The following is a 72,089-nucleotide window of genomic DNA, read 5'->3' as shown; positions in this document are numbered from 1 at the left end:
ACCTACAGCCAACCGCGGCCATGACCAGCAAGCCACAGTTGGCCAGCAATAGGCTGTAGCTGGCCAGAGGAGGCCGCAGCAAGCCATTGCCAATCAGGACATGCTCTGGTAGGCCACCTATGGCCGTAGCATGCTCGGACGCCATGACCAACCCCCACATCAACTATGTCAAGCCTTGAACCGAACCTCGCCAAGCGGCTACGATGACGTAGCTACGCTGTCGGCAACGAGCCTAACCCACGTCGAGCGACCTATCGTCTGCAAGCCCTCGGTGAGCTACACGAATCAAGCTCCTACCTTTATCGCCGAGGCCGCCTTGCCCATGCCTGCTCGGCCTTCAAGCCGCTGTTGCAAACCAAAGCCAGACCTTCCCAAAGCCCTACATGTTGCCGGCCTAAGACCGATGACCCCTCCATGTGTCCGGCCTTCGAGCCATGTTTTTCTGCAGGGACCTCATCAACCGCATGATACCTCCGACCTTTGGACACAAGCACACACACACACACGTGACTAACCCAAGCCAAATCAAACCGCCGGAGTTCCAAGAACGCCGATGTGGTTACCGACTACCATTGAAGCATTCTCTAAAGCCATGCCACGGCGAAGAGTTACCATGACCTCATCGTGAGCCCCGAAGCCATAATTGGACCATGTGGTATTGATCGCCGCATCATGGACTGTAGGATTCCCATTTTGGTTGCCCTAATGGTTTCGTGGAACCCTGTGCCCGTGTTTCACCACTGTTCTGGCTACCTCGAGTCACGAGAACATGCCGTCGAGATCTACCGGGACCTGCACTAAAGGCCTTTTGAAATAGGCACATTGCACAACCTACGGACAAAGCCCTGGTAGGCACCACATGACCTAGCACCATGCCGTTGTGGTGTTGAGTCCGTTCCCGACATTCCGGTAGCCTCGTTAAGCGAGGGTAAGCCATTGAGAAACCATGTGATCCCTAGCATCGTACCGATGACAAGTGGAGTCTTTTCGACATTCCGAACGCCTTGCCTTGCAAGAGCGTGCCGTTGAGGAGATATCATGACCCCGTCTACTGCGAGCCATAACCTCTGGACCATGAACCCTAGTCGTATGTCTTATCGAGACCATGGAGAGCCCTATCTCGCATCTTTCCGTATACGCATATCTACCTTGTTGGGCCCTATTCTTACGACCTATCTGTCCATGACTGTCTTACAGGAATTCATCTATCACCCAGCTATGGAATGTGCTACTTCGCAGTCGTGTTGAGTTGTTGCGTCTTTCGGTCGTGTTTGGTTCTAATCGCTGATTGTTGGTGTTGTTGCCTGTGTGCCGAGCCTTCGAGCCGGCTGAGGGATCGTACCACGTTCGGACGTTACGATCGCGAGATCCGTCTCGCCATGACCGTGATGCCGAGTGTAACTCGACCCCTCGCTTTTTAGATGACTTCATAGTACCACAAGTGTTAGCTCCTGTCTTCGGCCCTAGAACATGGTCGTGATGGATTCAATGTTGATACTAACATCAATGCGGATATCACCCGCACGCCTTGAGCCCACCAACGACCAAGTCCTGTGGGAGATGACTTGGGAGATAACAATCGTGGAACGATGGATGCCAACACGTGTTGATATAGCTTGTGGCTGCGAGTCTGCCTCACCATAACCATGGAGCTACGCCTCTCTTTCGCTTTTGGTTGCTTCTTCATGCTCAAGCCCTTGTATGCTTGTACCCCGTTTGACCATCACGTTTCTCTGATTCTCGCGGTGACAACCGCACCGCTTCGAATCCGAGAGATATCTTAGTGCCAGTGCACCCAGGTCAGGTACCCTATGAGTGGCTTACGCACTTGATGTTCTTGAGTGTCGCTCCTTTCAATGCCCCGTCTTTGTCGTAGCATGTGCATTAGAAGAAGTGGACCTTGCTCTTGGTTGTTCTTACTCTTATTGCCCTAATAGCCCGCTTTGTTCGATCCCATCTTGCCCGTGATGATTGGATCAAAGACCAGACTATTCCCTTTGTTAGCGAAGCTATGGTCTATGTCGTACCTCAGACCCGTGCGTGTTGACCCGATCGACCGTCTAAAACCATCTTCCCCGAAGATGTGCCTGGGAACATAACATGGACGTGCCTAGCTAACCCTGCTGCTTTTGCCGTGTTGAACGACTGTCTCCTCGGCTCCCGATGTTGATGTGTCGTATGGATCGAGAGGACCCGTCACTGTCCAACCTCTTTGCGCTACCGCTTCCTACCATAGCAGGTGAGCCAAAGTACATTGGAGCCAAGTCACAATAGTGTTATTCGATGACTTGCGGGATAAGGCTATAAGAGCTGAACCCCGTCGTTCTTCCTTCGTTGGGCCTATCTTCTGATTCTCGTCATCTCCATGACGCTCGGAAAGAAAGACAGCGAGCCATGATGTTTGCTATGAATGAGCTCTGGCTTACACCATTTATAGTAAAGTCGTACTGGCTTGGCCATGGCATAAGCTTGTGCATAAGCAAACCATCACTTGTGTTTCTTGGCCCAAGGAAATCGGACAACCACCGGGAGGGCTAAGCTATGAATCTTTTAGTGTGCCGTTGGTGTTATTGGATCTTCCTGCGTCTTGTCGTCTTTTCGAGTGTTGTGTGTTCTCTAGCTTTGCGTGTCGCTTCACGGAGTAGCTAGCGATTGGATCAAGAGAACAGGAACGACGACAAAGACTGTGGACTGGAGTCGACTCAGGAGGAGATGACCTGCTAATGGAACACCAACAAATGGAGAATTATACCACTACTACCTCTACATCGCAGGTGTCATGGCAGCACCCTCTTTTAGAGAAACCTATTAGACATTGCATAATATCTAGAACTGCTAGCGCTTTATATTTAATCATTTGCTAGTATATTGATGCATGCTACTACCTGAGCCATTATCACTCTGATGCAACCCACTCTACCACGTCACCCTGCTTTGCGCATTCGCTCACTTATACATGCTGACTTGCCTGCTTGCTTGCATATTACATCACTATACTTATTATTAACTCCACTTCGCATTATATCGGGGATGTGATGCTGGTGGTGAACCCCTAGGAATGGTTTGGCTTGGGAAGCCAGACTCGGTGGTGTATGGGCGTGCTGCGTGTGTGCCTTGGGTGCGTGGAGAGTGAGGGTTGTGTCGACCAAGCTGGAATAACGACGAGCCTGGGGCGAGTCTTGCCATGTGGTGCTACCTGGGCACTTGGATATGGGATACATGTGGCGGGTAAATGGTAATTGGAGGTGGCCTTGGGTGTGAACCTCGGTGAGGTGGAGCCCGGGGTAGAGGTGTTGTGGTGGCACGTAAAATAGAAACCCTGATGAAGACATTCTGGCTTGGTCAATCCCTAAGGACTTACTAGTACTCAGACTCACCAGGAATCCTTTACATCCCACTTGCCCTATATGGTGCGGGATGGTCGGACTACTTGGTAGAACAATGCCACTACTGCTAGGCGAACGTGTGCAAGGAGGTACGGGACGTGCAGTTTCCCCCACACCCTTCCGAGACTTTAGGAGGTATTGTGGACCTAGCTCTTGACATCCGGAGGGCCCCGGCTCTGTCTACGACTCACAGTATCAGCCATCCCAAACTAGACTTGGGATGTTCTAGGGCTGAGAGGTAGGGTGGCATCGTTCTAGGCTAGCAAGCGGCCGGAATCTGCCTAGACAGGGCACCATCAAGGATGGCTATCTTGTGGGTATGTAAAACCTCTGCAGAGTGTTTGGTTGATCGATCGATACATATGCCGACTTGTCGGCTATGGACCTTTCCTGGGTTTCGCTTAAACTAGATAGGAGATGAGTCCTTCTTTCCTCCCTCCAGGGTTGGGGTATTTTCCGGTCGTGAGCCTTGGGGGCTGCGGGCCATTGAGACAAGGCCAAGAGGGAGTTGGCCTATCGACCTGAGTGTGTGAGATGAGATGTGGTGAGGTGATGTGGAGATGGCTTGGGATGGATGGTTGGTGGATGGATATGGATGGTGTGGTGGTGAATGTGTTAAAAATTGGATATTATTACATTACTAATGTTATTTACTTCTCATGCGCTAAGGATGCAAACCACAGCCAAATATTAGGATCGCCAGATCCCTTGTTTATCTTTTTCACTAAAGCTTATCGGTGCTGACCATGGCCTGCACACATCTGGCGGTGTGTAGATTTCCTGCTCCTCAGAGATGCTGACTTTAGAAGGATTAGGAGGTCTCGTGCCTACGCTCAAGTTTGGTTCGGAGATGGAATCTACGCTGCACTACGCCAACTCTGATGATGCTCGTGAAGGAGGAGCCTTCACTCGATAGTCTTCCGCTAGATTAACTCGGTAATAGGTGTGTTCCCCAGTGATGTAATATCTTGTATTCTTGTAATCTTACGATGTATGACTGTGATATCGACTGATATATGATAATATGATGGAATCAACTAATGATTTCATCATATTATAATTCATTCTGTGGATTTTCCCTTCGCGGAAAATTGAGGATGTTTCAGATATCTAGTTTTTAGAATACTCGTCTAGATGTTTTGTTAACTGGTCCACCTCTTTTTCTCTAACTTGTAACCCTGGGTTGTGGTTTAGGAGGTCAAGATCCATATTTAATTCTACAATTCTTTTTGTTATTATCTTCTAGTGCGTTGTGGATTGCTATTCATCTACATCACATTAAACAATTTAGTAATGTTTCTAGCTATGGAGCCCTTTGTTGGGACTTCAGTTTTTAAGTTTTGACTTGTGATGTAGGTCAAGTTAACAAATCTACATCATTATCTTTTTTGAGAACATCAAGTGAACCTTAATTTAGAGTATATGTGAAATTTGGCATATATGGAGAATATTAAGGGGGTGTTTGGTTCTTTAGTCGATCCTAAAATTTATATCACATCGAATGTTTAGATACTAATAAAGAGCATTAAATATGGATTAATTACAAAATCAATTACATAGATGGAGGCTAATTTGCGAGATTGATTTTTTAAGCCTAATTAATCTAGCATTAGCATATATATTACTGTAGCACCATGTTGTCAAATCATGGACTAATTAGGCTTAAAAGATTCGTCTCGCAAATTAGCCACAAGTTGTGCAGTTAGCTTCATAATTAGTCTATATTTAATACTCCATGCATATGTCCAAATATTCGATGTGACAGAAATTTTAGGAGGTGCCTAAATAACCAAACATGGCCTAAGAATACATTACTAGTTAGCTGCATCATACCTAGCAGCAGAAATCTGTACCTAGGCCTCTAAAACTTTCATTATTAGGCTTCTAGCTAGCTGCTACGTGTCGGAGCAGGCTCCCATCGACCTTCAGCCTCAATTTGGACAGGTACACTCCACTCTAGTGTGCCGAAACAAGCACGAAAAGCAACGCATGTCAATATGTGATGAAGCTGTTTACATACGAACTTTATACAGGACAGTCACTACGTAAAAAATAATTTTTAGCAATAGGTGGAATTTTTTTCGTAGGGACGATTGGTGATAGAGCCGCTCCTATAGTGTTGTGTTCGGGTGTCAAGACACCAGCCGCCTCTATAAATAGAACAGCAGGGGCGGCTGGTGATACGAGCCGCTCCTACAAATAGGTCTGATTTGTAGGGGCGACTCACTCACCAGCTGCCTCCGGCGTTGCTATTTGTAGGGGCGGCTGGTGATTAAGCCGTCTCTACAAATGGCCCCGTATAATTAGCTCTGATTTATAGGGGCGGCTCAATCACCAGCCGTTCCTATAAATGACCCACATATAAAACAGCTGCAGCACCTTCTTCCTCCTCGGGTCACTCACTTCAACCCGTGAAAAAAAGGTGGGAAGGCCTTGGGCACCTCCAAAAAATTGCTCTACTAAGTGGGGAAGGTTTTGATCTCAAATCCTTTGATGGAGAGGTTGTAGAAGATAAGAAAATACTATTCTATACTTTTTTTTTGTAGTTTTAATGGTTGGTTAGTGAGTAACTAAAGTTTTGTTTTTCTCTCTCTTCTATGGTGCTTGAGCTACTTATGAAGCAAATGAGACCCAAGTTTTAAATGTACTAGGGTAAATTAGGGAGGGGAACAAGATCATACCCTTATTTGGTCCATGTTTCTTGATTTTAGTGAATAATTAGTTAGTTTTATGCATGTTTCATATGCATGTAGATCTAGATCTAGGGTTTGTTTTTTTATTAATTTCGTTTTTGTAAATTTATGTTTGATAAAATTGGACTAAGGTTTGTATGAAAGATATTGGGTGAAGTATAATTGTTGCTAATTGTTGTCTTTGAAATTGTTTATTGTAATCAATAAATATGTATTTTAATTAATTATAGATAAATGTGCCATTAATTAATTTTTCTCTACCATGGTGTGTTTGTATGCTTCATGTAATTATATTAGATTTATATTCATATATATATTAAGTATATACAATTATTCTCAAGTAATTATTAATTTAATTCATTTTTATATATATCTGAATAAGTAGTCCTTTAATATTTGTTTTGTTGTTGTTGTAAAAGATGGAGCACAGGAACTCTTGGATGTATGGTTTGTTAAGGTTCAAAGCAGGTTTCCGTGAAGAGATAGATAAATTTATTGAAGCCGCAAAGAAGCATGCAACGATATTGAAAGAGAATAAGGATACAATTATTTGTCCCTATAAAGATTGCAAGAACCGTATGGCATGGACAAATGTGACTATCATCATATCACATTTGATTATGCGAGGATTTGTTGAGGACTACACAGTGTGGATTCATCATGGTGAAACTGTTATTGTTAACGACGAGGATAAGGAGGAATACGACGACGAAACCATAGAATCCCTGTCCTAATATTCAGCAGAGCTTGATACACGAATGGATTTCGAGTTTTGCAATGAACAAGGTGGTGATGCTGGTGGTTGGGATGGTAACGACAAAGGTGGTGCCAATAATGATGGTGGAGCACGTGTCGGGGATGAAGATGATTTGGAGGACATGATTCGAGCCCTTAGACCAGAGATTTTACTAAATAACCCGAAAGGTTTAGAAAATTTGGAAATGATGACAAAAGCATCGAAGGAGACTATGTATGGTGTTGAAAAGGGCTGTCCAATACATTGGACATTCTACGTTTTATGCTTGAGCTGCTCATCCTGAAGGCTAAGTACGGCTGGTCAGACTGTAGTTTCAATGATCTATTGCATCTCCTATCATGGGTGCTACCACAACCAAACTTAGTTCCCGCCAACACATACCAAGCGAAGAAGGTCATAAGTCCATTGACAATGGGGGTTGAAAAAATCCATGCATGCCCCAACCACTGTATACTTTTTCATGGCGAAACGTTCAAGTCACTAGATAAATATACCCGGTGTGGGGCTAGCCGGTACAAGAACAATGACCTTTACGGTGGGGACGAAGCCTCCATGGGGAAAAAGAGGAATAAGAAGAGTACAAAAAAGGTGGTACAAAAATCTCAGCCCCCAGAGGACACTCCCTTAGGCAACGATGTAAAGCAGAGAAGAATTCCTGCATTGGTAACGTGGTACCTACCAGTGACCGACCGCTTGAGACATATCTTCCTAAACCCTAAAGAAGCCGCACTCATGACATGGTGGGATGATGAGCGCAAGGTGGATGATGATAAGATTGCACACTCGGCTGATTGTAGTCAGTGGCAAAGGTTTGATGAGAAGCACAAAGAATTCAGCGATGACCTAAGGAATGTACGGTTTGGCTTGAGCATCGATGGAATGAATTCCTTCAATGAGAGGATGAGCGACCATAGCACATGGCCAGCGATCTTGACCATATACAACATCCCAACATGGTTATGTTAGAAGAGAAAGTACCTTCTCCTCACTATTCTTATTTCTAGCCCTAAACAACCAGACATTGATATAGACGTGTTCCTCGAGCCTTTGATGCAAGAAATGGAGAGGCTATGAAGGCATGGGGAGCAGATGTATGATGCGTTCTGAAAGGAGAACTTTATATGTAGAGCAATAATATTTGTTACTAACAATTATTACCCCGCGCTGTTTGCTTTGTCTGGACAGATCAAAGGGAAGACGGGATGCTTGTTTGCTTGGACGGTACTATATGGGTGTACCTGGATGCCAAAGAGCTAGCTGCTGCAAAGACTCTTCAGAAGAAAGAGCACATCCGTACGTCGAAACTAAGGGAAGAGTCCCTTAAGAAGGTTGCGGCATACATTGCACTGGCTTTCAAAAATCTCCAACAACACTCTACTATATGGCTACCATACAACTTCGAGTAAGTTCAACTCTATACTTAAAGCTTTGTTCAATATATTTTATTCGATGCAAAAAGAGCTTATCTAGTTCTATAATTAAATCCATGCAGCAACCACTAGATTTGTATAGCCGTCGATGTCGGGAGGAGCATGGCATGGGTCTTTGATTCAATAGATAGAGACCCGGTGACATACAAAGACTTCATATCGATTCTCAAGACGTATATATATCGACAATCCTCATTAGCTTATATGTTTATATACATACTTGTAACATTCACTTTTGGATACTAACAAGTTGTATTTGCTAAAATAATTCAAACAGGGCATTTAGGTTCTATGTCACTAATCATCACAGAAGGCATGAGCCAGCAAGGAAGGAAAAGCTAGCTATAAAAACACTATGTGCGGTAAGTGTAACTTACTTCTTCAGTACTCCGTTACATGGCTGTCAAAAGCATTACTTAATATTTTTATATGCAAAACACACAGTGCCCCAAGCAGAAGCCTGGGAGTGTACATTGTAGATACTATATATGTTCTATGATAAGTAACACCAGTGCCTACAGGAGACATCCCTTAAGGGTAAGTTTGAATCTCTTCACCCGTAGTTTAAAAACTTCGTACATGGTATGAAATACTAAACCGAAACTTGTTCTCTTGAAGTGGAGAGAAGAGAAAGAAATGAAAAGAGACCCATACAAGGATAACCAACTCTTAGAGCTTGTCGGCGACCTTTGCAACTTTATATTGGACCAGATTGTACACGTCAAATGCACCTACCATGACCGAGAGTCTGAGTTAGGTACAAATCCTCAGTACCAACACCTTCATGAGACTGAAAGGCTAGCTCTAGGACGTTGATAACAATATGTATGGAATTTGTATATTTAATGATGAATTATATATTCTTGTGAATTGGACTTGAAATTGTAGTTTATATAATACTCTTGTGCTTGTAGTCGTGGTCGTGGGGCGTTCGGCAACGCGAATACGGTTTAGAACATTGGTCGCGGGACGTTCGACGACGCGATTTTGAATTGTAAATTTGAATTTTTTTTGTGGAAAAAGGTACTGTAGGGGCGGTTCTAAATTGAACTGCCCCTACAAACATGTATTTGTAGGGGCAGCCTGGGAACCGCCCCTACAAATGCATGATTTGTAGAGACGGTTCGGTAGGGGCGGCTGGCTAAACCGCCCCTACAAAGGCTTACCAGCCGTTTCTACAAATGCTTTCTGTGAGTGGACCACTACTACACAAACTTTACTGGAGGCGGGCGTTTTTTATTTTCCGCGGCGGACAAAGCCGTCCGCCGCGGCCTAGAGGCCACGGTAAATCATGGCTTAACTGCGGCGGGCGGCTTTGCCCGTTGCGGTTAACCGATTTACCGCGGCGGGCAGTGTAACGTGCCCGCCGGGTAAATATACTTTTACCACGGCGGTCACGTTGCACCGCCCGCCGCGGTAAATTATTTTACCGTGGCGGACACCTTTCGTGGCCCGCCGCGGTTATGTTCGTTAGCCGTGGCGGGCATTATTATTTGCCCACCTCGATAAATTATTTCCTGAATTAAAAAAAATACAGCAGGCATATAAATTCAAATTCAAATTCAAATTTAAATCACATCCAGATTTCACAGATTAAACTTAAAAAGTATGCATGCATTACACATGAGATAATATACATATATATACATTCACTTAGTCATTCTTGTCATCGTTAATTCATTATATTTACATATTAAAGTCGTTATACATGCCCTAAGGAGTAATCCTGCGGACGCATCATCGTGGGTCATTTCCTCAGTCTCTCGTACTCCGGTAAAATCGCTAGCTGGCTGTTCTCATTGAAGAACATGCTCCCTTCAAGCACGCATTTGTCTAAGACAAACTTACATATGTCCGCCTTTGTCTGCTTGAAGGAGTGTTGGGTGCTCTGCACGTCTCTCCACCAGTTCAATCCATTCTTGAGCACCCTCCAACTGCTGCTGTACTGCTTGCACTCCCTCAGGTACTCACAGACGTAGAAGCCACAGGTTTGTGATCCTACCGGTTGTTTGGCACACTGCATGATCGATACACAAGCATTAGAATACAGGCATTAGAACGCTTATGAACAGAAAGCACAATTAAACCTTTCAAATACTTACTGGAAAGTTGCGTCTGATTTTGATGCGGTTCTTATGCTTAGCCTTAAAATTCTCTGTTCTTAGATCATAGCATTCAGGATCCTTCACATACTCCTTATAAGCGCTATACGAAATGTACTAGTATTAGGCAGGGCATTAGAACGCATATGAGAAGACAGTTCAGTCACTTACACTCTGAGGCAATCTTCAAAGGCCTGCTGCTTAGGTCATACTGGAGGCAGGGCTTAACAGGACTCAAAAAAGCACAAAATTACCTGATGAACTATTGAGAAAAGATACTTCCGTTTCTTCCATACCAGGATTATCTATTATCAAAAATTGCACTAAGAAAAATATCATCCTTGTGATAAAATACACTATCAGGTAATGTACTCGGCAAAATCGGCATAGCTAGTAACCAGCCATTTGACATTGCACGCAGAGGCGCAGCAATCAGAAAACATTGCATACAGGGTTGAACTAAACTCAGAAATGCTTCACTTTAGAAGAGGCTAAAGATCATGTACTTGTGTAGCCAATTCCTAAATCAATATCAAGAGAGAATGAGGGAAAAACTGAAACCTCAAACAGAAGCATTTAATCAGAATCCGCGATGCCTGGGTTTTTTTTGGTATTGTTTGCAGCAGATTCCTTAGGGTTAACCACAAAGATCATAGGCAAAAAGATTAGAACTCAGTCATATTATATCCTACAGACCTCCATCCATATGTCCTCTTTCCATGTAAATTCATTAGATATAGGACAGATATCTATGGGACAGGTTACTGAGAAATCTAACTATATTAGTCCTCCTAAATCTAACTATAGTACCAGTGTAAGGTTGTTTAGACTACAAAATCTAAGTGCTCCATCTAATAAAATTGATCAGACATCCATTTGGTTAAAACTGCACAGATGAAGCAGGCGTAGACCTATATTAGTCCACCAAGAACACTTTTATCCATGAATATCTTTTGCTAGACTGAATCCACTTTTTAATCATTATTCAGTAAATAAGAAGTAAATTGGAAAAAAAATAAAATGACAGTTCTAGTATCTTTTACAAGGGAATAGAAATGATTTACCGGTATCAATCATAACTGCAACAACTAGATGGCAGTGGCATTACACAATATATATGGAGTATTTTGGAAGAAACACATTTCTGAGCACCTCCAAATTTTTTTTGTTCTGTTTTATATTCTCACCTTGGTCAAAATGCGTCGGTGTGGTCGACCAAGGTCAGCGGGGGCGACGGCGGCCCTCGGTGTCGGCGGCCGGCGCTAGGGTTCCGGGGACGGGGCCTAGCGCGGAGGAGCTCGGTGGCCGGAGCAACGGTTCCGGGGACGGGGCCCAGCGTTTTGGAGCTCGGCGGCGACGCGAGACTTCTCAGTGGCCGGCGCTAGGGTTCCGGTGACGGGGCGCCGGAGGAGCACGGGGGTGGGGCGCGGGCAAGGGAGAGGAGGACAGGGGCGCGGACCGAGCACGGGGAGGAGAACAGGGGCGGGGGGCGGTGCGCGGAGGAGCTCAATCGGCGGTGGAGATGGCGGCGGCGGCGTGAGATTTTGGCAGCCCTTCGGGGTCAAACTGAACCGCGCGAAAGACTTAGAATTTTGAGGGTGGGGACGGCTTATATAGGTTGCGATTAACCGCGGCGGGCAACGTAACAGCCCGCCGTGGGAAATGTTTCTTCAAATTTTAGGGCAAAACCTCCCCCATGAGTTTGAGAGAGAGGAAGACCCATGGAGAAGACGAAGGGGCGGCGGTGATTATTTGTACAGGCTTTACCGCGGCGGGCAATATAAAGCGCCCGCCGCAGGAAATGAACTCTTTACCGCGGCGGGCAGTTTAAAGAGCCCGCTACGGTACATCGTATTAACCGTGGCGGATGATTCATACTGCCCGCCGCGGTAAATAACGATTTCCTGCGGCGGGCAAATAAGGTGGCCCGCCGCCGTAAACCATTTTCCCGCAGCGGGCGCCTCGGTGGCCGGCCTCGCTGGCCGGCCACCGGTTAACCGTGGCGGGCAAAAGAGGTGCCCGCCACGGAGCTCATTTTGGCCACGCTGCGCAAATTGATTCCTGTAGTAGTGGACGCCCCCATTAACCTACGGACTTTATTTTTATTTTTAATAGTGAGAGTGTGCTTTATCTGTCGGTGGTTTCACTTTTACTCTATGCACCAATGATGGTTGGACACCACGTCCTAAGTTCCTGGCTACGATTTATACAGGCGTTATCATACTTAAGAGGCTTTTCAAGCAATAATTGTAGTGATATTTTTTTTGGCACGGACTGCATTTCACAAGTTCAACATAGTAAATTACCTTATAAATAAAACATAGTAAATTAGACTAGAAAACATAAGGTTGTTCTCGCTTCTCAAAGAGTCAAACGCTTTTAACTTTAATCAAATATATACAGAAAAATATTAATATTTATAGTACATAATCAGTAGTATCAGTAGATAGATCGTTGAATCTATTTTTACAATGAACTTATTTGGAGACACAAATGTTGCTAATATTTTTTATAAATCTAGTCAAACTTAAAAAATATTAACTGACATGAATACCATAGCGACATTATTTTGGGACAGAGGTATTAACTACTAACCTATTTTAATTTTTGAATGGAAATTGTTCCCCAAATACGAAACAGGTCTATTGTTATTGCTTACATTTCAGGCAAAACTGCCTAAGGCGTGAGCTCTCCTAACGTTTGATTTTAGACGCCTGGGACTGTGATATCTATTTGGAGCTGCTGTTGCCTAGGAATCTTAATTAAAGCAAACGGTCCCTACTATGTGACACAACTAGCCAGAACCATGTATGTGTACCATGTCTCGGTATGTGGCAAACTGGCAATGCAAAAAAATCACAAATGTTACATATATATATATGTACACTTAACGTCGTAGAAAATAGATTGGTAGGTTATTGTGAGATTACAAAGTTTTGGCGTTCCGGATTTTTTATCTGCTGGTTTGTATTAGTGTGGTCGATGGACTTTCAACTGAATTTCAGGGCGATTTCCTTCGTTCAACATCACATATACTTTCACTCAACATTTCCATGTAAAGCAAACGCAATAGGAATAGGAGTGCAAAGCACCAATAATCATTCATGAGTTCCTCGAAAGTAGCTCGTTCTCGAGGGCAGATATACTTTTCATATTGCAAAGCTCACCAAAGTTTCATTGCCACTAGTAGCTTTTCATGCTGGCTGCTGGATGCTACACGTATACTATGCATCATGGGATTTGTTGACGCCCGCCATTGTTCTTACATATTATAATCGCGCTTATAGCCTTTCGAAGCTAAGTTTCATTGCAGTAATTGGATGGGAGTAAATAAAGTTAACACGTGACTTTTACTTAATTTTCAACCTTTTTTTGGCATTAGCGCAAATATCATGCTATAAACTATCTTTGCATATCTATAATTACATAAACAAAGAGAAATACTAAATGATACTTTGTTGTTTTAGAGCAATCTAACACTCGATTTTTTCTGCCCAATCCCTCCGACGTTGGTAAGATCAAGGTGCGAGGTTAGGGGGGCTTAGTCGTGTTTGTCGGGTTGGGTTTAGAGGGATCACCGTACCGAGAAGGTCACCTACCCCGTGCTGGTGGTAGGCATGGGGGTCGAAGGTGAGGCAGGTGCTGCCACCAACCGGGAGGAGGATGGCTGAGGTGTCTCCATGATAGTCCAGTAGAGCCGATTGACATGGGAGCAGTCATAGGCAGCGGTGCCAAGGAGGCGGGGCGGCAAGGGCGAGAGGTACGATAGGGGTTGGGCGGGTGAGGATTGAGGAAAGAAGGGAAATAAGATAAGGTAAAGTGAGATTTGATCTAAGTCCTTCATTTCGGATGTAAGGGTTGAAAATTCAAGCGATAATTTCGGTTTGATCATTCAGTTGTTCCATAGACAGCAAAATACCATACTATAGATACTATAGCATCTTTGTACATAACAAGTTTGGTCACTTTTGTCATTGATTTACAATTACATAAACCCTTGGGCAAAAAATAATTACTGAGTACTGCAAAACTATTCCTTCTCAATTCTCATCCAAACAAAAAGAATCAGTGATTCCTCAAAAAAAAAAAAGATTAGCAGGGGAAAAACGAAACGATGGTATCCTCCCTTCACTTGTTGCGGTTCCTCACGAGGGACCCCTCCATAACCACCTTCCTCTTCGCCGTCGCCTCTTCCTCGGCCTCGCTTGCCGACGCGGCGTCGCACTCCAGCGAGTCGACGGCGCCCCTCTTCTCCTTACGCGTCGTCCTCGCGGGCCACCACCGCGGGAAGAGGTAGAGCGCCGTGGACGTGAGCAGCGTGGCCCCGACCCGGCCGCAGAACACCATCATGAGGAGGCACAGCACCACGGCCGCCGCGGACGACGACGCGGGCCTCTTATTGTTACTCGCCTGCCGCTTGACTGGCGGCGGATAAAGCACCCCCGAGACCGACGGCGACGACGAGGCGGTGGAGGAGCGAGACGACGCCGATGTGTCCGAGTCCAGCGACGACGCGGAGCTCAGCAGCGCCGAGGACGCCACCGACGACGCCCTGGACGCGCCGTAGATGACGTCGTCGTCTGCGTCCATCCCCCGCTTCTTTGGCTGGTCCAGCGGTGGCGCCGCCGACGGTTTCTTCTCGTTGCCGCCCTTGTAACCGGACAAGAACGACTTGCCCCGGAACGACAGGCTCCGGCGGCCACGACGCTGGCCCTGCAGGTGTCTGGCCGCCGCCACCTCGGCCGCTTCGTCGTCGACCACGGCCGCCGCCGCCGCCGCACCGCCGAAGCACATGAAGAGCTTCATGGCGCGCTCACGGGAGAGGAGACGAATGGATCGGAAGGTCTCGATCGGTCGGCGTGGTGGAGTAACTCACTGCAGGGGTTTCCGATCCGCTCCTGTGCAGTGGGTGGATGTCTGGATGATATGGATCGACGGATATATAGCAGGATCGATCGCGGTATAGCGGCGTGTCGAGACTCGAGACACTCGAGCGTCCGCCCGGCCGTGTGTCTGCTTCAGATCGGAGCGAAAGCGGCGCGCCGCTGGATATATAGGCGCGCGTCGGCGCGTGTTTTGGTGTGGTCGTGTGGACACTGTTTTTGTGTTTGATGCGGGAATAGGAATAGAAAGCCGAGAGGGGCCACACGGTACTGACTCTGACTTTGACTCAGGTCTTGTACACAATCTCAGAATAGCTGCTGATCTCGATTTCTCGAAGAGTTATTTTCGTCAAATATTTTCTAAAATAATTGTTATAAAAATGTATTCGAATATTAATCTAATGATACTTAATATGTACCATTAATACTATAATTTATATATATTTATTCGATTTTAAAATGTCTAACTCTTCGAAAAGCGATGTGTACAGTTATTTGGGAAGGGGAGTATTTGCCAACTGCTCTAATGATGCACTGCCAAATGATAAACCATCTGAAAAACTTTTCTTTTGCATCGGAGGGAGTAGAAGTACAATGGACGGTTTATTAGTATGGTTTCATCCGGTTCTTTGCCACAGTAGTGTACGAAGGGAAAAAAAAAACTGGCGCTAACAGCTCATAGTCCATTCTAAGAATAAGAAGATAAAACATCTCTTTCCTACATTATGGCTACAATATAATGCACAAATAAATCAGAGTAGAAGACTGGAAGGCACCAAAGCTGTACCGAACGTGTGTCATGTGAGTGAGAGCCTGCAGCAGTTTGTAGAGGAACTGACGTAATCGAAGTCTATATGAGCTACCCCGGCCCTGTGTCCAAAAAAGAACAAAAAAGAATTTATATATTAAATTTAACTAAACTTATAAAATAATAATAAATTATATTTACACCTAGGGCCCGTTCGCTGGTCTAAAACTTGGCTGAAACTGGCTGAAAAATACGGTTCCGGCTGAATTGTTGTGAGAGAAAAATACTGTTCCGACTGAAAAAAGAAGCCGAACCAGCCGAATATAGGGTAAGCAGGACCCTACAAACAAGGTTGCTATATAAAAATATATTTCATAATTAGTACTCTAATAGTACTTATTCGGTTTTTATCAATGCTTATATAGATTTGATTTGATTAAAATTAAAGTCGTCGTTTGACTCCTTGAACGAGAATTATACGACGGAAAGCAATAAAACTAACCCGGCCGGCGGGCAAACTGCACGTCCCACACGGCCACACCTGGTATCGCAGTCTCACTCTCCCATGACGATCGCTTCGCTTTGTTAGCTACTCGGTTTCGTTTAGCTCGCGAGTCGCGACTTAGGTCTTGTCAGTATCGCCAATATCACGTGGTCGAACGAATCCACTGGGTCTGGGGACAGTGGCAGGCTCACTCTCAACAGTCAACACCCTAAACATAATTCAAAAGCAGCATAAAGCATCTGTAATCCAAGGGCACGTTCGCTTTACTAAAAAGTCATGTCTAAAAGTACTGTTTATTGATTTATTGTGAAAGAAAAACACCGTTCGTTCGCTGAAATAGTACGGCTCATAAGACAAGCGAACATGGCCAAAGCTTTTCAGACTTCGTTTACTTGTTCAATTCTATAAAGCAACAGCTGCCGCGCAACGTATTCGGCAGCACCGCGGTAATAACAATATATAAATGCATCTTTTCTTTTAGAAAACGTTGAGGTGAAGATTATGCATGCGGTAAAATTGCATATACAGTACCTCAAGATTTGTGAAGGGAACCGAACGCGCTGTCGTGTAGCAGTTTCGTGTTCCTCAAGATTTGGGAAGGGAAAACTGGGTTGCGACTCCACTACTAGTCTACTAAGAACATATAAATAGTACTTGTCTCTAGTCCGTGTGTTCCAAGTTCACATTCATGGCTTTTATGTTTCGTCTAAGGCCCTATTCGCTTGTCTTATAAGCCGTACTATTTCAGCGAACAAACAGTGTTTTCTCTCATAATAAATCAGTGAATAGTTTTTTCAGCCATGACTTTTCAGCGATTGGCCTAAGATTCCGACGCCTTTGAAATCTCTACGTAATTTACACTCGCTTTGCATGTAGAAAGGCGGCTATGGTCATGGCGCCCAAATTATTAGCTAGTCACGGACGTGCACCATGCATGCGGCCGCTTTTACGTACTACCTGCAGGTTAGGTTAATTAGCTAGCTAGGAAAAACGATCGATCGAGCAACGACGACACAAGGCAAGGCAAGGATCACCCGATGAGTCGTATTGACGCTCGTGAATTGAAGTCTCGTCCGTGTGTTTTTCTATTTCTAAGCCACGCTTAGCGTGTTGTGCGTGATGCACTCACGAGCTAACCACATAATAACAACCATAGTTTCTTTTATTTCAATAGAGTTTTAGGATCGGCCAAACCCTAGTCTTTCGATTGGACAAAAGAGCAGTCATAAAGTTCTTTTCTTTAATTTCCTTCTTTTGCATTGTTCCAGGATGCCGCTCGGTCCGTCGAGGAGTAGTCGTAGTCGTCCTATAATAAACTTTATGATTTGGCTGATACACTCGGGTGTTATACCGGCTTCGAGCACTCGATTTTTTTCTTCACACTTTTTTCCTCCTCCTGACACGCCGCCGCCGCTCACAGGGGCCGTGTCTTCCCCTCTCCCCCTCCCGCCGCCTGTCATGGTCATGGGCACACCTGCGCCCCGACTTAGCCCGTCCGTCTCCTACGTTGCTGGAACCCTAACCGCCGCCGTGCCTCCCCCGAGCCTCTTCTAGGCCTGTCGAAGTTGGAGAAGAAGAGAGAGAGAGGAAGAGAAGAGGAAAAAAAATGAGTGTTCCAACTCTTGAGTGTTGTATAGTATTCTTCATACTTTGTGCTTCTCTTCTCGATTAAATGCATGCTGAGAAACGGTTGTGACAGAAAGATAATAACCATAAGTTCATGAACGATTATATATATATATATATATATATATATATATATATATATATATATATATATATATATATATATATATATATGAATAATTCGCTATGTAGTATAAATTATATAACCAATCATATATTGTGGACAGTGAGACGGACGGATAGCTAGCTTAGAAAGCTAGAAAATGCCAGGCGTCTTTTTAAATATAGCTTAGAGTACGTACTCCCTAGAGGAGATAATGCCTAGAGCTTTTACGTTTTTTTTTTGGTTGAAATCATGCTTTTTTAATTATGGTGTGCCAAGATTGGCCCCAGCTCCATTTCTTAGTACCGAAGCTATGCATGGTTAGAAGCTGCGTACACAGGCCTCTTGCCTCTTGGGCCTTGGCATCATTACCCGAGCTTCTAAAGCGCCTTTTCTTTTCCAGTGCTGGATGGCGATGCTCAAATGTCTCTCCGAATCCCCACAGATTCATGGCATGCCAGGCTGCCAGTAGGAAACGACGGCCCTTGTAGGCTTGTACACTTTTCTTTGGGCTAGGCGGCTAGCTTCGACCTTTGGACAGGTTGTGTCAAGACAAGAGCCTCTTCTGCAGACGTGTTGCATGCAGATAGGATCAATGCATATGCATCTGAGTGAAATGGTCGTGAGTGCCGAAACCACCACCTGAAGGCTGAAGCTAAGCCAAATCATGTCCATGAGGCTGTTTACATCACATTAGGACAGTGGACGCCCCATTAATTAAAAGGTTGAGATTAAGTTATTAATGAGCACTGCTTTTATCAGCCGGTCGTTTTACTACTTTTCCTGAGCGCAAGACTTATCATACAGACATAGACCAATGTTTGGGTATGAAGATACTCAGGACCTGTTTGGCACGGCTCCTCCTGAGGGGCTCCTCTGTTTTTTACTGAAAAACGGCTCCTTCAAGAAAACATTTGGCAGGGCTCCTCTGGAGGAGCCGGAGCCGGAGCCGGAGAGGAGCCCTGCCAAACAGGTCCTCAATCATCAATCGCAAACACTGTGACGGAATAGTAAGTTGTATTGCATAAAGATTTTATGTCCGTCATTGTACATCACTGGACCTATTTATAGGATCGAGAGGGGATCTTCGACACTTCTACTAGATTCCCTTCTTTACCCCTAGTCTTTGAATTACATAAGTAATCACTCTCCAGACCTGAGAAGGGCACTTCGGTCATTTCTATATATAAAATTAACTTTGCCCTCCGAAGCTGCCATGGCAATGACAACCTACCTTTGAGGGAGGATCTTCGCCAGTGGAGCCTTCGCAACTCGAATCTTCGTAAGCTTTGTGTGGGCAAAGCTATTGAATGAAGGTGATCGTCCATCTTCGGCCTCGTGCTCTAGTTGTCTCTCAAATTGTCGTCATTCCCATCGTCTTCGCAATTATTCTGGTGTCATCTTCCTATCCATCCTCTGAAGGTTCCATCCTTCATGACCTTGCACCAAAGCCATCCTAAGAGCAAAAAGAACTGTTCATATTCAAAGCCGACTAGGATATGATTTTTAGGAGACTATGTTATCTAAGATTGAATCCCCAACAATCGACAATGCCTAGACACCACGCGCTAACCACTCCCATCCATTCCACGCTTACAAATAGTTTTATAGAATTAAATTCCACTTACATTCTTAATAACAACACCGACTTAATATATTTCGATGATTCTCATTATTTCTAATCAGCAAGCATAGGTGTTACTATCCATTCTACTAATCTACATGCTGGATTTACAAGAAGAAACACTATTGGGCGATTGGTCACATCGTATTGCACGATCCCATTGCGCCAGTGCCAAAGAAGATGATGTCGCAAGATTAGGGTTAGGAGTGAGGGTTTTGCCCCCGGGGCTCAACACCTCCCCGGCCCCTCGGTTTAATTAGTGCAGACTAAGGGTGGCAGTGGGTGGAGTAGGGAGGGGCCTTGTTAAGTGGTGCTGAGGTTGAGGGGCGGTGGAAAAAAATTTCACCGTCGGCTTTCCCCACTGCATCCCATTGGACTTTGAACCGGCAATAAAATTCGTGCTATGAAAATGGCGTTGTTTGTAATAGTGTAAGTTGATGGTGGTCAATGGGATGAGGGAGGGCGGGTGACGGAGGATAGTGGCGATGTCGCCGAATACAAAGAAAGAGATGACGCACGGTAACTTTTCGTTTTTATAAATGTTGGGCAATCTAATATTTACGAACATGACAGATTTACCCCCGTGTCGGCCAGGGCTTGGTCTCATATAGTCGCTAGAATTATGGAGCCCCTCATAAGGTCTCCCTGTAAGTTATTGAAGTTTAGCTCGGAGGGTTGTTGTAGAAAATAAAGAGGAACCTTTTTCTAATATATGTTTCTAGATGCACCATGTTTATTAAATAAGAGTATTTTATTATAATTAGCGTGCATGTAAAAGTAAGACGCACAAGAAATAGGAGCGCGAAGTGTCAATCATCATTCAAGAGTTTGTCAAAAAGTTATGGTTATGGAGTGCAGATATACTTTCATATTTGCAAAGGTCCGCCACCTTTTCATTTCCTCTACCTATTCGCGTGGATGGCACACGTAAACATTTTAGAATTTGTTAGGCCACAGAGGGCCATCGGTGTGCAAGTGCAACCGTGGACCCATTTTGTTTTCAGCACCTTTTCATTCCCATCGCTGTAATTGGGTGGAAATAAAGTTACAAGTATGCAACACACATGAATTTAGCCTTTGACCTTTACCTTACAAAAAACGTCACACACAAACTAGTACTGACATCCTTTGCTTAAATTTGGTTACACTTAACACCACGATTTGTTTAAATAAACAAATAGCTAGCATGCTACAAAACTATCTATCTTATCATCTCGTTTTTAATTTTAATTACACTATGTACGTCCGCGACATGTAATTACATAACTCTTGGACCAAAAAAAAAAATCAAATAGTGCAATAAGCTTCCCCTCTTCAACCTCGGAACGAAAAAGAAAGACGGGCCGCAGCTGCCTCGTCGTCGGCCACGGGCGCTGCGCCGCCGAAGCACATGAAGAGCTTCATGGTTGGCGGCCCCGTGTCTTGGGACCGGATCGGAGTGATGCGCATGCGGCCCTGCTGCTGTGGCGTGGGCTGCAGTTTTAAGGAGAGTTGACTGGCTTTATGTGACTCGGCCGCGGCAAAACCACACCTGTGCACTTGCGTTCGGAAGTCGGACCCCGTGTTGCCCCTGTCGCTACGGGCATTGTGCTTGTGGAATGTGGACTCGCACTCTCGCTTTCCCTACTCGGTTTCCGGTACGGCTACCACACGCCCTTGTCCGAGATTCCACGGGGACGGGGACGCGGACTGGCCCCCATTTTGTTTCGAAAGCACATATGTACAGCATCTGGCCGGACTTGCGTGGGAGACCACTTCTTTTAAATTCAAAAGACGCGTATATGATTTGCACTCTTCCTGCACTTCAGGTGCCTGAAAATTGCTGAGATTTCAGGCGACGGGAATTTCAGATTGGGGAAGGGGCTCCTCGATGATTTTGAGGGTATTTCTATGCTTGGCATTTCTTGCAACCATCGGAAAACTTTGTAATATAGACTGACACAGGCACTTCTGGGCTTCATTTTTTAATGACGGCCTCTGAAATAGCAACTCTCCTAGACAGGTAGCAGTAGGCAAGAGCGCAGAAAATTACCGTTGATTTCCCATCAAGTGTTTGACGTTGGTCACCTGAGATGAGACCAAATTTCAGGCAACTGATTAATAGCATGTCCCTATGATGAGAGAGAGAGAGAGGCGCCTTTGCCCTATTCATTTGAACTTATCAGCTGTACCTTTCCAGTGAAATAACAGTGTTTTTCTCTCACAGCAAATCAGCATCAGCATCAACCATTTTTTTAGTCAATCGAACAGGGCCTTCATCAGCATCTGAAGTCTAAACAACGTTATGGGAAGACTTGTGTGGTCAAAATTTAACATGCTAGGGACTACATGAAGGATTCGAAAGGACTTCTTTTTTTTTATAAAAAAAAATGATACTCCTCGCGTGTTCGTTTCGTGTTTGACAGTTGCGACAGGGCAAGGACGAGAGGAACGAACTAGGGGGTGTTTATATTCACCTTCTAAACTTTAGCAGCTGTCCCATCGAATGTTTAGACATATACATGGAGTATTAAATATAGATTAATTACAAAACTAAATGCATATATTGAGACTGTTGTGCGAGACTAATTTTTTAAGCCTAATTAATTCATGATTTGACAATGTGATGCTACAGTAAACATGTGCTAATGACGGATTGAAAGGACCTAGGATGCCGCCTAGAGAGGGGTGAATAGAAAATTAACACCTTCAATTGCGGAAAACGATTAGTAAAGGGAGTTTCCAAAATAGAAACTCCAAATAATAGTAATACCACCCATCACAAGTTAACCACAGAGTATACAAGGTATAAAGAATATATCTAAAAGCTATAACTCTGCAACACAAAGTTAGAACAGAGAATGAATATATTCAGCACAGGCAGGAAATACCGGACGTGTCCGGTATGCACGGTTTCTGCAGAGCAGCCCCAAACTTACTCCTTTTGATTTATGTCTTCAAACCAAACTGTCGGTATCTACTGGAGATGATAATATACATAGAGAACCTGCACAAGAGCTAGAGCAACACAAATATCAAATGAAATACGAATTGAGACACGATATTTGTTTTACCGAAGTTCGGACTCGTTCGAGTCCTACTCTCCGTTGAGGGGGCTACGGGCGACCTAGCGAAGGTCAGTCCTAGAGGGTACTACGAAGGTCACTCTAGCCAGAGTCTTTTTCAACTCCTTTTCCTCCTTCCACTAGTTGATTCCGAAGCGGCGGAATCGACCGTTACAAACTTTTCGAGACACCACAATCTCTCGGGTGCTCTCTGACGACGCCTAACTGTCTAGGACCAAAGAGTTTAAGAGTAACAAATGCAAATTACGAGATTGACAATATACACAAGTGCTTAAGTGGTTGGATTGCTCTCTTTTTAAATTTCTCTCAACCCACTAATTGATTCGACAATTTGGATCACACACTCACTAAGAGAGGGTTTGGGAGAGTTGGCAATGCTCAAAAACGTGTATAGCAACCAGCAGAATTAGCAGCCTCCAAAGGTGGAGGCTTGGGGGTATTTATAGCCCCCTTGGGAAAACTAGCCGTTGCCATACCGAACACCGGACACGTCCGGTATGACTTACACTGCGCCAATGGTAACTGAGTTACAATAATGTTGTGAGGCGTCAGAACTCCCGATGAATGCCGGAACTTCCGACCGTCGGAACTCCTGACTCACGTCAGAACTCCCGACCGTCAACACATTTAAAACTACGATAACTGAGTTAAAGTGTGTGAGGTGTCAGAACTCCCAACGTATGTCGGAACTCCCGACCCTCAAGGCATTTGAAAACTAGCCGTTGGTCTCTAGCCATCCATACCAGACACGTCCGGTATGAATACCTAACCCGTCCGGTATGACCAGGACAGTGAACACTCCAAGTCAGTTAAGCACGAGACGCCGGAACTCCCGACCATTGCCAGAACTCCTGACCATCGAAACTCCCGACTCCCGTTGGAACTTCCGACGAACCAACCCGAGAACAAAAACTTTACCATTGTCGGGCAAATACCGGACACGTCCAGTATTGCCAGACCAGCAAAAAAACAGGTTAGCTCTTTTGTCTCTCAAACACTAAAAACTCACATGGGTTGGCATGAGCACTTATGAATAATTATCTATCAACATGATGCATCCCTCTTAATAGTACGATATTCCTATTACCTTAAATTTAAAGAGTATAACGAATTTAAATCTTTTGAGTTGATCTCTTTCAACCGAAGCTGTGTATTCCAATCTTCATCAAGTGAGGGTGCCAACATATCAACTTTGATCTTTTTCACTTGAGCATAGCCATCTTGAGCACGTGACTTGATTCCATTCATTAAATATGAATAACTCCAAATGCATCAAGTCACTTTCAACACTTTGTCAAATATAGATTTGATCCTCCACATTAATATGACCATCATAGCTTGATTAGTACTCAACTAAATGCAAGTACTTCCTTCTTCACCCTAGCTAGGTTCTTCGGCTGCCAAGCCGTCGCTTGCTCTTCACCTTTGCTTAGTACCTCGAAGCCTTTCCTTGCTATCTTCACCATCTTAAGCCATCAAGTCACATCTTATGTTGAATCATCCATTCTTTTGTATTGTCATCTTTTTCATTTCAATTTGACAAGCTTCAAATATGAGACCATTTCATATGCAATCCCTCATGTCTCATCAACTAATTTTTACCGGGCTTGCTTTCACATAGTACATGAAAATCCCACAATAAATAAGCCTTTACATGAATTCTATTTGCATTATTGTCTTATGCTTAAACTAGATTGTTTATACAACAACACATCATTTTAGCTTTTGTTAAGTACCTGTGAGATAACCTATTACCTATCCACACTTAGCAAACGGGTTAGACCTTTAATCACGTTGTCATTCAATCATCCAAAACCCACTAAAAGGCTAGATGCACTTTCAATCTCTCTATTTTTGATGATTGATGACAACTTAATTAAAGCTTACAAAAGAATATAAATATTTAAACTTTTGGGTTCAATGATTTACGAGAGGCTCCCCCTTAATATGTGCTTGTGATTAGAATTCATAAAATGACCTCAAATGTCAATTGCACATACTAAAACATATAGGAGACTCCCCCTAAATCATTGTATTCGTGGGATGCATGTGTGTGTGACAAAGTAAAGTCGTGATGCATATGACAAGATATATCACACAAGAATAAATATAAAGACATCACATCAAATTTTTTTCATTCTAGCATGCATAGTCCTTATGAAAATAAATACAACACGTGTATGTCACACATAGCACTCATTGCACATTTTCTCAAGTCCACAAGCCACTAATATATAAATAAAGATCATGTCTCAAGAGATACATAGATAAAGCATAAGTAAGTCTCGTCTCTCACATGATACAATCTATTTCAAACTCAAGATACATCAATGAATCTCAAAAACTAAAATAAAGCTAAAAAACTATAGCCTACAGTACATATCTTCAGATACAAAGATAAGCAAATGAAACAAAAATCCTGAAGCTTTAATCAGTCTCTCTCCCCCTTTGTCATCTATCACGACAAAGGTCCAACAATGACATACTAAGGACAAAGGGGCTGCAAGCTATCTCTGAAAGCTGAGATCACTCATCATCATCATCATCATCATCTCCACCAACATCCTCATCATCTGAGCGTGGAGCACCAGTTGGATGAGAACCACCCGTACTAGACGGGTCATAGCCACTAGGCCCATAGTAGCCAAAACTACCTGTGAGGTCACTCTACCAGTCTAAAGCATACTCGTTTGCTACACTAGGACGTGGCTAAGAGTGAGTAGGCACATGAGCCTATAGTCGTAAAGTGTCAAGGTGCTCTGGTGCCTGCAGCTGCTATCGCTGAAGGAACTCAGCAAACTCTATGTCATACCTGCCCTGCTACTGCTCCTCAGTCTTAGGCTCACTAGCTACCTCATCTGACAGTGGAGACCTAGGAGGATCAACTCAAGTCTAGCAGCAATCTGCTTCAAAGTCCATGTGTCCTTCCTCTCCTTCTGCTGATAGGTCTGGATGTCCTTGCACATCCCAAAGATAGCACTAAACATCTTATGAATAGGAGAGGGAGGACTATGGCGATGTGAAGAAGAATATGAAGGAGCATGTGGTAGAGGGGGAGCTCCTGCTGCTGCTGCACCACCTACAGGTACCCAATCTTAGGCAAGTCTACAACAATCTTCAGGGCCTTATGTACCTTGTCATACTCAAAAGGTGTGTCCTTTGACTTGCTCAATCACATGCATAATGTAGGGAGCAAAACCATAGCCCTTGAGGGCCTCTCGCCAACGCTCTTGATCTCGCACCATATGAAGTCAAAGAAGCTGAAAGGTCATGCATTTGGAGCCATCCTATGGAGCAAGTTCCTAGAGTAATCTGCAATGTTGCCCTTGTCTCCACCCTTGCAGTCAATGGTCTTCCTGAACATCATGTCCAGGTATCTATAGGTAGGATGAAGACCTAGAACCTTCCCCACTGCTCCTCTCTTACCTCCTAGTGGATACATGTAGGTGAGCTGCTCAAGAGGCAACACCTGCTCTGTGTGGATCCTATCTTTCTGAAGATCATCATCTGAAAAGCCAAGTAGAGCTGCAAAAGCATCATAATCAACAATGTACCACTAGCCCTCAAGCATCCAGTGTATACGCCTCTCATCCTCCTCAACATACAGAGTGGCATAGAATTGAGCAATCACCTCAGTGTTCCAGTCATGCTGGAACTCCATGATCTCATATACCCCTGTATGCTCACAAATAGCAATAGCATGACCAATGGAGGACTTCTGCAAATCTCTAACATACTGCCAGTCAATCTACTGAGGCCTAGCAATCACTAGGTTCTTGATGAGGATCACACTGGTGTAGAAAGTCCATATGAAAGGCTGTATGGAATCGATGATCAAACTGAATCCTAGACAAGCCCCTTGGATCAATTCTCCTCTCATCTCTGGCTCTTCTAGTCATGCCTTTCCTTGATAGTCAACTCTAGAAACATAAGAGGGTACACTAGGTGGATGTGTCTTAAGTAAACCATAGTGCATACCCTGACCTAGCTCGTGCTGAGCTAGAGGTACTAGTTGTTCCTCCTCAATCTCCTGCTCATCATCTGAGCTGTCACCATCTGAACCTCTATCAGTGCTCTTCCTCTTTCTGGTACTAGCCTCTACTCTATACTCTTATGTATTTGTGTCAGAGGAAGAACTATTGTCTCCCTCTTTGTACTATGGAGCACCCCTAGTAGCCCTGGAGAGTACCCTGCTGCTGCCCTGCTCCTGCTGACTGTATCTGGGATGCATTTCCTGTCTTGCCTTCTTGTATTTCTCAAGTGCTGGATCATGCCTATGCTTGGACCTAGGCTCTTGTCTTCCACTCATGGTTGCTATCCTATATCCAAAGATTTACAAGGAATTTTAGATACATGCCCAAAACTTAATCTCGAATTGCAATTTGACGTAGAATCTTTTATCCATGATTTTACAATCACCTTGACATGCCATTGTCATTAGGTTTGCAAAATGTAGATATAAAAGAAGCTAAGCCTAATAAACAATTCTCAAATTAAATTGAATCAAAGGGAAGCAGAGGGCCTGCTCTGCTGGGTCATATCGGACGCGTCCGGTAAGCATACCGGACACGTCCAGTGTGCACGCCCAGCAACCCTAACCAGGGTCCCTGGATTCAAACCTTCATGAATCAATTCCAAACTTTGGGCATTGCTTCTAGATAGGTAATGTAACATCTCTACTGAAGGGATTTTAAAATCATGCCCTAACCGCTTAGATCAGATGAGGTCTAGTATTAGGGTACCTTGAGAGAGTGAATGAAGATACGATTCGAAATCCAAGTCTCGGAGCCTTCGATCTTGATGCAAATCTCCTCCGATCCAATCTCCCTCTCTTCTTTTTCTTGGTGGAATCACTCGATCGCCTAATGCGGTGGAAGAGTGGTGGCGGCATAGGCTTGGAGGAGAGAAAAGAGAGATAGAGGACCAGGGCCAAAGGGGTACCGGCCATTTTATAACCCCGCTCATACCGGACAGCATACCAGACATGTCTAGTATTTGTGGGTCTTGTTCTAAATTTCATTCACTTAATCAATCCCCTTCTCTATCATTTCTTGATCCAAAAATATGTATGTACTTGATCCAAATAAGGTGTAATTACTTTTCTTATCCAAATGCTATGAGTATTACTTCACTTTTCCAAATATTTGGCATATATAGATTTTGATTACTTGAGAGAGAGATTGAGAGACATAGTAGATTGTGGACTTAAGAAAGCCATGTCATGTGTAATTAGCCAATCAAACAATCAAGGGGAGCTATAATTATCACATGACAAGGCTAGGTCACAAAGACCAAGATTCAAATAGTTTTTCAAATTCACACCACCTACACATGCTAGTTATGGGTTTTGAAAAACATCTCTCCTATGTCACACAAATGCACATTCTAACATATAAATGGCTTTAGATGCACTTACAATGCATGTATGTAAAAACATACATTTGCCTTGAGCCCACAAGAATACCACTAAGAAGATACATAGCATGATAATCTTTATGTTGGCCTTAATTGCCAAATAATCATGCTAGATACGAAATCAATTTTTCATCTAAAGGACTACAAAGAATGCTAGATAAATTTGTTAGTCCATAAGGTGCAAAATAGAAACTGAGCTCCCCCTAAATAAGTGCTTTAAATAATTTAAATGACTTTCAACTAGCACTTTATTTTATTAAGAATTTGAGAGTCAATTTTCTATTTTGAACCACAACCAAATAATTTGCCATATTTAAAATTGAGTTTAAGGGATGCTCACAATCCACTTAGATTTGGTAAACCACAAGATTCTGAGTAAATTGAGGATATATGAAAATATATGGATCAAAGACTCAGTTGCAATCCTATTAGTGTTCTGGTTCCTGCAATACCGGACACGTCTGGTAGGTATGCCGGACACGTTCGGAATATGCAGAACAGAAACATTTTCTCTCTATCCCTGGCCATACCGGACACGTCCGATAGGTGCAGAACTGAAACAAATAACCCACTGCTTGTGATTCTTTGTTTTAGCTATAGTATTTACTTTATGCCCTGCATCTCAACAAATACATTGCTCTACTAGAGAGCCATTAGAAGCATCATATGGCAAAATAAAATACTTTTCAATTAAATTTAATTAGCCACTTTCAATATTTCACAAATATGTCTATTTGTGAGTCATTGAGCACAAAACAAACAAAGTGCCTATCCTATAAGGTTTAGGTACTTGTTACCAATGATGAAAATGAAGTAAATGATATATTCATTAAATTATCTTCAGGTCAACAATATAAGAGATTATGATAAAAATTAGTTGATTGATTGAGTGAATATTTTTAATTTACTTGCTCAAACACCCCGAAGCCTTCATCTCATCACCAAGTACCTACATTATTAACCTAAGCACACTTTGGTACCTAACTCTTGTTGGGTCCTTTTGGGTTAGTCAACAAGTGCTTAGGCACCCAAATGGCTTTAGCACTAGTTTGTGGTGAACACATCACCTTGCTAGTGCTAACTCCATTTGTGGTCTTCCTAAGCATATCATTATAAATAAATGTGTTCAGCTTAGGAGCGTTACCATTTGGGCATTGGGATTCTCAAATCTCAATCACCTCATTAGGACCTTGCTCTTCTTGGCACTCTCAAGGGTGTTTCTCAGCTGTTAGAATAAGCAAAAGTATCTCCTCACACGAATGGAGGAAGTATTTATACATCCGTGTTCAAAACAAACCGTTATGTGTCTCTACGGAATGACCGGACGCTCCGGTCATATTGACCGGACGCTCCAGTCAGTTCTCTCCAAACTCTAGTGTTTAAGTTGTGACCGGACGCTGGACAGTGTCCGGTCAGCACTGACCGGATGTGTCCGGTCACGATTTCCCCTCTCTGGAACCTTACTCAGTGTCCGGTCACTCACCTCTCAGCGTCTGGTCGCACCAGACGATTTCACCTTGATCAAATAAACTGACCGGACTCTGCGCCAGCGTCTGGTCACACTGGAACCAGCGTCTGGTCAGCATTTGACCCTCCATTCACTTCCAACTCTCAATCATTCGTGAATAAAGTTTGCTCCAATAGATCTAAGGGCTTTTTAGGAGCTACCTAGTGCTAGATTTAGTAAGTGTGCACCACACCTAACCCACTAGACTCACCTAGGTTAAGCTACCCATCCATACCCCCTTAATAGTATGGCCAAAGGAAAAAACAAAGTCCTAAACTATTCTAAGTGTCTCTCCAACTCCAAACGACACTTAGAACTAGTTCATCCTTAACCTTGTTGTCCATCCTTTGAAAATCCTTTGAAAACCGAAACGATTTCCATCATAGGGGCATGACCACCATGATAGCCCAATCGATCTCCATTACCGTGACCTAACTTAATTGCTTCTACAAAACACACGTTAGTCACAGTAATCACGTATTATCATTAATTACCGAAACCCAACCAGGGGCCTAGATGCTTTCACTTGTGTTGAATCATCCATTCTTTTGTATTGTCATCTTTTTCATTTTAATTTGGTAAGCTTCAAATATGAGACCGTCCATATGCAATCCCTCATGTCTCATCAACTAATTTTTATCGGGCTTGCTTTCACATAGTACATGGAAATCCCATAATAAATAAGCATTTCCATGAATTCTATTTGCATTGTTGTCTTGTGCTTGAACTAGATTGTTTATACAACAACACATCATTTTAGCTTTTATTAAGTACCTGTGAGATAACCTATTACCTGTCCACACTTAGCAAATGGGTTAGACCTTTAATCACGTTGTCATTCAATCATCCAAAACCTACTAAAGGGCTAGATGCACTTTCACGGATTAATTAGGCTTAATAAATTCGTCTCACGGATTACTGATAGATTTTGTAATTTATTTATTTTATTAGTATCCGAACACCTCATACGACACCCTCTATGTGACACCTCCTAAACTTTAGTCACTGGATCCAAACACCCCCCTAACACGGTTGTTTTGTGTTTGACGGTTGCGACTGCGCGCAACGAGTCGATTCGAAGAACAAGCAGCGCCAATATAGTATGTATAGCTAGCTACTCGATCCATCCCTACTGGTTTAGTGGCTTCTAAGGGCACCCACAATGGTATAAGCCAGTTACTAGCTTTAAGCCAACCTCTTCAATAATGCTAAGGACCTGTTTGGAACAGAGAAATGCAAAACATAGGAATGAGTGAAAACACAGCAATAGGAATGGAATAGAGGTGTAAATAGAGGATTGGAAAATATAGAAATTTTGTAGAAAAGAGTGTTTGGAACATAGGAATACTAATAGCATCAAAGTCTATTGGTTTTGCTAAACACAATTGTTTAGATTAAATAGGGGCTAAATATTTCTTTACAAAGCGACATATAACAGTTAATTTTTTTTTTTTGACGTGTCTTAGACGAGCCCACATGTCTGTGCATGCAGGTAGGGACTAGGAAGTAGCACATGTGTCCATGCAGGTAGGGAGGGAGTCTACAGATTAGTGCATGAGTATGCATGAGCCACAGGAAATATTCTCATGAGGTCAGACCTTATTTTTTCTTTCCTCCAAAACTACAGGTTTCATTACCTTTTCTCTGGAATGGTTTGCGTCTCTTCCTTCGTTCCAAACACTAATACAGTGAAAATTCCTATAGGATCTTGATTCCACTTATCTTCCTACGTTTTCCCATGAACCAAACAGGCCTAACTTTTAGCAATAGATTATAATATAATTAGATCCACATAATACTTTCATATGATCTTAAAATATGTGTATGAGAAGAGCCAGCTTTTCTCTCTCTTCTATTAAAATATAAAAAAAAAGCTTAGAGCCAGCTTGTGCCATTGCGGATCCCTAAGTTTTCGCTCATGGCTTTTCCGTTTATTCTACGTTCTACGACGACCTCATAAATTAAGACATCACTTTGTAGTTGCTTTTTAAGAGCGTTTTTGGTAGCTGGGAGCCGAGGCGGGGCCACAAGGGCGTGGACGTGGGGCACCAGGGTGGTGGGAGGAAGCCGTTCAGAGAGGCTTCGCGCATGGATAAAGAGAGAAGACAAGAGAGGAGAGGGACAAAGAAAACAGAAAAAGGATATGGGTATTATGGACATTTTTTATTTTATTTTTAAATCTATTATGGGAAATGTTTTACCTAACGTTCCACCAAAACATCTAAGCTACTCAGAAAGCGGAATCCATAGAAAATTGCCTCCATTACTGAGACAAAACAGTATCATACAAACTTTAAATTATACCCCCTCTATTAGGAATAGACATCTCGTATAATCGGCCTGTTCGCTGGTTGGTTTTTGACCTAATAAGCCCGGCTGGTGGTGGTTTGTTGTGAGAGAAAAACATCGTTCGCTGGCTGATAAGCCCTGGCTAAAACCAACAAGCGAACAAGCTGAATGAGAAGTCAAACTTTTAATTTTAATTAGATTTATAGAAAGTAGTTTCAACATATATATATATACCTGATTAAACTTAAAAAGATCTAACTCATAAAAAAAGAGGCGTGCATTCTCGAGGTCAAAAGGCTTTCTTTAATTTATTCCCTCACTCATGGGCGTGGCTGTCACTATCGCATCAAGCTCGTACGTACTTTGCTCCACACAATGACCAACACACACCGTTGTTCTTCCCTTTCAGAAAAGAAAAACAGAAAAACACACACACACACACACACACACACACACACACACACACCGGATTAGTAGTTAGGAAAACCGAGGAAAGAAGGCAACCAGCCGCCGAATTGCTCGTTGGCATTCCGCACTGGATCGGACGGCATGAACGCGGTAGCTAACCATGCGGTCCGCCCGTGCACACGCGGTGCACGTAGCAGGTCGCGTCGCGTGAGGTGTGACACGCATTCAGTCAGGCTTACTGGCTCAGACAAGACAGGTTGCCCCGCGCGCGTTCGGGTGGAGTGGAGCCGGGGAGACTCGAAGAAGAAAACGGAGGCCAAGCGGCGGCGGGCATGCGTTTTCCTCGTGTCGCCGGGAGGGCATCATCAGACGAGCCAACTTGAAAGTCCAAACACAAAACTCTGTACTCGCCTGCTGCCTGAACTGAAAATTGGCATGTACTACTCCACCACCTGCCTCCTGTCGCTGCAGGAGGTTGGACTTGGAGCCAAACAGCCACGGTAGTATAAACATCAATGGAACAAACTTGGATACAGATTTCGGGCTGTACGCATCATCGTTGTCTGAAACCATCAACCCTCCTGTCCTCTCAGGTCACCATTACTCCGTAGCCGATATGAGTACGTGACGATTGAATGGCACCAAGGCCGCACTCACTAGCAAGTGCAAAGAAAAAAAAACAGACACAAGCTACTCGTGGATGGCAAATGACACTCGTAGGTCTAAAGCTAATGTTCTACATTATCCACAAGACATAAAAAAAAAACGCTCGCCTGCATTGATCAGGCCATCAGGGACTTACTTTCCATATGTACATGTACTCTCTTTTTTATTTAATAAAGCAAAAAAAGAACTAGCTTATGCATGTTCATGACAAAAAGGACTAGCTCCAGATGGAAAATGGACAGAGATGCATCACGATGTGTTGCAAGAGTTGGCTTAGCAGAAATAACCAAGTGTTCCAAAATGTGGATTGGCTGAACAGCATGTAAAAAAATAGAGCGCTCATAGCATTATTTCTTGTATCTGCGTGATGTATATGAAAGATTACTGTTGTTCCTTCCTACTACCTTCTTGGTTGAAATTTTGCACCGTTCATGAATGCAAAGGGAACAGGGAAATAAGGAACGGATTCCTATCTTGGATAAAATGGCATCTAAAATCCACAATGAAATTGGCACTAACTCCAATCTGTATGGTCCTCCCCTCAATCGATCATTCTTGTTTGTCGTCATCATCCTTCATGCAATGCAGCGCATCCGTCATCATCCTTCAAGCGACGCGGCGGTTTCCTTCTCATCAGAAAAGTAGTCTTGCCTGCAAAGGCAGCCAACATGAATCATTGCTTATCTTACTCGTCATGAGTTCAAACAGTGAAAGAGGAGACACGGCTTGGTTTCATAGCAAACCTTATTTTGCGTGAAAGCTGATACAAGCCTGTACCGGCCATTGCAACATTAACACTGAACAGGTTCCAGTTTTTCTGCAATTTCGTAACATTATGAAGCAAGATGAGCAAGAAAAAAGGAACCAACCAACACGGCAATTTCTTATAATCTAAGACCCAGTTAACCTTACAGAAGTATGACTGCTCATAAAGTCAATGATGGCTAACTGATTATCAAATGAGGCAGACAAAGAATTAGTATAATGCAGCTATTTTCAACTTTCTGTTCATAACTGTAAGCTATTTGTCCTTTTCTGACATGAAGACTGCATAATTAGGGGGAACAGGAGAGCTGGAGAGTAGTGAAAGTAGATACAATTAGCAACTTTGCATCAACAGAACAGTTCACTGATGATTAGAGAAGTACTATATGATTACATTACTAAAAGAAAGATATAGCTAAATCGACATCACTGCAGTAAGAAAGATGTAAGTTTAAAAGTTGAATTTTTCAAAGAAGATATAATTTACATTGCTTTACAGGTTTCAGAGCAAAACAGTGACAAAGGATTGTGCATTTACACAAGAGGGCTTACTGGTGTGATAACCATGCTGTAGCGTGACCAAATGGTCCCAGTGCAAGCCACAGCTGCAAGCAATACAACAGAATAAGAATAACATCTCATGAGGAAACAAATCAAAGTAGTGGTCTTGTAATTCGATTATCCGAAAGTCAAGAAAAAAGATGAATTAATAGGAAAGCTTATACATACCAACTTGCTGAGGATAGGATATCTTTTCAGGTGGTTTTGCAAAGTCTGCAACATTGGCGATGCTGATACCCCATTTAAATGTAGGAGCCCAGAAATGAACTGCAGTAGGGAAGGTTTGATTGTAAGTCACAGGTGATGCAATAGCTAGTCAAATGCAGCATCTGATATATGCATCCCATTCCTAGCAAGGAACTGCAAATTAATATAGGCTGCATAAATTGTTCCATGGTTTACATCACATGCTCACTTCCTTCAGTCCAGACTAGTATAAGGATAAATTCAAGATTCGATGACTAATAATGCATCTAAGGAATGCCAAGAAATAAGTATAAGCTAGTTTGAAGTCTAGAACAATCATTATATAGTCTGCAAGTGTGTGTAATGAGAGCAAAGCGGAAGGTCACAATCATAAATGACAAAACAGGATTAAAGAAATAGAAATGCAATTGATCATGGATACAAAAAAAAAGCAAAAGATGAGAAGATAATTAACTGGTTTTGGGGCCAGCAGGATGGTTCCAAAGGGCCTGGAGCTTCGAAGCCATTTAAACTAGCTCACACTTTTCTGTCCTTTTGAACGATCTGTTTACACTAGCTCCTAGTGTACCCCTACACGCATAAAAAGGAAACCATCGTTGTCACCATCAAAATTTCAGAAATGCGATAACTATTGTGTGTGTGTGTGTGGGGGGGGGGGGGGGGGGGGGGGGCGTATAAATTTCTGAAGAGACCATTTAAGTACAGGGCATAAACGGACTCAGGAAGAAAGAATATGGTGGCACGACAACTTGAACATCATATCATATATGGACAAACCATCAGGGCAAGGTGATCAAGAGTCCATAACACAGCCCATGAAAAAATAGCATATTCAACCACAAACTCAGGACACAATGAACTCTAGTTTATAATGTTTTTTCTTTGAGTCACTGATAAGTGATAACTATATTGGTTTATGTAAACTGGAATAGGAACAAAGACAATAGATTGATTATGGAGGATATGGTACACACATATAGGCAAGGATGACCTAGGGTTTATAGAAATAGAACCAATCAACGGTGATCCTTGCCTATTAGAGATCAATCTATCTATCCAAGCCATATAGGGTGTATGGGCCCAACAGGGGTACATAGGCCCAGAGGGAGAGCACCAGGCGTCCAGGGGATGCCGCACCCTTATCTCTAACAGTTTAGATTCATTTTGATATAGGTTTGCAAATAAATTCGATTGAGAAAACGAAGTAAGTGCTGCCAAAATGTAATTGGAGAGCTCCATTTAGAACATAACTTGTATAAATGGGACTGGTAAATGAACTTTATTATTTCTGGCAACACCAACATCAGTAAAATGGCATACAAGATCAGAACTCTAGGAAGAAAACATTAAAAGGCTGATTCCAAGACTACGGATCAAATATATCCTGCAGGTTGAGCATTGTTATTGTTTCTTTCCTCAATAAAGGTGACCTTCTTGCTTGCCATTCTAATTGAAATACCATAAAAACAGGTACATATATTTCTGAAGAGGCCATTTAAGTACAGGGCTTAAACAAACTAGAGCAGAATATGCTAGCAGTACTGCTAACACAACAAATTGGATAAACAATTAGGACAACTGGACAAGGAGATGAAATTCGTGCACAACAGAGTATGGATATACTACCAGGAATTTAGGATACAGGAACCCATATAATTTTTGCAGTACAAAAGCCCTATATCAGAATAAAATATACCAAAATTCTTTTTTCATGAGGAAACAGTATACTCATCAATCACCATGAACATCAAATACAATCAACTCTAATTTATACATAACTGGAACCCCCCTCAAGTGGATGGTAGCTATGTGATTGAGAATCATTCTTATATAGGAGTATGTTATGTAAATACAATTTAATTGCTGAAATAGAAAACACGATATACATTGCCAACACGTAGTTGGAGTATTCCAGCTAGAAGAGACAGCTAAATGAGTTCTCACTGCCACAGCAACATGAAAATATCAGGACTATTGACATACAATCAAAATTCTGCAGGAAGGGGGAAAATGACAAGATTTGTTCCATGTACGTAACTCAACAAGGCGCATCAGATATATTCGAGCCTTGGTACTATTGTTGTTTCTTTCTTAACAGGAGGGACGTTTTACCGTTTCAATCGAAATAGCCCAGAAACAATTCAGACACAATCCAAACGTTCCAAGCACCACGCAGATTGCAAAATGGGAACGTGCACAAATGGGAAGATTAGAACGCGCGGGCGACAAAGGAGATACCAGCGACGGGCTGAGAGGAGGCGGGTGATGCCGGCGACGAGCTGAGCCTGAGCGGGAGTGACAACTTCAGAGGAGGGCTTGAGGGGGGATGGGGAGTAGTCGATCGCGAACCGTGACAGACACACGACGAGGGCAGGAGACGGGTGGCTGCCGGCGAGTCCGGGAGCGGCAGCAGGATACGCCGGAGACGACCAGGGGCACGGGAGGAGGAAGGGCAGGTAGGTAAAAGTAAAACTGGGGGAGGAGAATAGACCAACGGTTGGGCCGGGGACCATAGATTCGCGACAACACTTTCAGCATCAGTCGTATTCAGGCCTGCTTGGCACGGCTCCGCCTCGGCTCCGGCAGCAGTTTCTCTCGAGGAACCGAAGCCATGCTAAATACTTTAGGTCTTATTTCGACATTCTCATATTTATCTTAATCCACATATATACAGATGGATTGGAATATAAATTAGTTTAAGTTTTATTTTAATCCATCTTAATATATGTAGATTAAGTTGAATATGAGGATCCAACAAAATCTTAGAAGGAGCCAAAACAGCTCCTGAAATGATATAGAAATGAGCCCTACCGAAACGGGCTCATTATGTACACCCACCCACTGGACTATATGATTTTCCTTTACAATTCACGGCAACCGTGAAATGCATTTTTTTTCCATCCACAGTATGCATGCAAGACGCTTATTTTATACATATGTACATACTCACTTTTACGAAAACACATAAATACTTTATCTGTACGAGTATATCTGAAATACTACCCAATAAATCTCGTTAATTAAGAATGTTACCATAAATGTCTCAATGACAATGGATATATAGCATACCACTGAAATAATAGCGTTGTTGAAATAAATTAGGAAAATAGAGTACCCGTCATTGTGTTAAGTTAAAAATTTAAACCCGAGTAGATAGATTTCACCATAAGAAACTAGTTCAGCTATACTTTATTCGATTAAGTCCACTTTTGGCCTCTCAACTATTGTGTTGATCTAATTTTAACCCTCAACTACAAAACCATCTAGTACCGGTACCCCAACTGTCAAAACCGTTCACTTTTAACACCTGGGCGGAGGCAAGGCTGTTTTGACCGACGTTGAGCGGTTTTGACCACGCCACGCTGGCGTTGACCGCCACGTAGGACGCTGGCCTGCATCTCAGCGACATGTGGGGCCTGCGCGTCACCCACTCATTCCCTCCCTCTCTTTCCTCCGGCTCCAGCAGCATTCAGACAGGTGAGCTCAGCCCCATTGTGGGCGCGGGAGGTCCGCCCCAGCAACGGACGAGGCGGCCGGAGCTAGGGGACGGCGGTGGATGGGGTGACCGAGCCACCGGGGCCATAGGCGCCGACGGGGACAAGACAGTGAGGCGCAGCTCCAGTCGAGCCGTCGTCAGGCTCGCGCGTGCGCGCTGCTCCGCCACCGGACGAGCAGGCGGCTGCACCATGGCCGGCGAGCGCAGCAGCTGCACTGCTGCCAGGCGAGCGAGCACGCCCCCACTGCTTTGCGCCCGCGCCGCTACCGCTGCTAGGCTCGTCGGGCCCAGCAACTCCCACGTCTCGATGCTCGGCGGTGAAGGCACCACACCCCCGTCGGGCTCATGAGCATGGGCCACCGGATGAGCAGGCGGCCGCGCCATGGCCGGTGAGCGTGCTTGAGCTGTCGGGCAAGCGCGAGCAAGCTGCCACATCGGGCCAGCCGAGCAGCTGTCGGGCTCGCGCATGGGGCTACTGTGGCGTCACCGAGACGCGTCTGCCGAGACACGGTACGATGGGCATGTCACCGCCGGCCATAGGCTCACGGGCTGCTCCTCGAGCCAGACATGTCCGAGGATCTGGTCGGGGCGCCACCATAGCTACGCGCACCCGCGACGCTGGCCCCACGTCCGTGCGCTAGGCGCCGATGCCAAGTTGCAGCGGCAGAACACGAGCAGGGCGACGACGCTCGAGCAGGCTGCGGTGGTGCATGAGCTGGGCGGCGACGCAAGCAGGCTGTGGCAGCGGTGCGCGAGCAGGGCGGTGGCGCTCGAGCAGCACGACACGCGTGACACGCGAGTACGGCGGCGGGGCGAGTAGCACAGCTGCCCGATTGCCAGCGAGCCATGGCCATGCGGGCCCGCCGACCTTGCCCCACCACACAGCGCTCTACCTCGTCCTCACCCACCAGTCCGTGCGGAGCCCGTCCTAGCTCTTGTCGTCGATGGTGTGGGAGTGCTACCGTGGGGATGGAAAGGGAGGCGTGGTCAAAACCGCTCAACGTCGGTCAAAACAGCCTTGCCCCCACCCAGGTGCTAAAAGTGAACAGTTTTGACAGTTTGGGTGCCGGTACTAGACGGTTTTGTAGTTGAGGGTTAAAATTAGACCAGCATAATAGTTGAGGGGCTAAAAGTGAACTTAATCCTACTTTTATTTGCAAAGGAACATGATTGTGGACTACCACTTGCCAAGGAACCAAGGAATCTCTTGGCCTTAACTAAAGCCCATTTGCGGTGCTAGGCTGCCAGCCCAAACCCACAACCCACAAGGCCCAATGTGAAAAGTAACGGTTCGTCTCCCTGCACCAGGCCCATCTGGAGAAGACAACGGCCCAGAACCAGGTTGGTCCTTAACAATTCAGGTTCCTTTCCTCGTGGAATGCATATAGACTTAGGGCCTGTTTGGTACAACTTATAAGCTGTTTATGGTTAAAATAAGCTGAAATCAACAGCCAAATGTCACGCTTTTTAGCAGCTTATTTTGGCCACACTTATTCCCATAGCTCACATTTATACTAAAAAGCAGAAGCTGAATCAAACCAGCTTATTTTGACCACCGCTTTTACTCTATTTGTGCAGCTTATCTATGAAGCGTTTCCTAAATAAGCTATACCAAAGAGGGCCTTGGTCACCTCTTCAATTCTTCAGCCTCCATAAAGAATTTTTTTATTTTTAACACTTTTTGTAAACTAATTTTAAATCTAACACTGCTTTTTTTAAACTAACACTTTTGGCCACGCCTATTGCTATGGCACGCGCGAAACGCCTTTGCCGTGCCATGCATGGTGGCGTGGTGGGAGGCTAACGTGGCGACGACCGGGGCTGCTGACCGGTGACGTGGTAGGATCTGTCGTGCCACCGACCACGGCGCGGCAGTGACGCGCCATAGCCCACGGCGCGGTAGGACCTGGACACAGACAGAAGATGAAATGCTGTCGGTGAGGATTGGCAGCGACGCGACCATGGACCCCAGCTTCACGTCTCAACTGAACGGCACCTGCAGCTCCAACCCCAATGCCTTCGCCTTCCTCGACCCCTCGTCGGTGGGCTCCGAGCAGGTGCTCTAGGCTAGTCCGACATGAGGTCACGCAGCACGGTCGACTACTGCGCGTCCAACCAGGGTGCTTTCTTCAATGATTTTGTGGTGACGATGACCAAGCTCAGGAGGATCGGGGTCAAGACGCCGGCCACCGGTGGCGAGATACGTCGGGACTGCCGGTTCCCGAACTAGTTGCTAGTTAATCTCGCCGGTAGTGTTGCCGCGATGCATTGAAACAAATATGAAGTAAATAAATGAAATCCATACGCAAGTTGACAAGCTTCCATATAATATTTTTATTGGTTCGACATAAGTTCAACATAACATAACCAACTAAGACTGTAAGTTTCAGACGACAATATTCGTTTGACCTAATAAACTAAGACCCAGGATTGTAAGGATCCCTCGGACGCCTCTGTCTCCTTGGATTTGTTGGCAACACATTGGGAGTGTAGCCAACGTCGGTGTGGTGCGTTGCCAATGCATACGGCTCGTACCCTACAAGCATATGATATGCACGATTACTTATAATCTTTATGATCATTAGTTCATGGAGCCTATGTATTTAAAGAAACTACCTTTGAGGCTCCTTGGGTACCAAGCGAGACACCACCTAGCTGAGACATGCCGATCTCATCCTACGGCCAATCGTCCCACTAGTGGTGCTGTTTGCGGAAGCCCAGGGGTCATCATCGTCGTCCTTAGTTACAGGGTCCTTCCCGGTGTTATGATGTGGTGATGTATGTACTGTGGAAGTGGCACCTATCATCGACTGAGAAGAGCCGACTGGTGTCCTCAAAGAGCCAGAAGACGTGCCACCCGACCGTGTCAGGGACTTTTGGTTCCACCCAAGGAGTGTCCATGCAGCTCAGCTTCTAAGCTAGCTTTCTGCAGCTCCGCTTCACCTTCTACATAAATAGACGTTGAAGTTAGTGTATTTCCCAAACACGTATACACTAAAGATACATTTTCGAAACGAACAAGTTTATGTTTACCTCCACAAAAGCCTCGAGAACGCCTGACCCCTGCCCTCTAGACTCGTGAAGCCAAAACGCTGCTTTGTTAGACATCCTTGATAATTGTGCCGCCTAGGTACAAAAACATGGTTGGACAGTTTTAGTACACATACTTAATACCAAATGGATAATAAATTATATCATTCAAGTATCTTACCATGTATCTTTGAAGCGGAGCTCTCTGTAGTTGTGTGTCCTCCCTAGTGGACACGTCGTACACATCTTTGATCATATCTTCCTTCGAGTCCTCATCAATCGCCTCCTCAGTGTATGGGGTCTTGATATGTGTCCTCGTAGACCTATAAAGCTACCGTAGGTACTCGTCGAAGGTGTGCTGGTCGTGTGGGGGACCCGTATGGACTAGCTACCATTTCCTGTTCTGCCACAAGTGGATGTACATGTTGTGTGTCACGTGCCAATCCTTGGTCTTGTACCTCTTCCTGTGGTTATACTTGCAACAAAACGATGTTAGTTGTACCACACACACATCTAAATTGTAGCTTTGTTATTAATCGATAACGCACCCGTGCAATTCTTGGTTGGTGGAGTAAAGTGGTGGTGGGTAGCCTGTCTTTCTTTCAAACTGTCTATAGACCCTGATGGGCAAGTGAATCTCGACCACGAGGAAGAAAATAAGAGGGACGTTGCAGCGATACTCGTCTGACTCATCAATGCACCTGAACATTTCATAATTGAGTTAGATTATGATATAGTGTACATCAAATAAGACACATGTATGATAGTAAAGAAAGCGTAACCTGGTGCTGTGTCAGGACGTCGAGACCGTCCGTGTACTCCCTATACTTACGTCTTGCATTCCCTCTAACTAACTCTGCTTTCGTCCAGATATACAGAGCTGTAGGGAGTGTATCCTGCCCGTTCCATTGTTGTATCGAACATGATAATAAATTAGCCATTAATAATTTCGTCATATGTAATTGCCTCAAAGAATATAGTAAACCGAAGTACTTACCGGTAAACCAGTATAAAGGGGCCTCCCAATGGGCCATCGTTCCCAACACCAAACCTGGAGTAGGTAGGAGCAACCCCCAAGGTTCGCATACCCTAAGGTGCGACTGTAGGCAACGCATAGCTGTCGATACATCCATGCCAGGACTGCGCTACCCCAGCTGTACGCCGCTATGTTCTCCCATGGCTGGCGTAGTATGTTAAGAAAGATCTAGCTGATGGTGTTGCTCGAGGCGTCTAGGAAGAGAAAAGCACCAAGAAAGTGCTAGTGCCACACTCTAGCGAACCTATCGATCACAGCCTCATCAGCCTGTGAGTCCAAGTAATCAATGCGCTCTGTGATCTAGGACGACGAAACACCGGAACTTTTTCTGAAATTCACCAAAGAAAATGAGACCCGATGGCTATAGAAAAGCAATGCAAGTATTAAATAGGCTTGAATTACTCACTTGTTTTTCTTGGAAACCTCATCGTCCGATGGAAGAAGCCAGTGAACTGACCCACCCGCTCCCTTCAGTGATCGTTGTCAACTATACCTGTTACTAGAAGTCCCCCAACCGAAGGTCAAAGATAGCCTTCACGTCTTGTATGGTTAAGGTCATCTCGCTGCAAGGTAGGTGGAATGTGTGGGTCTCAGGCCTCCACCTGTTATAAGAATAGAACGACTGTTAGTTACCTGAAATTTGTTATAAGAATGTTTATGTATAAAGAAGGCACTCGCACCTATCTATAGCTGCAGTAAGTAGTGCTGGGTCAAGGGGCGAAAGACCATAGTTGACAACATAGACAATCTCGAGGAAGCCAGCACGCCGTATGTACGGCGCGTAACGCTTATCCCACTGGTGTGCTCTGGTGTGCGTGCGGGGCCTCAAAGAAGACAAGGCCACATGTGCATCGGTGTCACTCAAGGTGTGTGCTCGGTGCTGGTCGTTGTACCCTACCTTAAGAAGGGAGTACAACGGGTGCTGCGTGGGATGAACCATCCTGTTACAAATTGATAAACAAAGAGTTAGAGTATTCAAAATAACAATATTTAAATTAACATTATGTAACATTATAAAATTTGAACTACTTATTATGCAATACGAACACAATATGAAAGCACATGTATATATTCAAAGTAACATTAACAGATATATTAAACAACTTCACTAGTGAAAGGATCAAGATGTCCAAGAGGGGGGTGAATTGGGCTAATTCTAAATTCTCTTGCAATAATCAAATCCTACGGATAGCCCAATTAACCCCTTGTGCCTAGGAAAGTGTTTATATCAAACTAATGCACAACAACCTCGCAACCTAAGTTCCAAACTTACTCTAGCAAACAATTCTATGGATGTAAAAACAAGTATTGAAATGCTCAAAGTAAATGCTCAAAGTAAGTGCTCAAAGTAAATAGAGAGAGAAAGGAACGCGACGATGTTTTGCCGAGGTATCGGAGAGTCGCCACTCCCCACTAGTCCTTGTTGGAGCACCCACGCAAGGGTGTAGCTCCCCCTTGATCCACGCAAGGATCAAGTGCTCTCTACGGGTTGATTCTTCGACACTTCGTCGCGGCGAATCACCCAAAGCCGCTCACAACTTGAGTTGGGTCACCCACAAGCTCCGCCGGGTGAACACCAAACTCCCAATCACCACCAAGCCATCTAGGTGATGGCGATCACCAAGAGTAACAAGCACGAACTCTCACTTGACCATGCGAAGCCTAATGAGAAGATGGATGCACACTTTGCTACTCTTGATTTGCTAGTGAGGCTACTCTCTTGGATTCTCAAATCACAAACACCTCACTAGGACCTTGCTCTTCTTGGCACTCACAAACGTGTTTCTCAGCTGTTAGAATGAGCAAAAGATGCTCCACTCACGAGTGGAGCTTCTATTTATAAGGCAGCCTAAAAAATGAACCGTTATGAGCTTCTGCGGGATGACCGGACGCTCCGATCGTTTTGATCGGACGCTGTCAGGGTCCGGTCAGTACCGACCGGACGCGTCCGGTCGCTCTTGGATGCTTACTGTAAACGACCGGACGCTAGATGCTCAGGGTCCGATCACCACTGACCGGACGCGTCCGGTCACTCTTTCCCAAGTCTAGACCCTTACTGGAGTCGAATGGACGCTAGCCCTCAGCGTCCGGTCACACGACCTTCCAGCGTCCGGTCACACCAGACTTGATCTTCACGATCAAATGAACTGACCGGACCCTGCGGCCAGCGTCCGGTCGCACCGGAGCCAGCGTCCGGTCAGTGTTTGACCCTTCATTCACTTCCAACTTTCGAACATATGTGAATGAAGTTTGCTCCAAAGGATCTTAGGCATTCATAGGAGCTACCTAGAGCTAGTTTTAACAAGTGTGCACCACACCTAACTCACTAGACTCAACTAGGTCAAGCTACCCGTTCATACCCCCCTTCATAGTACGGCCAAAGGAAAAACAAAGTCCTAAACTACTCTAAGTGTCTTTCCAACTCCAATTGACACTTAGAACTAGTTATCCTTAACCTTGTCGTCCATCCTTTGAAAACCGAAATGATTTCCATCGTAGGGGCATGACAACCTCGATTGCCCAATCGATCTCCATTACCATGACCTAACTTAATTGTCTCTGCAAAACACACGTTAGTCATAGTAATCTTGTATTGACATTAATCACCGAAATCCAACTAGGGGCCTAGATGCTTTCAATCTCCCCCTTTTTGGTGATTGATGACAATACCACCTCGAGTATGTTATGGAGTGAGGTTTTTGATGGACTTGGTTCATATAAGCTTTTGTCAATGAGAACAAAAGAGTTAGTCAAGCTTATATGACCCAAGCCAACACAATGTACTCAAAGGATATGAATTAAGCATGAGTACAAATAACAAAGCTCATTTGCTTTGAAGTATACACGCGGAAGCAAAAGCAACTGAGCATTACACAAGTGATATGACATATAGATAAAGCAAAGTAAAAGTCACACATGTCAAATATCACAACCACGTAGATAGCACTATCACATATATATAATAGTATGCATGAAAGTAAACACACGAATGCATAAGTAATAGTGTATCACACAAATAAAACTCTAAATGTATATAATAAGCTAATACTAGATAACTAGCTCCCCCTAAAACTCGCTCCCCCTAAGTCTACATACTCAAACCCTCTCCCCCTTTGGCGTCAAACACCAAAACCTAGGGGTTGGATGGCGGGGCTGCAGCGGACGAGTCGGGCGCTGAAGTACGTAGAGCAAGATAGAACTGGGCGCCATCATCATCTGACCTTGAGCTCTGAACTGACTGACCCTCTGAAGCAGGAAGTGTCGCTGAAGCGGTCTGGGTCTGAGCTGGAGCTGGTGCTGCCTGTGAAGCTGCAAGTATGTCTGTCATAGGATCTGACGAGGCGACAGACGAGGGGAGCCTCTGAGTAGTCATGATAGCTGGAGCTGCTGTAGACGGACCGGCAGTATGCATGTGAGGCGGAGTAGGCATGCCGGTCAACTTGCTGAATGATGCTCCAAGACTCCTGGAGACTGACGACTCAGGCATGAATAGTGAGGAAGTCTGCTCTGGTGAGAAACCCGTGTGATAAGGAGTGAACTGCGGGGCTACACCAGGTGAGGCTAACCACTAGGACACCTGTACAGGAGGTGAAGGAAACTGAGCTAGAGGCTGTCCCTGACTCTGAAGCCCGACGGGCTATACTGCTAGAGTCGTCGAAGTGGTAGGAGGCTGTGCAAGCTAGGGCAAAGTCTGTGGCAGTGGAATCCTAATGGCTGTCACTATATGCTGCATGAATCCCATGAGCTGCTGCTGCATAAGTAACTGCTGGTGCTGAAGAAGCTGCTGCTGTCGCTGAAACTCGTCCTGACGAGCCTGAAACTGTGCGAAGTTGGTAGCTGTCTCCTGTGCCTGACGTGTCTGATCCTGCTGCATCCGCTCAAGAATAGCAATGAGAGCGGGGTCTATCTGTGGAGCAGGTGGAGCAGAACTAGAGCTACCTACCTCTGCATCGTGTCTGCGTGGAGGCATCTGAGGTATAGGCTGGTAGTCATCGTCAGAGCTGTCACTGTACTCGCTCACCTCATGCTGTGCCTCTAGCTCCTCCTCCTCAGTGGCTGCAATCCCTCTGATGATCTCATCCTACTGAGCTGCAGACTCTGGCACATCGGGGCGACGGCTAGGCTGACTGGGTGCCTGAGGAGTGGCGTGTCTGATTCTCTATGATAGGTTGTAAGCCGGGAACTCTGTGGTGGCACCTGTATACTCATCCATCATACCAGGGGGCTTATCAAGCACTATTCTATGGATGAGGAATGTGATCCAGTGAGCATAGGGAAGCTGCCTACGACCCTTGAATCCCTCAGCTATAGTATCCTCCATCTCTGAAAGAAGGAGGTCCCAGATGTCAAATACTGTCCTCTGCATAATGGCATTGAGAAGCCAGAGCTGTAAGCGAGTCAGGCCCTCCCTGTATCCCAACCTGGGAAGCAGTGTCCTCCTGATAATGGCCTCTAGTACTCTCGCTGTAGGAGTCAAGTCACTGGGGTTCCTGCTCGACCCCTCACCAAAGGGCTCCTTGAAGCAATGGCGCACTAAATCTATAGGGGGCACCAACCCTCCATAGGGACGCCTGGGAGGTCCCTGCTGTCCATAACAGACCTCATGCATCTTTATAGGCTGCTCCTATAGCCTCAGTATCTCTCTGGCCCTGCCACTCGTCACTCTATAGTCTTTTCCTCTGAAAGCAAAGTGAATGAATCTGTGATGTGGATCGATGTAGAGTGAGGCATAAAACTGACGGACCCAAGATGGTATATATATCCCCGTCCGTCTAATCAGATCTGACAGTCTTAGCAAATATGACAAGTATGGCCGAATGCTCTCTCCGGCTGCTGCCACAATGGACTCTATCTGACAGACCCTCTGTGATCTGAACACTGCCCCACTGTTAAGATATGCATTGTAGAAATCCTCTTGCAGTGGCGTGTAGAATCCCTCAGCTGCTCTCTCATCCCTCCTTGGAGGAAACCAGACCTCAAACTCAACAAACCGCAGCTGCTGAACCTACCTGGCTGTAGCGGCCCTCAAGTCGAGGTGAACTACTGGAGGCGGACCCTGTGGTCTGGGCGGAGGGCGTGAACCCCTGCGCTGTGTAACTGGCCTCGGTGGAACTGCAGCACTGGTACGACTCGAGCGGCGTAGCTGAGGTGCCGGCTCGGTCTCCTGACTCTCCTGAGTCTCCTGGGCTGGCTGAGGCTCTGCTGGTGGGGGCTGCTGCTGTGCTAACGGACCCTCCTCAATGGCGACCCGTCATCCTGCAAACGTGGCAGTCCCAGCTGGACTACCGTGACGACGCTCAACCTCCTCAATTGCAGCTCTGACTGCGGGTGAAACTGGCTGATCTGCAATGACAACTCCGCTGCGGGTACCACCTCTCTCGGCACGCTCTGCGGCCTCTACAACAGCTGCTGCTCTCGCTGTCTCTGCGTCAGGGTACTTCCGCTTCTTGGATGTTACCTGCTTGGTTGACTTGCCTTTAGATCCGGCTGGCTGGCGAGGCGGGGGCCTCCGATCATCATCACCTGGGCCACCACCAATATTCTTGGTGCGAGCCATCTGAACTGACAAGATGGTGAACTATCGCTGATGAAGATCAACTGTCAAACTGCCGCTTTCGAGGCTTGGCCTCGATCCTTACTCGCGAGCTTGGCTCCGAGTTGACTGCCAACTGCCAGACGAAACACAACGGAACCGACTCGCTGCACAATAGAATAGATGGATATACAAATAAATACCATATATCTAATAGATGCGAAATCCTAATAGAGAAAGCAATTTTAGATGTGAACTTGAATCGAGTGGCTTTCTACCTGACGATCAGTGATCCGAGAATAGATAAGATGTCACGTGGGGGATCTCGGAATCGGCTAGGGTTAGGTCAAACGCCCTGTATGCAATGGGGAATCAGTGTATTTAGAATTTGATCGAGGTCACAATTGGAGATCAAGACTGAAACACAAAACTTGCCTTACCAATCAATGGGAGGATAGGGCAAGGTCACTTCCGGCGTGAAGATCGGCCGCCTTGGCGACGATGGAGCGGTGAGCTTGGGCGTGAGGTGGCTGGAGCACGGCGAGGTGCTGAGCAGGCGTGGGGCTCGGTGGCGCGCGAGGCCGGGGCGTGCAGCATGGCTGCGGGCTCGAGGGCGCTGCAGAGGTGCGGCATTGAGCAGGCGCGGGATAGCGGCGCGTGGCTGGCGAGGGCAGGCCGAGCGCGGTGGCGCGAGGGACGGTAGCGACTCGGCGAGGCTGCGGCGGCGCGGCTTGGCGGCTGCTCGAGCTAGGGCACAGCGGCGCTGGTTAGGTCAAGGAAGAGGAACACGGCTTGGATAAATAATCCCCCAAACGCGATAGAAAAGGAAACCGAAAAGAGTCCTTAAGACGCGCGAGATCCACTGACCGGACGCTCCGGTGGTAGCGACCGGACGCTACCACCCAGCGTCCGGTCGATTCTAGAGAGGTCCAAATCCTTTGGAATCGGGATCGGACGCGTCCGGTGGTCCATGACCGGACGCAGGCAGGGTCCGGTCAGTACAACTTGATCATCCTTTGATCGACCGGACGCTGAACCCCTCCTGACCGGACGCACAGACGCAGCGTCCGGTCACTCCTTCAGTAGCAGTTCACCTCCTGTGAACTGACCGGACGCTGGACAGCAGCGTCCGGTGCAGCGTCCGGTGCACCTTTTCCAGCAAACCTTCATCCTTCCTTCGCGCTGCCTGTTCCCAATCAAGTCCCAACTTGAATAAGATCCAAATAAACATCAATTGGGACTGATGTGAGTGACCTCTCTCAAACCCTCATATTTTTCAAAATATTTTGCCTGAGGCTATAATTCCTTTTAAGAAAATAGGCAACAAGAGAGCAAATGGAACAAAACGACAAGACAACATTCATGCATATGTAATACTTGTAAAGAAATCTAGTTGCTTGTCAAGTTTGATCTAAGGTTAAGCTTCTTCACACGCTTTTCGGCGGTTATCTTAACTATGTTAGATAAGCCCTATATGCATTGCCACAAATTTAAACATGTTGTATATTACAATGAATGCAAGGGACAACACAAGCTTAATTTTTAGTGAAGTTACTAAAATCAAGTACATTGAGCTCATTCCGCAATCTACAAAATATAGCTTCATCTAGCGGTTTAGTGAAGATATCCGCTAATTGATCTTCGGATCTTACACCTTCTAGTGATACATCATTTTTAGCTACATGATCTCTTAGAAAGTAATGGCGGATATCTATATGCTTGGTGCGAGAGTGTTGAACCGGATTATTTGCAAGTTTTACCGTACTTTCATTGTCGCACAAAAGAGGTACTTTCTCTAGAACTACTCCATAGTCTAGTAAAGTTTGTTTCATGTATAATATTTGTGCACAACAAGCACCCGTGGCAATGTATTCCGCTTTGGCGGTGGACAAAGCCACACTATTTTGTTTCTTGGAGGACCAAGACACAAGTGATCTACCAAGCAAATGGCACCCTCCGGATGTGCTCTTTCTATCAACTTTACATCCGGCGTAATCCGAATCGGAATAGCCAATTAATTCAAATAAAGCTCCTTTGGGATATCAAAGGCCAATGCTTGGCGTGTGCTTAAGATACCTAAGGATTCTTTTTATAGCAATTAAATATGTTTCCTTAGGACTAGCTTGAAACCTAGCACACATACACACACTAAACATGATGTCGGGCCTAGATGCGGTTAAATATAACAAGCTACCAATCATAGAACGGTAGAGAGTTTGATCAACCGAGTTACCTCCCTCATCTAGGTCGAGATGTCCATTGGTAGGCATTGGGGTCTTGATTGGCTTACATTCATCCATCTTGAATCTCTTGAGAAGATCTTTTGTGTATTTCTCTTGAGAGATGAAGATGCCTTTTTTTATTTGCTTGACTTGAAAACCAAGAAAGAATGTAAGCTCACCAATCATTGACATCTCGAACTCCTTAGACATCAATTCACCAAATTCTTTGCATGAGTCTTCATTTGATGATCCAAAGATGATATCATCAACATATACTTAACAAATGAAGATATGCCCATCAAGCTTCTTGGTGAATAGTGTGGTGTTGACCTTCCCAATGGTGAAGCCCTTCTTAATAAGGAAATCCCGAAGGCGCTCATACCAAGCTCTTGGGGCTTGCTTAAGCCCATATAGTGCCTTGGACAACCTATAAACATGATTAGGATATCTAGGGTCTTCAAACCCGGGAGGTTGATCAACATAGACTAGTTCATTAATAAAGCCATTTAAGAATGCACTTTTCACATCCATTTGATATAGTTTCATTTCATGATGTGATGCATATGTAAGAAGGATACGGATGGCTTCTAATCTTGCAACCGGTGCAAAGGTTTCTCCAAAATCTAAACCTTCAACTTGAGAGAACCCCTTTACCACTAGTCTTGCCTTGTTCCTCACAACAACACCTTGATTATCTTGCTTGTTGCGGAACACCCACTTTGTTCCAATAACTCTTGCACCTTTTGGTCGCTCTTCAAGATTCCAAACTTCATTGCGAGTGAAGTTGTTCAACTCTTCATGCATGGCATTGATCCAATCCGGATCTTTAAGAGCTTCTTCTACCTTGGTAGGCTCATAGCAAGAGACAAAAGAGTGATGAGCAATAAATGAGGTAAGTTTTTGAGATCTAGTCATCACCCCCTTTGTTGGACTCCCTATGATGAGATCTTGTGGATGATCTTGTAGGAGAGGTGTATTTCTTCTATTGACCACTTGAGGAGGAGGTTGTGGAGCATCAACATCTTGTGCTTGTACCACCATTTGCTCATGGGAGATATGAGTATCTTCATTTTCTACTCTCCCAACTTTTTCACCATCTTGTGGTACATTTGATGAAGAAGGTTGGTTAATGACTTGTACATCATCTTCATCATCTTTTAGCTTGATGTCTCCTACCGGAATATTCTTCATAGCCTCCCTCAATGGTTCATCACCTACATCATCAAGATTCTCATGTGCTCCTTGGGAGCCATTAGATTCATCAAATTCCACATCATATGTTTCTTCAACTAAGCCAGTGGCATGATTAAATACTCTATATGCTTTGGACTTCAATGAGTAACCAACAAGAAAACCTATATCACAACGCCTTTGAAACTTCCCTAGGTGTTGCCGCTTCTTGTAGATGTAGCACTTGCAACCAAACACCCTAAAGAAGGAGACGTCCGGCTTCTTCCTATTGAGCAACTCATATGGTGTCTTGACAAGGAACTTTTGAAGAAATAGGCGGTTAGATGCATAACATGCGGTGTTGATTGCTTCCGCCCATAGAGCTTCGGGAGTGTTGTACTCATCTAGCATTGTCCTTGCAAGAGTGATCAAAGTCCGGTTCTTCCTCTCAACTACACCATTTTGTTGAGGAGTATAGGTTGCGGAGACTTCATGTTTGATTCCAACTTCATCACAATAAGCTTCTATATTTGTGTTGTCAAACTCTTTGCCATTGTCACTTCTTATCTTCTTGAGCTTCACTTCAAATTCATTTTGAGCTCTCTTGGCAAACTTCTTGAAACAAGATGCAACTTCGGATTTGTCATGAAGGAAGAACACCCATGTATATCTTGAATAGTCATCCACAATCACAAGACAATAGAGATTTCCTCCCAAACTCTTATATGTTGTTGGTCCAAATAAATCCATGTGTAGGAGTTCTAGCACTCTTGTAGTTGACATGAAAGCTTTGGTTGGATGAGTGTTTGCAACTTGCTTGCCGGCTTGACATGCACTACAAAGCTTGTCCTTCTCAAACTTCACATCCTTCAACCCTCTCACCAAATCATTCTTCATAAGCTTCTTAAGTGAGCTCATCCCAACATGAGCAAGTCTTCTATGCCATAGCCACCCAAGTGTTGTTTTGGTGAATAGGCAAGTCTTCAAGTTTGCATCTTCGGAGGTGAAGTCAACTAGATATAAGTTGTTGTATCTAAATCCATTGAATATCACTTGATTGTCATCTAACTTGGATACAAGAACCTCCTTCTTGGTGAATAGGCATTGAAAGCCAAGATCACACAATTGCCCAACGGATAGCAAGTTGAAACTCAATGAAGCAACATAGAGCACATTGGAGATGGAATGATCATTTGATATTACCACTTTGCCTAATCCTTTGACCTTGCCCTTTGAGTTATCTCTAAATGTTATTTTCTCTTGACCATCTACCTCTTCATCTAGTGAGGTGAACATACGAGGATCACCGATCATATGTTGAGTGCAACCACTATCAATAACCCAATAACTTCCACCGGTCTTGTAGTTCACCTACACATAAGAGATTCAAGCTTTAGGGATCCAAGCTTGTTGAGGGCCCTTCACCTTCTCAACAAGTGACTTAGCCACCCAAATTTTCTTAGGCCTACTCTTGTTGGGGGGACCTAAGAACATGACTTTCATCTTTCCACTCGAATCTTTTCTAAGCATGTAGTGAGCATTGAAAGCAAAGGGTCTAGCATGCTTGGGCAAGGGTTGTGGTGGTGGAGTTTGACACTCATGAGCAAAGTGGCCTTCTTGTCCACACTCAAAACATCTCTTTGGCTCTGGCTTTGGCTTTGATTGTTGGTGTTGAGCTTGAGCCTTCTTCTTCTCTACACTTGCCATATATCCAATGCCACTTCTATCCATCTTCATGATGGTATTCATGAGTAGCTCACTTTGGAGATGCTTGCCTCTAGCAAACTTGCTCAATCCCACCTTGAGACGCTCTTTCTCCATCTTGAGCTTCTTGTTCTCTTCCTTGAGAAGATCATTGTTCTTCTCCTCCTTGAGTTTCTTGATTTCTTCTTTTAGCTTCTCATTCTCAAGGATCACCTCTTTGTCATGATCAAGAGTTTCTAGCACAATGGTGTTGTGACTTTTCATCTTTTCAAGATCTTTCATGAGCTTCTCATTGTCACTCTTGAGCTTGACATACTCATCATAGTCATTGCACTCAACCACTTGCTTGCCCTTGCTACTAGATCCATGCTCAATGCTTTCATCAATTAGATCATCACATGAGGTAGCTATATCAATCTTAACAATATGGTTAGTAGCATCATGTGGCTCATTTGGTAAGAATTCTTGTGCAATAATAAGAGTATCATAATTAATCTTTAGAGTTGTATATTCATCTTTTAGCTTATTGTGACTAGTGATAAGCTCATTGTGCACCCACTCAAGTTTATCATTTTTATCTTTAAGCTCTTTCTTAGAAGATTTGAGCTCCTTGAGTTTGGATGATATAGAATCATTTGTTTCCTTGAGCTCATCATTAGCCTTTTCTAATGTATCACACTTAGCTAAGAGTGAATCATTTTTAGCATCAAGTTTTTCATTTGTAGCTCTACTTTTTCTAATGATCTTGGTATATTTTCTTAGTATTTTGACAAGATCATCATATATAGGTGAGTCATCATCATCGCTATCACTATTATCATCACTAGCATGTTCATCATCACTACTATCATCACTCTTAGTTACCTTGCGTTCACCTTTGGCCATAAAGCATAGATGTGTAGAGGATGATGGCGATGGTGGTGGTGAAGATGCAAGATCAATAGCAATGGCAGCCACCTTTTCATCGTCACTATCATCATCGGATGATCCACTTGATGAATTAATGTCCGTGAGCCAATCACCGACAATATAGGCCTTGCCACTCTTCTTCTTCTTGTAGAACTCCCTCTTTTTGCCATCTCTCTTCTTGTATGGCTTGTTCTTCTTCTTTTTATCTTCATCACTTGAATCATCTTTCTTGCCCTTATTCTTGAACTTGTCTTTCTTGGGCTTTGTGCATTGATGAGCTAGATGACCAAGTTCGCCACAATTGTAGCAATCCATCTCGGAGATTGGCTTTCTTCTTGAGCTAGTGAAGAACTTCTTCTTCTTCTTGCCATCAAACTTGATGCCACTCTTGTTTAGCCTTTTTAGCATCTTGGTGGTCTTCTTCACCATCTTCATCACTTGAGCTCTCATACTCAAGTCTTGCTTTGCCCTTGTCTTGGCTAGCTTTGAATGCTAAGTCCTTCTCTTTCTTCTTTGTAGAGGATGAGCCATCTTGTGGTGTGATGTGCATGTACATCTCATGAGCATTGATTTTCCCAAGATTTGTGTCGGTGTAGTGGCGGAAAGATCACCTTGATGTAGCACGGTCACAATATGCCCATATTTGTCAATGGGGAGGACACTCAAGATCTTTCTCACAACGTCGGATAGTGACATTTGAGTGAGTCCAAGCCCATTGACTTCCTCTACAAGAACATTTAATCGAGAATACATCTCATTAGCACTTTCTTTGGGAAACATCTCAAAAGAATTTAGCTTTTTAATCACAAGATGATAGCGTTCCTCACGCTCACTCTTGGTTCCCTCATGGAGTGCACAAACGTCCGACCATAGTGCATGGGCGTCTTTGTGGTTCCTCACACGATTAAACACATCTTTGCAAAGGCCTCTAAAGATGGTGTTGCGAGCCTTTGCATTCCATTTTTCATAATTCACTTCATCGCCTTGAAGTTATGCGGCATTCCTAGGTGCTGGGAACCCTTGAGAGGCGGCTTTAAGAATTCCAACATCTAGAGCTTCTAAGTAAGCCTCCATGCGGATTTTCCAATATGGAAAATCATCTCCCTCAAAGATAGGAGGAGGTCCATCCCCGTGAGACATCTTGCTCTAAGCGATTAAGCTTAAAAACGTGAGCACGAGGCTCTGATACCAATTGAAAGGATCAAGATGCCCAAGAGGGGGGGGTGAATTGGGCTAATTCTAAATTCTCTTGCAATAATCAAATCCTACGGATAGCCCAATTAACCCCTTGTGCCTAGAAAAGTGTTTATATCAAACTAATGCACAACAACCTCGCAACCTAAGTTCCAAACTTACTCTAGCAAATAATTCTATGGATGTAAAAACAAGTATTGAAATGCTCAAAGTAAATGCTCAAAGTAAGTGCTCAAAGTAAATAGAGAGAGAAAGGAACGCGGCGATGTTTTGCCGAGGTATCAGAGAGTCGTCACTCCCCACTAGTCCTCGTTGGAGCACCCGCACAAGGGTGTAGCTCCCCCTTGATCCGCGCAAGGATCAAGTGCTCTCTACGGGTTGATTCTTCGACACTCCATCGCGGCGAATCACCCAAAGCCGCTCACAACTTAAGTTGGGTCACCCACAAGCTCCGCCGGATGAACACCAAACTCCCAATCACCACCAAGCCGTCTAGGTGATGGCGATCACCAAGAGTAATAAGCACGAACTCTTACTTGACCACGCGAAGCCTAATGAGAAGATGGATGCACACTTTGCTACTCTTGATTTGCTAGTGAGGCTACTCTCTTGGATTCTCAAATCACAAACACCTCACTAGGACCTTGCTCTTCTTGGCACTCACAAACGTGTTTCTCAGCTGTTGGAATGAGCAAAAGATGCTCCACTCACGAGTGGAGCTTCTATTTATAAGGCAGCCTGAAAAACGAACCGTTATGAGCTTTTGCGGGATGATCGGATGCTCCGATCGTTTTGACCGGACGCTCCGGTCAGTTCAACCCGCGAACAGTTTTCAAGTGATGACCGGACGCTGTCAGGGTCCGGTCAGTACCGACCGGACACGTCCGGTCGCTCTTGGATGCTTACTGTAAACGACCGGACGCTAGATGCTCAGGGTCCGGTCACCACTGACCGGACGCGTCCGGTCACTCTTTCCCAAGTCTAGACCCTTACTGGAGTCGAACGAACGCTAGCCCTCAGCGTCCGGTCACACGACCTTCCAGCGTCCGGTCACACCAGACTTGATCTTCACGGTCAAATGAATTGACCGGACCCTGCGGCCAGCGTCCGGTCGCACCGGAGCCAGCGTCCGGTCAGTGTTTGACCCTCCATTCACTTCCAACTTTCAAACATATGTGAATGAAGTTTGCTCCAAAGGATCTTAGGCATTCATAGGAGCTACCTAGAGCTAGTTTTAACAAGTGTGCACCACACCTAACTCACTAGACTCAACTAGGTCAAGCTACCCGTTCATACCCCCCTTCATAGTACGACCAAAGGAAAAACAAAGTCCTAAACTACTCTAAGTGTCTTTCCAACTCCAATTGACACTTAGAACTAGTTATCCTTAACCTTGTCGTCCATCCTTTGAAAACCGAAATGATTTCCATCGTAGGGGCATGACAACCTCGATTGCCCAATCGATCTCCATTACCATGACCTAACTTAATTGTCTCTGCAAAACACACGTTAGTCATAGTAATCTTGTATTGACATTAATCACCGAAATCCAACTAGGGGCCTAGATGCTTTCAACTGGGAAAAAAGCAACTTTTATGTAAGGACCTGTTGTCCCCCAATGTTTCTTATTAAATTATTACAATAGCTTATATGCATCTGCTAGAGCAGCTCATTATAATTTTAACCTAGGGATGAGTAGCCCAGTATAAGATGAATTGATTGAGAACTATCATGTGTGTCATACTTAGTCCTATACTCTATACTAATATGTCTAAAAATACAAGTTGTCTACTTTTTTCGCACAATGCTATGATGGACTCACAGCAGTACGATATCGATGATGTTGTGCATGATTTTAGAGGTTATAGTGCTTTCAATATATGCTTGAGTAAAATGATCATTTGGATTAATATTTTCATGTAAGAAAACAAGCATATAACAATTTAAAGTATATTTTAAAAGAATCTCTCAATCTAAATAATAATACAATGTAAGATAAATTAACAGCTAAAGTATATTTTAAAAGAATCTCTCAATCTAATGGCTAACGATTAATATAAAGGGATAGTGAAGGTACGAGGGTTTTGATTATAAAAAAATATGCACCAAATTTCACCTCAACGAGGGTTAAACTGCAGTGAGGACGTCTGTGTCGCGCCGGCGTGCATGGCACGGCAGACGCGGCGGTCGGCGTGCAGGCGCGGCAGCGGCGGCGGGCGGCTCGCGGGCAGGCGGGAGGGAGGGCGGCTCGCAGGCGTTATTTATCTGGTCCTACCGCGCCGTGGGCTATGGCGTGTTACTGTCGCGCCAAGATCGATGGCGCGTCAGACCCTGCCACGCCACCGGTCAGTGCCCCGGTCGTCGCCACGTCAACCTCCTGCCGCGTCACCATGCATGGCGCGACACAGGCGTTTTGCCGCGCTATGGCAATAGGCGCGGCCAAAAATGTTAGTTTTGAAGAAAAAAACAATATTAGTTTTAAAATTAGTTTAAAAAAATGTTAAAAAGAAAAAAATCTCCATGAATGCCTCATTGCAAAGGGTCAGGGCAGACCTGTCCAGCTGTCCTCATCCCTGTGGATTTCAGTGATTATGTACATACACCTACCTCCAGTTAATGCTACCCAATGCCGGGTCTCCCCAAAACTAGGCTGTCCTCATCCCCTGTCCAGCTGTCCTCATCCCCTGTGGTTCTTGTTTCTAGAATTGAATGCACGAAAAGACCCCTCCCACCTCCCAGAGAACATGCTTTTGACAGACGAATTAAGGCCTCGTTTAGTTAGGCTGATTCGGTGGCGGTAAATTCATGGCAGCGCCGTACAGTGCACTGTAGCATTCGTTTATATTTGATAATAATTGTTCAATCGTTGACTAATTAGGCTCAAAACGTTCGTCTCGCAAAGTACAACCAAACTGTGCAATTAATTTTTGATTTCGTCAACATTTAGTACTTCATACATGTACCGTAAGTTTGATGTGACGGAAAATCTTCTTTTTGCATAGTGCCAAAGTTTGGATTTTGATGGAACTAAACATCCCCTAAGGGAGGATTGAATCGCCAAACTCGTTTGGCCCGCGAAACCATCTCATCTCCGTACATGTATTCCTACCACCAAAATATCTCCTCGGTTGAAGGGCAAAAGAGACCAGACCACGGCCAAAAACTAGAACGTAACACATTCGCCAGCGCCTCAGTGCTACAAACAGCATCTCTTAATCGATCACGATGAACGACACCGCTATTCACGTGACAAATGACAGCATTAGCATTGCACAGAGACAGGCATCCGAAGCCCTGGTACTGGTACTCACCGTGTTCTTTGGGCTTGTCCGACCGTGTCATTCTAGAAGACCTCATCAGAGAAAGTAGGAAGACCATTACACCAAGATTGTTCAACAATAAGGAGGTGACCAGATCAAAGATTGAATAATCAGCAGTGAACACCTGACCTAGCAAAGTATTAGCAGGACACGATGATGAAGTCCTGAATGATTGGCCGCTAACTAATCCAAGTCAACCCTGCGCTCTGGCTCTTTAGCCGCCCACCACCGCAACAAATCAGCAGCACTTTGTCTGGCTTCACACCATTCGCTCTCTTCTTTCCTAAAAAATAATTTCCACCAACGGTCAGCATCACATAAACAGATATTAGCGATTCTGTTCACAGGTATGAATCAAGAAAAATACTATCATAAAAATAATGTGTGCCGTGTTCTACTGTACAACAAACCAGCTGAATATGCTGCAAAAATCAATTAAAATGACCGGCGAGTTTTCAGCAGACATAAAAATCGAAGAACACCTTTCTTACCTAGAATTCATCTTCTTGTGTAATCATTTTCAGCGCGAGATTGGAATTATGTCAATCGATCTTTCCACACCAGAAGGGCATTGGGTGTGTACCTGTCAAAAAGCATAGCACCAGGTCAAACACGGCACCTTTTGTCATTAGTCCATGAAGTGGAGCCTTGCTGTCCATCAAAACCTCTGTGTCCAACTACCACCGCAACCAATTACTCCAGAAGTCCAAACTCCTCTCCTCCCAGTCCCAGCCCTGGCTGCTCCACCGAGCTCCCATCCATGGCTCCTGTCTTCTTCCTTCTACCGCTCCTACTCGGCCAGATCCTTCTCTGTGCAGCCGTCGACACCATCAACTCCTCCACACCCTTGTCCGGCGCGCAGAAGATTGTGTCCAAGGGCAACAAGTTCACCTTGGGCTTCTACACCCCACCCCAAGGTACCACCACCTCCTCCAATCCCAGCAACTACTACATCGCCATATGGTACAGCAACATACCACTGCAGACGACGGTGTGGATGGCCAACCCCGATGTGCCGGTGGCTGACCCAACCACAGCCGCCTTGACCATCGGCAGCGACGGCAATCTCGTCCTCCAATCCCAGAATCGGCTGCTGTGGTCGACGAACATAAGTATTAGCTCCAATTCCACCATAGCTGTTCTCCAGGACAGCGGTAGCCTCGACCTCACAGATGCCACCAATTCATCCATGGTTTACTGGCGAAGCATCGATCATCCCACAAACACCTGGCTTCCTGGGGGGAAGCTTGGGCTGAACAAGACCACTGGTGTGAGCCAGCGGCTTGTTCCATGGAGTAACACTGCCAACCCCTTTCCCGGGCCGTTCTCACTGGAGTTGGATCCAAGAGGCACGACGCAATACTTCATTCAGTGGAATGATTCCATAACATACTGGACAAGTGGTCCTTGGAATGGAAACATCTTTAGCCTTGTGCCCGAGATGACCTCTGGTTACAACTATAACTTCCAGTTCATCAACAATGCGACCGAGAGCTACTTCATCTACTCAATGAAGGACAACAACATTATCTCGAGGTTCATCATCGATGTGGATGGGCAGATCAAGCAGCTGACATGGGTGGCTGCCTCCCAGTCATGGATCTTGTTCTGGTCCCAGCCAAGGACACAGTGTGAGGTTTACGCGCTTTGCGGGGCCTATGGTAGCTGCAACCTCAATGCACTGCCATTCTGCAACTGCATCAGGGGGTTCAGCCAGAACGTTCAGAGTGATTGGGATCTCCAGGATTACAGTGGCGGGTGCAAAAGGAGAGTACCACTGCAGTGCCAGACCAATTCGAGCTCTGCACATGCTCAGCCTGATAAGTTCTATACCATCGAAAATGTGAGGCTACCTGATAATGCTCAGACTGCTGTGGCGGCGAGCTCTCAAGACTGTCAAGTGGCTTGTCTGAACAATTGCTCTTGTAATGCATATACTTATAACAGTAGTGGCTGCTTTGTTTGGCATGGGGATCTGATTAACCTTCAGGATCAATACAGCGGAAATGGAGGAGGCACACTCTTCCTCAGGCTTGCAGCTTCTGAGCTGCCAGACTCCAAAAAGAGCAAGACAGCGATCATTGGTGCAGTTGTTGGTGGAGTTGCTGCAGTTTTAATAGTCCTTTCTATTGTGTCATACTTCCTATTTCAGAAATACCGCCGAGAAAGGACTCTCAGGATATCCAAGACTGCTGGGGGCACAATGATCGCCTTTAGGTATAGTGATCTGCAGCATGTCACTAACAACTTCTCGGAGAGGCTGGGTGGAGGTGCCTTTGGCTCAGTGTTCAAAGGGAAGCTCCCAGATTCAACAGCCATTGCTGTGAAGAGGCTCGATGGAGTTCAGCAAGGGGAGAAGCAATTTCGTGCTGAGGTGAGCACCATTGGCACAACACAGCATGTTAATTTGGTACGCCTCCTTGGATTTTGCTCAGAAGGATCACGAAGGCTGCTTGTGTATGAGTTCATGCCAAAGGGCTCCCTGGACCTGCAGCTATTCTCTGGTGAGACAACAGCACTGAGCTGGGCTACCAGGTACCAAATAGCACTTGGAACAGCAAGGGGCTTAAATTACCTGCATGAAAAATGTAGGGATTGCATTATACACTGTGATGTCAAGCCAGAAAACATACTCTTGGATGAGTCCTTTGTGCCTAAAGTGGCTGATTTTGGTCTAGCAAAGCTCTTAGGCAGAGACTTCAGCCGTGTATTGACAACAATGAGAGGAACAAGGGGTTACCTTGCACCTGAATGGATCAGTGGTGTGGCAATAACACCAAAGGCAGATGTCTTTAGCTATGGCATGATGCTCCTCGAACTCATATCAGGCAGAAGAAATGCTGGTCACGGAGAACAGCATGGATCCACCTTTTTCCCAACCTTGGCTGCAAGCAAGCTTCATGAAGGAGATGTGCGGACCTTGTTGGACCCCAAGCTGAATGGAGATGCAAATGTTGATGAACTCACAAGAGCTTGTAAGGTTGCCTGTTGGTGCATCCAAGATGACGAAACTGCTAGACCTACGACTGGTCAGATTGTTCAAATCCTCGAGGGATTCCTTGACGTTAACATGCCTCCTGTTCCAAGGTCATTGAAAGTTCTTGGCGAAAGCCCTGATGTTATAAACTTCTTTTCAGATATATCTTCAAGTAAGACATCCCAGACACAGAACAGCACGACAACTTCCCAGACGCGCAGTGCTACTTCAGGCAGTTCACATCTCCAAAGTCCATAAATCAAATAACCTGGAATTTGTTAGGGCAATACTTGAAGAGTATGAGTAAAGCTGTACATGATTAGAACCTAATATGCTCAGCTTTTGTATCCCGCTATGCTTCAGTACTGTAAATTTAGTGCAGAATGTCATAACCAATACAAGAAAGGTACTACTGTTGCATTTACATTACACATGCAAGATTCCCCATTTTCTCTTACTAAATGTAAAATATCAAGTTGCGTTCACTTTTCACCATCTACTGGAATCTGAATATAGTGCTTTTGTTATGTTTAGAAGCTACACTTATGTTTTTGACTAATTGCTCCTAAAAAAAGTTAGGGTGCACATCCTTCTTTAGTGAGTGAGGCTGAGATTGCTTTCAAAAATAAAAATACAATACAAAAAAAAGCAAGTAACACCCAAAAATTTATGTGCACATCAATTTGTGTTACTGTTTCCTTGCACATAAGAAAACTTAAGCATCTCAATCAATCAACTTCGATGAGGTATCCAGCTAAGTGAGGGCAAAAAAAAAGACTACATCTGTAACTTGGACATGTGTCTGTTAACTGAATATTTTCTATTTCCAACAGTGGCTGAATAGTCATAGCCTGTCATCATTATAAGGGTGGTGTCCATAAATGACAAAATCACTCTTGCACTCTCTTGCACTACTCACAATGGTTCCGGTGTTACTATGCTAATGCTTTAAAGTATTGCTCATCGAGTAGTTTCAAGATGTATGTAGAGTCATGGGATCATTAAGAGAGAGATGAAGATTTGGTCAAGTTATTCTGGACTTCAGATCAAGAGCTAGTAGGTTGCAGGCATGGAACAATGAGAGAAACACCCAAAACCCTTTTCTGAATACAGCGGTGGACACAACAAACCACTGCTTCCAAGATCTCTTAGACATTGGTAAAGAACATACTCAAAGAAAACTTCCTTGAGTTTGACAGACAATGGTTTCCCACTATCTCTAACTATCGATACCATGGGGAACAGGACTAAAAATATTAGGAGATATGGAAAAAAAATGCAGTCTAAACCAGAGCACGGTACAAAGCAATTTCTACTCAACTAAATAAACAAGGAACTAGTTACTGATTAATTATCTTATCCATGATTATGGTTATGCACACTTCGAATTTTTAGCTTTTCCGCTAACTAATTAGATGGAGTACCCAAAGATATGATACGTAATTAGAAGTTTAATGCATTAAGAATCCCATGTGACTCCGTCCAATAAAGTCGTAGTAGCATAATAAGTGAAAGACCATCACTGAAATGACAGTCCCATGTATGATGTATTTATAACATTAACAGGCTCCTTGTTTATACTAATCACGTTGGTACTATTAACTGCTGATCTTCTAGCTTATTGGAGGCATAGAAAATATTGCAACTTAAAGGAAGATATACTACTATCTGATCAGGTATGGCAGTCACAGTCAGATTACAAAAACATACTTTTTTTATTAAAAAAAGGTGAACTCGTCACTTTTACCAATGTGCATAAGACATCATAGTTGGAAAGGAAATGCTATTTTCACCAAAATAAAATAACTACGCTGCGAGTGACATCAAAGCACACTTTGCTTCTCCAGCATATAACTTCCTGGTGCATAAACCTCTTGAACACCAGACATCCACCACTTTCGTACGAAGTGATGGCTTTCCCCAGAAAGACACATCCTTCCTTTGCTTTTTTCCCATTTTCTTCTCCATCTCTGTGCAATTACATTTGGTGCGACTGATACAATCTCCAGGACCCAACCTCTTTCGGATGTTATAACTGTAGTGTCAAAATAAGAGAGTTTGAGCTGGGATTCTTTTCTCCAGGTAATAATGGAAACTTTTATGCTGGCATCTGGTTCAGAACTATTTCAAAGATGACTATTGTTTGGGTGGCCAATTGGAATATAGCTGTCTCAAATGCTTCATTTCCAGAACTTACAATATCTATGGATGGAAATCTAGTCCTCAACTCTCTAGGAGCACCCATATGGTCATGAAATAGCACAAGGAAGCTCAGCAGATCTACCATTGCAGTTTCCTTGATATATACTGGAAGTCTTATCCTGAGAGATCAATACAACTCTTCTGATATTTTCTGGCAAAGCTTTGATCATCCAGTAGACACGGCAGTGAGCGGAGAGGCCCTTTCTCCTTTCATGCAGGTCTAATCACAATGAGCCAATATGTCTCAATATGGAACCACTCAGAAGTTTACTGGCAATCTGGGAACTGGACAGGCATTCTCCATCCCGGGAATGCCAGTAAGAGTGACTACAGATATGATTTCATTAACAACAGTCGTGAGATTAAGTTTAGGTGGGCCATGAAGAATGTGTCAATAATCACAATAATAATTCTAAGCATTGATGGTCAACTACAACGTCAAACATGGTCCAATGATTAAGAGGAGTGGGTATTAGAATGGTATTTTCCTGCAGCTCTATGTGATGTATATTCTGTATGTGGGCCTTGTGGAGTCTGCAGGACAGGTTCTGATAAACAATGCTTCTGCTTGCCAGGTTTTAAAGCTTCCTCAAGAAGTTGGGATCTTCGAGCATGGAGTCAGCACATTGATTCAGTGGTCAAAGGATTGCTCCCAGACTCCAAAGTAATAGCTGCCAAGAAGCTTCAAGGCATGAAAAAACGGAGAAAACAATTTTCACACTGAGATGAGGGCTTTAGGGAAAATCTATCATAATAATCTAGTCCACCTCAGTGGGTTCTGCTTGAGAGGAGACGAAAGTCTGTTGGTGTATGACTTTATGGTGAATGAATCTATAGATGCTCATCTTTTCAACGATGAGAAGATATTGTATTGGAACACAAGATTCCTAGTTTGGGTGTTGCAAAGGGATTACGTTATCACCATGATGAATGCCAGGAGTGCATTATACATTTGTGGCATAAAGCCTGAAAATGTACTTCTTGATGCAGACTTCAGTCCAAAACTGGCTGACTTTGGTTTCGCAAAGCTTATGGATCGACAATTTAGCAGGGTCTTGACAACTATGAGAGGTAACAAGCGTGTATGTCTACCTAGTTTAAGGAGGTGACCAGATCAAAGATTGAATAATCAGCAGTGAACACCTGACCTAGCAAAGTATTAGCAGGACACGATGATGAAGTCCTGAATGATTGGCCGCTAACTAATCCAAGTCAACCCTGCGCTCTGGCTCTTTAGCCGCCCACCACCGCAACAAATCAGCAGCACTTTGTCTGGCTTCACACCATTCGCTCTCTTCTTTCCTAAAAAATAATTTCCACCAACGGTCAGCATCACATAAACAGATATTAGCGATTCTGTTCACAGGTATGAATCAAGAAAAATACTATCATAAAAATAATGTGTGCCGTGTTCTACTGTACAACAAACCAGCTGAATATGCTGCAAAAATCAATTAAAATGACCGGCGAGTTTTCAGCAGACATAAAAATCGAAGAACACCTTTCTTACCTAGAATTCATCTTCTTGTGTAATCATTTTCAGCGCGAGATTGGAATTATGTCAATCGATCTTTCCACACCAGAAGGGCATTGGGTGTGTACCTGTCAAAAAGCATAGCACCAGGTCAAACACGGCACCTTTTGTCATTAGTCCATGAAGTGGAGCCTTGCTGTCCATCAAAACCTCTGTGTCCAACTACCACCGCAACCAATTACTCCAGAAGTCCAAACTCCTCTCCTCCCAGTCCCAGCCCTGGCTGCTCCACCGAGCTCCCATCCATGGCTCCTGTCTTCTTCCTTCTACCGCTCCTACTCGGCCAGATCCTTCTCTGTGCAGCCGTCGACACCATCAACTCCTCCACACCCTTGTCCGGCGCGCAGAAGATTGTGTCCAAGGGCAACAAGTTCACCTTGGGCTTCTACACCCCACCCCAAGGTACCACCACCTCCTCCAATCCCAGCAACTACTACATCGCCATATGGTACAGCAACATACCACTGCAGACGACGGTGTGGATGGCCAACCCCGATGTGCCGGTGGCTGACCCAACCACAGCCGCCTTGACCATCGGCAGCGACGGCAATCTCGTCCTCCAATCCCAGAATCGGCTGCTGTGGTCGACGAACATAAGTATTAGCTCCAATTCCACCATAGCTGTTCTCCAGGACAGCGGTAGCCTCGACCTCACAGATGCCACCAATTCATCCATGGTTTACTGGCGAAGCATCGATCATCCCACAAACACCTGGCTTCCTGGGGGGAAGCTTGGGCTGAACAAGACCACTGGTGTGAGCCAGCGGCTTGTTCCATGGAGTAACACTGCCAACCCCTTTCCCGGGCCGTTCTCACTGGAGTTGGATCCAAGAGGCACGACGCAATACTTCATTCAGTGGAATGATTCCATAACATACTGGACAAGTGGTCCTTGGAATGGAAACATCTTTAGCCTTGTGCCCGAGATGACCTCTGGTTACAACTATAACTTCCAGTTCATCAACAATGCGACCGAGAGCTACTTCATCTACTCAATGAAGGACAACAACATTATCTCGAGGTTCATCATCGATGTGGATGGGCAGATCAAGCAGCTGACATGGGTGGCTGCCTCCCAGTCATGGATCTTGTTCTGGTCCCAGCCAAGGACACAGTGTGAGGTTTACGCGCTTTGCGGGGCCTATGGTAGCTGCAACCTCAATGCACTGCCATTCTGCAACTGCATCAGGGGGTTCAGCCAGAACGTTCAGAGTGATTGGGATCTCCAGGATTACAGTGGCGGGTGCAAAAGGAGAGTACCACTGCAGTGCCAGACCAATTCGAGCTCTGCACATGCTCAGCCTGATAAGTTCTATACCATCGAAAATGTGAGGCTACCTGATAATGCTCAGACTGCTGTGGCGGCGAGCTCTCAAGACTGTCAAGTGGCTTGTCTGAACAATTGCTCTTGTAATGCATATACTTATAACAGTAGTGGCTGCTTTGTTTGGCATGGGGATCTGATTAACCTTCAGGATCAATACAGCGGAAATGGAGGAGGCACACTCTTCCTCAGGCTTGCAGCTTCTGAGCTGCCAGACTCCAAAAAGAGCAAGACAGCGATCATTGGTGCAGTTGTTGGTGGAGTTGCTGCAGTTTTAATAGTCCTTTCTATTGTGTCATACTTCCTATTTCAGAAATACCGCCGAGAAAGGACTCTCAGGATATCCAAGACTGCTGGGGGCACAATGATCGCCTTTAGGTATAGTGATCTGCAGCATGTCACTAACAACTTCTCGGAGAGGCTGGGTGGAGGTGCCTTTGGCTCAGTGTTCAAAGGGAAGCTCCCAGATTCAACAGCCATTGCTGTGAAGAGGCTCGATGGAGTTCAGCAAGGGGAGAAGCAATTTCGTGCTGAGGTGAGCACCATTGGCACAACACAGCATGTTAATTTGGTACGCCTCCTTGGATTTTGCTCAGAAGGATCACGAAGGCTGCTTGTGTATGAGTTCATGCCAAAGGGCTCCCTGGACCTGCAGCTATTCTCTGGTGAGACAACAGCACTGAGCTGGGCTACCAGGTACCAAATAGCACTTGGAACAGCAAGGGGCTTAAATTACCTGCATGAAAAATGTAGGGATTGCATTATACACTGTGATGTCAAGCCAGAAAACATACTCTTGGATGAGTCCTTTGTGCCTAAAGTGGCTGATTTTGGTCTAGCAAAGCTCTTAGGCAGAGACTTCAGCCGTGTATTGACAACAATGAGAGGAACAAGGGGTTACCTTGCACCTGAATGGATCAGTGGTGTGGCAATAACACCAAAGGCAGATGTCTTTAGCTATGGCATGATGCTCCTCGAACTCATATCAGGCAGAAGAAATGCTGGTCACGGAGAACAGCATGGATCCACCTTTTTCCCAACCTTGGCTGCAAGCAAGCTTCATGAAGGAGATGTGCGGACCTTGTTGGACCCCAAGCTGAATGGAGATGCAAATGTTGATGAACTCACAAGAGCTTGTAAGGTTGCCTGTTGGTGCATCCAAGATGACGAAACTGCTAGACCTACGACTGGTCAGATTGTTCAAATCCTCGAGGGATTCCTTGACGTTAACATGCCTCCTGTTCCAAGGTCATTGAAAGTTCTTGGCGAAAGCCCTGATGTTATAAACTTCTTTTCAGATATATCTTCAAGTAAGACATCCCAGACACAGAACAGCACGACAACTTCCCAGACGCGCAGTGCTACTTCAGGCAGTTCACATCTCCAAAGTCCATAAATCAAATAACCTGGAATTTGTTAGGGCAATACTTGAAGAGTATGAGTAAAGCTGTACATGATTAGAACCTAATATGCTCAGCTTTTGTATCCCGCTATGCTTCAGTACTGTAAATTTAGTGCAGAATGTCATAACCAATACAAGAAAGGTACTACTGTTGCATTTACATTACACATGCAAGATTCCCCATTTTCTCTTACTAAATGTAAAATATCAAGTTGCGTTCACTTTTCACCATCTACTGGAATCTGAATATAGTGCTTTTGTTATGTTTAGAAGCTACACTTATGTTTTTGACTAATTGCTCCTAAAAAAAGTTAGGGTGCACATCCTTCTTTAGTGAGTGAGGCTGAGATTGCTTTCAAAAATAAAAATACAATACAAAAAAAAGCAAGTAACACCCAAAAATTTATGTGCACATCAATTTGTGTTACTGTTTCCTTGCACATAAGAAAACTTAAGCATCTCAATCAATCAACTTCGATGAGGTATCCAGCTAAGTGAGGGCAAAAAAAAAGACTACATCTGTAACTTGGACATGTGTCTGTTAACTGAATATTTTCTATTTCCAACAGTGGCTGAATAGTCATAGCCTGTCATCATTATAAGGGTGGTGTCCATAAATGACAAAATCACTCTTGCACTCTCTTGCACTACTCACAATGGTTCCGGTGTTACTATGCTAATGCTTTAAAGTATTGCTCATCGAGTAGTTTCAAGATGTATGTAGAGTCATGGGATCATTAAGAGAGAGATGAAGATTTGGTCAAGTTATTCTGGACTTCAGATCAAGAGCTAGTAGGTTGCAGGCATGGAACAATGAGAGAAACACCCAAAACCCTTTTCTGAATACAGCGGTGGACACAACAAACCACTGCTTCCAAGATCTCTTAGACATTGGTAAAGAACATACTCAAAGAAAACTTCCTTGAGTTTGACAGACAATGGTTTCCCACTATCTCTAACTATCGATACCATGGGGAACAGGACTAAAAATATTAGGAGATATGGAAAAAAAATGCAGTCTAAACCAGAGCACGGTACAAAGCAATTTCTACTCAACTAAATAAACAAGGAACTAGTTACTGATTAATTATCTTATCCATGATTATGGTTATGCACACTTCGAATTTTTAGCTTTTCCGCTAACTAATTAGATGGAGTACCCAAAGATATGATACGTAATTAGAAGTTTAATGCATTAAGAATCCCATGTGACTCCGTCCAATAAAGTCGTAGTAGCATAATAAGTGAAAGACCATCACTGAAATGACAGTCCCATGTATGATGTATTTATAACATTAACAGGCTCCTTGTTTATACTAATCACGTTGGTACTATTAACTGCTGATCTTCTAGCTTATTGGAGGCATAGAAAATATTGCAACTTAAAGGAAGATATACTACTATCTGATCAGGTATGGCAGTCACAGTCAGATTACAAAAACATACTTTTTTTATTAAAAAAAGGTGAACTCGTCACTTTTACCAATGTGCATAAGACATCATAGTTGGAAAGGAAATGCTATTTTCACCAAAATAAAATAACTACGCTGCGAGTGACATCAAAGCACACTTTGCTTCTCCAGCATATAACTTCCTGGTGCATAAACCTCTTGAACACCAGACATCCACCACTTTCGTACGAAGTGATGGCTTTCCCCAGAAAGACACATCCTTCCTTTGCTTTTTTCCCATTTTCTTCTCCATCTCTGTGCAATTACATTTGGTGCGACTGATACAATCTCCAGGACCCAACCTCTTTCGGATGTTATAACTGTAGTGTCAAAATAAGAGAGTTTGAGCTGGGATTCTTTTCTCCAGGTAATAATGGAAACTTTTATGCTGGCATCTGGTTCAGAACTATTTCAAAGATGACTATTGTTTGGGTGGCCAATTGGAATATAGCTGTCTCAAATGCTTCATTTCCAGAACTTACAATATCTATGGATGGAAATCTAGTCCTCAACTCTCTAGGAGCACCCATATGGTCATGAAATAGCACAAGGAAGCTCAGCAGATCTACCATTGCAGTTTCCTTGATATATACTGGAAGTCTTATCCTGAGAGATCAATACAACTCTTCTGATATTTTCTGGCAAAGCTTTGATCATCCAGTAGACACGGCAGTGAGCGGAGAGGCCCTTTCTCCTTTCATGCAGGTCTAATCACAATGAGCCAATATGTCTCAATATGGAACCACTCAGAAGTTTACTGGCAATCTGGGAACTGGACAGGCATTCTCCATCCCGGGAATGCCAGTAAGAGTGACTACAGATATGATTTCATTAACAACAGTCGTGAGATTAAGTTTAGGTGGGCCATGAAGAATGTGTCAATAATCACAATAATAATTCTAAGCATTGATGGTCAACTACAACGTCAAACATGGTCCAATGATTAAGAGGAGTGGGTATTAGAATGGTATTTTCCTGCAGCTCTATGTGATGTATATTCTGTATGTGGGCCTTGTGGAGTCTGCAGGACAGGTTCTGATAAACAATGCTTCTGCTTGCCAGGTTTTAAAGCTTCCTCAAGAAGTTGGGATCTTCGAGCATGGAGTCAGCACATTGATTCAGTGGTCAAAGGATTGCTCCCAGACTCCAAAGTAATAGCTGCCAAGAAGCTTCAAGGCATGAAAAAACGGAGAAAACAATTTTCACACTGAGATGAGGGCTTTAGGGAAAATCTATCATAATAATCTAGTCCACCTCAGTGGGTTCTGCTTGAGAGGAGACGAAAGTCTGTTGGTGTATGACTTTATGGTGAATGAATCTATAGATGCTCATCTTTTCAACGATGAGAAGATATTGTATTGGAACACAAGATTCCTAGTTTGGGTGTTGCAAAGGGATTACGTTATCACCATGATGAATGCCAGGAGTGCATTATACATTTGTGGCATAAAGCCTGAAAATGTACTTCTTGATGCAGACTTCAGTCCAAAACTGGCTGACTTTGGTTTCGCAAAGCTTATGGATCGACAATTTAGCAGGGTCTTGACAACTATGAGAGGTAACAAGCGTGTATGTCTACCTAGTTTCTTGGTTGTGTGGGTGTGGTGTGTTTTGTAAGGGTTCTTGCCCATTTTTTCTTCTTAATATAACAATACACGGCTCTCCTGCGTGTATGAGAGGAAAAAAAAACAATATGGTATCTTGCACCAGAATGGATTGGAGGTCTTCCCATAACACAAGAAGCAGATGTGTACAGCTATGGGTGATGCTATTTGAGATAATTCCTGGCAGAAGGAATCCAGACTTGATGGAGAATGGAACCAGAAGGTACTTTCCAGTGTGAGCCACAATAGGGATAAGTGAAGGTGACATTTATGGAATTTTGGATCACAGACTAAATAACGTGAATTTTCAAGAGCTAGAGAGACCATGCAAGGATGCATGCTGGTGCATTCAGGACAATGAGGCTCACAGGCCAACCATGCGGCAAATACTTCAATCTTGCAGGGCATTCAAGATGCCAGCGTAGCCCCAGACTGGTATTTCTGAAACAACTTCTGGAGGGAGAATTCTGTCGGGGACCAATACTAGGGTACTTGAAGAGGAGGGGCTAATAGTCATCAACATTAATTCATCCGAGCAGTCAAGAGCGCGACTACGGCTCCAACCGCCCCCCAGGTGCGCCGCCTCGACCAACCTCTGGGGAGCCTCTGGGGGCGGGCTCCGCCTCGCCCGACCCCAAGGCCGCGGGCTCCGCCTTGCCCGACCTCTAGGGGAGGGCTCCGCCTCGCCCGATCCCGAGGTCGCGGGATCCGCCTCATCCAACCCTGAGGCCGCGAGCTCCGCCTCGCCCGACCTCTGGGGGCAGGCTCCGCCTCGCCCAACCCTGAGGCCGCAATCTCCGCCTCGTCCGACCTCTGGGGGCAGGCTCCGTCTCACCGACCCCACGGCCACGGGCTTCGCCTCGCCCGACCTTGAGGCCGCGGGCTCCGCCTCGCCCGACCTCTAGGGACAGGCTCCGCCTCGCCCGACCCCGAGGCCGCGGGCTCCGCCTTGCCCGACCCCTCGGGTGTGGGCTCCGTCTCGCTCGATGGGCTCCCATACCGCCGCCAACCACTCTAGGTCCAAGTGTATGGGCCTGGGTCAAAACTCTGACGCCAAGGAAGAGACCGGCACGCGCCCAATGTTACTCGTGGCCATGACGGGCCATACCTAAGGATTCACATCAGGAACAACGTCGGACGTACCGGTGCTGTTCCGCTTAACCCCCGTACGAGCGTTGACAGGCGCATCAGCTCATTGCGACGTCCGCTGCGACGGAATGGAACGCCGTGACCGGCAGACG

At 44.7% G+C, this 72,089-nt stretch overlaps 3 protein-coding genes across 3 annotated transcripts; 1 reads left to right on the top strand and 2 right to left on the bottom strand.

Annotated features, from left to right (window-relative positions):
- Window positions 1–14,274: 14,274 nt before the first annotated feature.
- Window positions 14,275–15,387, bottom strand: LOC136552514 (uncharacterized). The gene has a single exon (XM_066544086.1). It carries the CDS (start codon window positions 15,172–15,174, stop codon window positions 14,497–14,499), a length of 678 nt encoding a protein of 225 aa, XP_066400183.1. The 5' UTR covers window positions 15,175–15,387; the 3' UTR covers window positions 14,275–14,496.
- An 18,077-nt stretch (window positions 15,388–33,464) lies between these two features.
- Window positions 33,465–37,117, bottom strand: LOC136552513 (mitochondrial pyruvate carrier 4-like). The gene is made up of 6 exons (XM_066544085.1): window positions 36,979–37,117; window positions 35,195–35,310; window positions 34,702–34,800; window positions 34,525–34,577; window positions 33,951–34,024; window positions 33,465–33,858 (listed from the first exon to the last, which is right to left on the bottom strand). The coding sequence occupies exons 2-6, from the start codon at window positions 35,244–35,246 to the stop codon at window positions 33,807–33,809; spliced, it is 330 nt and encodes a 109-aa protein (XP_066400182.1). The 5' UTR covers window positions 35,247–35,310; window positions 36,979–37,117; the 3' UTR covers window positions 33,465–33,806.
- A 21,764-nt stretch (window positions 37,118–58,881) lies between these two features.
- On the top strand, window positions 58,882–68,014 carry LOC136549042 (uncharacterized). The gene is made up of 4 exons (XM_066540355.1): window positions 58,882–61,584; window positions 64,109–64,222; window positions 64,524–64,604; window positions 65,071–68,014. The coding sequence occupies exons 1-4, from the start codon at window positions 59,115–59,117 to the stop codon at window positions 67,785–67,787; spliced, it is 5,382 nt and encodes a 1,793-aa protein (XP_066396452.1). The 5' UTR covers window positions 58,882–59,114; the 3' UTR covers window positions 67,788–68,014.
- Window positions 68,015–72,089: the final 4,075 nt, after the last annotated feature.

Source organism: Miscanthus floridulus, chromosome 4 (assembly GCF_019320115.1).
Source record: "Miscanthus floridulus cultivar M001 chromosome 4, ASM1932011v1, whole genome shotgun sequence".
NCBI classification, from domain to species: domain Eukaryota; kingdom Viridiplantae; phylum Streptophyta; class Magnoliopsida; order Poales; family Poaceae; genus Miscanthus; species Miscanthus floridulus.
This window is presented reverse-complemented; position numbering and strand designations above follow the sequence as displayed.

Excerpts from the sequence above, each read along its gene's own strand:
- LOC136552514 (XM_066544086.1), bottom strand. The coding sequence starts at position 15,174 with ATGAAGCTCTTCATGTGCTTCGGCGGTGCGGCGGCGGCGGCGGCCGTG.
- LOC136549042 (XM_066540355.1), top strand. The coding sequence starts at position 59,115 with ATGGCTCCTGTCTTCTTCCTTCTACCGCTCCTACTCGGCCAGATCCTT. Across the intron at positions 64,223-64,523 it reads AGCTGCCAAGAAGCTTCAAG|ACTTCAGTCCAAAACTGGCT; the intron begins GCATGAAAAAAC and ends TTCTTGATGCAG. Across the intron at positions 64,605-65,070 it reads GGTCTTGACAACTATGAGAG|TTTCAGCGCGAGATTGGAAT; the intron begins GTAACAAGCGTG and ends TTGTGTAATCAT.
- LOC136552513 (XM_066544085.1), bottom strand. The coding sequence starts at position 35,246 with ATGGCTTCGAAGCTCCAGGCCCTTTGGAACCATCCTGCTGGCCCCAAA. Across the intron at positions 34,025-34,524 it reads ACAGCATGGTTATCACACCA|AAAAACTGGAACCTGTTCAG; the intron begins GTAAGCCCTCTT and ends ACGAAATTGCAG. Across the intron at positions 33,859-33,950 it reads CAGCTTTCACGCAAAATAAG|GCAAGACTACTTTTCTGATG; the intron begins GTTTGCTATGAA and ends CTGCCTTTGCAG.